The sequence below is a fragment of the Macrosteles quadrilineatus genome, unplaced genomic scaffold (assembly GCF_028750875.1).
Source record: "Macrosteles quadrilineatus isolate MER2022 unplaced genomic scaffold, UCM_ALF_1.0 Scaffold_9__3_contigs__length_116548681, whole genome shotgun sequence".
NCBI lineage: Eukaryota > Metazoa > Arthropoda > Insecta > Hemiptera > Cicadellidae > Macrosteles > Macrosteles quadrilineatus.
Window position 1 is genome coordinate 98299403 of NW_026542602.1, and position 72089 is coordinate 98371491.

Here is a 72089-nt window from a genome sequence, read left to right on the forward strand (position 1 = left end):
AAATAACTTATAACCGAACCTTTACAATACTTTTTTCACTAAAATATGTTTCATAACATCCACATTTTTTTCATTTAGGATTTGTATACATTAATCAGTTGTAGATATTCGTTTTTAAAAACGGTCCAACTCGATAGGATGAATTTCCATCAACAGGATATTGGATGGTGGATTCTATATTTTTTGACATTCGGATTATAAAAGGGTTCTCTTGATATGTAGAACCAATGACAGATTCATTTTAACATGTAAAGGGTTGTTTATAAATCGGATTCAAATTGGTCTTTTCCATTTCAACGTTGAATCCAGTTACGTTGTTTATATCATGCTAAATTTCGTTTTTATGATGATAGTGGTATTGGCAATTAATTCATTCATACACGTTATTCCATAGCATATTATTATTGTGTGACAGTATGCATTACAGTAATATTACGTTATTCTTTTGGATCTGAAAATAACACAAAATCGACGTTTGTTAAATAATTAAAATTATATTGTATAAGTAAGCAACGTTTACAATTATGAAATGGTAAACATGTCAAGGGTGGATAAGATAAGGTAAGGATGGTATGTCTACTCCTCTAACGTGTATTTAGAGTTGATGTTTTTATCAAGTTCCGACACACCCTGTATAAGCTAATCCTGTTTACATAAGAATGGTTGAGGCGGAGATTTGCAAACAGTCTGTTATTGACATCTGGCGATGTTTTATGTATGATTTGTCTATACAAACCGGAGAGAATGGACATGGTTTTGCAGACGTTATTGACTGGCACTGCTCCTGTAGTTAATTATTTAAGCACAAAAGCAAATTAATACAAATTTTACTTTTCATGTAAAGATACAATTTGGGAACAACTAAGATAAGTGAATTGCAAAATATAAACTACGTCAATCGATCATTTATAAGTTTTGTGAAATCAGAAAGAGTGGGAAGAAAGTTCTTTTTAGAAAAATATTTTTTTTATAGTTTCTTATTGGTATTAATAAGTATTTTTATTTTGTAATACCCGATGAGAATTGTGTAATTGGTTCCCTTAAGTATCAGGTAGCAGGATATCTCTTAAGTGTAAAGTCATACAGTTATTATTAGTTACTCTTCCCATTTTAACACAGATGATTAAGAAGAATGTTTTTTAGTGATTTCTTGAAATGTGATCAAAATTTAATTAGTTTTGTATTACACTTAACACATACGCTCATGAAGGAGAGTTTTTAAGATTCATTTAAATGTGATGAAAATATAATTTGTTTTATTTTCTCACTTACAGATAGATTTATAAGTTGTATTTCGTGGGCAATGCAAAAATCTGAAGTTTTGTATTTTTCCCACAGAAGCTTTATACTAACTGAATTTCATTAATGCGCTCTTTGACGTTCTCGCCAATTGCCAGTTAAATATATAAATTAGTTTAAAGAATTACATTTTGTAAACAAGTAAGGTGCACAATCATTTTCATTCAATATAAAAGTCCAACTAAAATCCCCTTTAGTAAATAAACTGTTACCGATGCCAGTTAATGGGTTTCAGTTATTGCCTGGGACTGCAAGTAGATCGGTTACAACCAAATCCTGCAGGTAATCCAACGTGTAAATAATGCTGGACAATGTTTTGTCGAGGTCCCTACATTGTCAGTGTAACCCGTTCATTTACTTCATATACTTTAAATTGAAAAAGGTTTTACCGATTTAGAGCATGAATAGTAAACAAGTGTAATACCATTTCAATACTTCTTTGAACTCTTTAAATTATTCCTCTAATATACAGGGTAAGTATAACAATTTTGGAACATGTTTTATGGGTCAAAATAAAATAAAAAAACTATAATATACCTGTTATTCCAAAAACTTTTCCTTAGCGGAATAGCCGCGATTTTTTGTTTTGAATTATTTATGCATTTACCTTTTAAAATACCTTCACTTGAATATTATGTACATTTTAATCCGTCAAAGCTTTCATGGTGTGCCTTATTTTAGCTAAACCATATTGTTCAAATTGGTGTTTTAAAGTCAAATTTTAAATTCTATATGAAAGTGTTACTGGAATTTTTCATAGACCTAATATCAGCAATTTTTCAGTAATTTAATGTGTAAATCGAGGAACTCCGGAGTATATTATACTGTAATTATGCCCACTATTCAATTACTCAGTGCAGTATTCAGATTCTTAGTCTTATAACCTCATCATCCCCTACTTTGGCAGCTGGTTGTAGAAGACGGTACACTTGCACGAGTGTCACCTGTCGTACATAGTAAGGTTGTGTAACATGGTTCTTAATTAATTGTACTCATAGAAGACACTAGCCAAAGCAAATATAGGCGTAATGAACTTCTCCTAACACAACCATGTGTCCAAAGAGACAAAGAATGTTTACTCAGTGGCGGTGGACTGAATAAACCTAGCGACCAAAACATATTTGATCTCTGTGCTCAAATGCACACAAAGTCAACACATTTAAACTTCTACCAACTCCTAGATGCATTGAACAAGAGCTTAGAACTTTCTACTTGGTCGTTTTCGAGATGCAATGGCTTTATTGTCGTATTTTACAGCTATATTCAAAACTGATTAAATTATACTTTTTTGACACACTAGGTTTAAGTATTACTAGTTGCTGTTCCGTGCTTCGCAAGGGGAAGAAAAATCAGTTATATAATTATTGAAATATATTTAGAATAAAAATCTCTTAAAATGTTTTGGATTAAATAATTCTACCAGATATATGTGTAAAATATATTTAATTTCTATGGATCGGCTGTCTGAAATTGTAAAATGAGCATTTGGTAGTTCTGGTTGTTTACGTTTAAATGTTAACGCAAAGGTAAAGATTGTGAATTTTCTAATGCTTCCATGGGGACCAATTAATATTTACTTTTGAAAACCTCACCTCAAAACTTTGGACATCCAAGGGGCGTAGCCCAAGGGGAACTCACGGGGGCGTAATAGGCTTATGACATTCCTAGATGTGGACCATCTTTGTGCGTAATTTTGGCTGTATACGTTTAGTATTTTAGTCGTGACATCTGCCCAGACAAATACCACCTCAATTTTATAAATATACAGATATAAAATGTAGATGGATAAATTATCTCCCTGAATACTTTACTAAGGAGTATGTTAATAGTACGAGTAACACGAAAATTAGTTGCATGAAACATTATGTCAATAAATTAAACAACGGCCGTTCTGTTTGTTTTAAAACGTTTAATGTAATGTTTATTCATGTTTATACTATTTATCATATTATAAAGTTGCCTTTGTTGCTGCCCAGGTATTGCAACAGCTACAGACGACGATTATTACCATTGTTACGTTAGTGCTAAGCGATGCCAATGTTTATTTTGTGAATAAAGGTAGTATGGTATTTAAATAATTTTTCTTAGTATAGCTAGTTAAATGTATTGATATCGAAATATTTCAGTTAAGTATATACCGAGTGACGTTTAATCCCGTAGAGGGAGAACGTGACAGTAGAACATCTGGCAGTCATTCCCATAGGCGTTTAACATTGCATTAGCTAATATTATGATCATAGGAAACTTCAATTGAATACAGTATCTTAATTCTTCTGATAAGAATTTACTTCATTCTTATACAAAGTACTATTACAGTAAATTGTTTTATTGTAAAAAAAAAACAGTATTGTACGTTAAATTAAACTAGAAAACTAAAATAATTAGAAAATACCTCCATCTTAGTTAAAAAGTCAAACATCTCAACCTTTATTGAGCAATCACAATCGGTGTATAGAACTTTATGTTTCCAATTTTTTGTATTGACGAGAAGAACTGAACGCGACTGTTTCAAACAGTTATATAAAGGGTGTGGAAGAGAACGCATTAGCAGGACTGCAGGAATGCCAAACCCCAATTCTGCTCGGTAATACCCCTTATGATGAACGACCCTGGGATGCTCGCTTATTGTTTTCACTAAGAAGCCATTTCTTTTCGTCCTTTTTAATATAACATTCCCGAAAAATCTTGTCATCCTGCCAACTATATTGAAAAGCATTGGTTAAGCTGGAGATTTACTTTATCTACTTGGACAATGGAAACAAATTGCATGGATTTCTAAAGACACAAGCACCATAAATCGGTTTTCATTGTCTTTTACTATTAGATATAATGTTTCTTAATCAAGTTGTAAAATTAGTTTAATTGTTTGTTGATTAGATTATCATTCAATAAATTTTAAATAATGCATGAGTAAATGATAAATATTTATTTAGTCTATAGATTTTAAAATCACTTTACTCGTAAAATTTTAAAAATCACAAGGTCATTAACGGATTTATTATAAATACTTTGAATCTTGATGAAAGGAGACAAGGGAGAATTTTTAAACATAAAATAATGGTTATCAAACAAATAAATCTATTTTGCTAAGTAACATGATTTAATTCACTAAAATCTCAAGTAATAAATATAGTCTCTGTTAGTTTCATTTGATCTGATGTTCAAAACAGCATCTATCTCTTAACTGCACGATGCTGGTTTGTCTGGATTATTCCAGAGAGGAAATACATGACTTATTTATGGCAAAGTGCATTGAGTTCAAACATCAAACTAATTATATTTCAGAAAAAATATATTGGATAGTATATACATATAAATTCCCCTTTCATTATTATTTAGGATAGATACCTATGAATGATGTTATCGAGTTCCCTTAAATTATGGTGAAAATATTATAAAAGACTCATAAATTCTCGATGAACGCAGTTTAGTATTATAATGGATGATCAGTGACATATTATCATCCTGACTGACGTATCTGCCTTTTTGGTAATAACCTTTACAATAGCGTCTTCATGATTGATTACTTATATCGGTGGCAGAGTAGCATTTATGTATTTATTGTATAAATAACGAAACTTTGTACCTTACTTCAGAATATTCATTCAACTAAATGTTTCTCTTGATTTAAATTATATATTTGATGTACGTAAATTGATCCTTCTTATTTAGTAACAAAAAATAAGAAAATTACCTAACAAAAACTTTAGTAGAGCGGGATTAGAAAAATTTTAAATCCCTTGATTACATAAAACTTCACATTTACTAAGGTTACTAAGGTTGATTGGAGATGAAAGAACATTAAACGATTAAAGAATATTGAAAATGTTTTATTACTCCGGGATCGTGTTGTTGGGCAATCCCTACGATTTATTGGTTGTACATTGCAACATTGTACCTTGTAATTGTCATGTATGTATAGGTTATGGCCACCTGCTGTGTATTGTGTTCTTGTTAACATGAAACATGGATTATACCGAAATACATGTTCTACAATAATGTTTGTAATTAATTACTAAAGCCCGAAGCTAATCTGTAGTGATGAACATACTTTTGAGCAAGATTTAGTAACTATTAAAAACCACTAACAGTGGGTCGGTAGGCTAATCGATTTATAAATAAACCCCTTAGAAATATATTTCTATGGATACAAGTTTACCTCTAAAAATGACAAACCTATGGCCACAGTAGACGTTCCGCATATTAAAAACCTTTCAGAGAAAATAAAGTTCGTCAATGCTTAAGCATAATATTAGTTTAGTCTTTGACTAAAAAGCACGATAATAAGACACGTATCTAAGGTGAAACCTCATAACTTTGGCAATGGTTATAAAAACGTGGTGTAGGTGGCACAATTTGTTTTTCAGGATTAATTTTGCCAACGTGTAATTTAGAGGCTTCTGATTGACTATAACGAAGGTTTAGTACTTGAAAAATTATTTTTATTCATAGAATAAAATTATAAATGCCTCAAATTCAATTTTATATTTTTTTATTATGAAATTAAACCGTCATAACCTAACCAAACCAACCAAACGTGCTGACAATGAAAAAATCTAATGAAGGTTTATTAATCGAAAAAATAGTTCTGTTCATAAAATAAAATTATAAATGCCTCAAATCCTATTTTATAATTTTGTATTATAAAATTAAACTATCATAACCTAACCAAACTAACCAGACTTGCTAATAATGAAAATAATCAAATGAAGGTTAACCGAAAAAATATTTCTGTTCATAAAATAAAACTATAAATGGGTCAAATTCAATTTCATAATGTTTTAATTATAAAATTAAAACGTCATAACCTAACTAAACCAACCAAACTTGTTGATAGTTAAAAAAATCCAATACAAAATAATTGTGCTTCGGATGGGATTCGATCCCGGGACCTTCGGTTCATCAGCCCAGCACTCTACCCGCTACACCACCGAGGCCGTTGCCATATACCGTATCGTCGCGGTAATGATGTTCCCTCAGCCAATCAGAAGCCTCAAAATAATACTGTAGGCAACACTACTAATCCTGAAATAAAAATTCAGCGTGTAGCTGCCTTGCTCGTGTAACAACAATGCAACAATCAGCTGATTTCCGTTTGGATCATTGCGCAATTCACTGCATGAATATCTTGTGTGTTAAAGTAATCTAATTATTAGTAATCTATTTATTTCTTATGATTAACTTTTTAATTACTACCAAATTTACAGTTTTCTAGCAGTTATTAGGGTTTTAATTTTACAATTAAATAAAAATATTATTTAGACAATAGACTGGCTAGTTTTAACTGGTCAAAGTTACAATATACTCACACGGTTGTACTGTACAACCTTATTTCATTCTATAAATTCAATATATCAAATCCAGATAAATCTTGTATAAAATTCTATATTGCGAAACTTGCAGGAATTTAAAAAATTGATAACAAGCAATGGCTATAAAAATACAGACAGTACTAATCACAAAAGCGTACGGTAGTTAAAATATTTACCTTCCTCCAAGCATTGCCCTATTCTTGACCTTTCCTAATGTCACTTTTATTTCACTATGACACACGCATGCACTAATCACAAACACTACACGATATATACACTAAAACCCAAACGAACACTATACGTAATAGATAATAAATCCCACACGAACACCTCACGGAGTAGACAATGAAACCCTAACAAACACTCACGATTACTAGAAGCAAACACTGCATGCAGTAACACGAAAGTACATCAAACGACACGAACAGGACAACAATGAACCGTTCAACACATCATGAGAGTAAATTACTTACTCATCAGCTGTTATCCACTCTGCATAAATTGGCGTTTGGTTAAGAACGTAAGCCAGCATTTACATGTACGGTATACAATGATAATAGTACATCATGTTTTGAATTTATTATTTGTATGCAAGAAATAATTATAATGATACATTTACTCCCATTACAATGCTATTCGAGTAGTATTAATAATAAATATTAGTCTCACTTTCCTCACATGTAATGTTGTGTTTATCGGGAAAGCGAGCTGGTCTGAGCGCGGGACTATGGTTTCTGGGGTCCCGGGTTCAAATCCCACCAAATCACCAATCGACTTTATCCAAGTAATAATGTCGTAACCCATAGGTCTAGCCTGAAGTAATGTGAAAAAAAATCTTGAAAAAATGTTGTATTTAACAATTTTTCAGGTGTCGCTGTTGTTATAATAGATGCATTACCATATATCATGTTGTTAATTATTATGGCTTTAAAATGTGGTTTTTCATAGAAAATTGTATGATGTCTTGTGTCGTAATGCCAAAATATATCTTCCGTCATGTTTTATACGAGTTTATCTCAAAGTTATAAACACTGTCGTTTCTCAGAATGTATTTAACTGACTTCAACGTGTATCAATAGAGACTATACCGAACAGCCTACCCATCGAATTTGAAACTGGCTCATAACCGGAATGAAATAATGCGATATTCGATATCGGTAGCTTTACACTTTATTACAATGACAGGCTGAACTAATCTGATTTGCTACATACATTATAGTCACTGGGGAAGCCGATTTCCAGTAACACGTTAATATTGTAAAGCAAACAAACAACCTCTGATTCGCAAATATGTATTTAACTAGTTTTTTATGGACAATTTGAGATAATTTTTCTATGGCATGGTAAAAACAAATAAAAAACTAAAACGGGATTCACGTTTTATGTACTTAAACATTAATATTTTTGGTAGGTATGACGTCAATTTTGGAGAAACAATTTTGAAACTACAGTAGGAGCGTTTCAAAGTGCTTATTTGAGAGAAATAAATTTATATTTGACTTTAATTTATTTGTATGCATGATTGTAATTATAAGCAAGAATGCTATGTTAAGAACTTAGCAATAACAACTGTTTTTTTTATTTTACCTGTTAACTGATTTTGATAATATCCTGATCTATTTTTGTATCCTGATATATTTTAAAATACTCGATTGTGTTGCGTGAGTTCAATTTGTCAAATCCATCACTGAACTAGACAGACATCATCACTATTCCACAGAATCATCACAGCTGTCACTCAAGTAATCAATATCAATCACTCTGATAATGAGATGGTTCCATGAATCCAACCCTCTCAATTGTCAGACCGGGTCGGAAGCCCTTAACTACGTGGTATTGTCAGCAATTATTAGTCATATTTGAAATACTATTCCAAACTTCTAACAGGAGACAATGTTATTTTTCGTTAAACTGCTGCAAAAACTGACGTTTTAATACATGAATATTGGGGACAAGAAATAACTTTACCTCTTTGTGCAAAAAAGAATCAGTTACCCTTTGCCAAAATTTAAAAAAAAAATGAGTTTATTTTTGTCTAAGTGACAAAATTCAAATATTGCGTAACGTTAAATCATAAAGGTGCAAAAGATTCACAATATTACAAGTTAAGTCTTTGTAGATTGTTCAATACCCAAGACAATATTGATGTCAAGGCTTGCAACTTTGTTACAATGAAAACTTTACGTCTTGGGACAAACTTTTGATTTACATATCCTCTAATGAATAAAGTTAAACGAAATTAGCGCTACGAGAGAGAAGAATGGTTGTCTTAAGGACTTCTTCCGAGCAATAAAGTAAGTACATCCTAAACCATGTTGACTTTCATTACTGCAAGCGGGTTTTATAACTTTAAAATAATAGAACATCCTACTTTTTGTATTAGTGAACAGTGTTATAATTTTCCATTTTGTTTGATATACGATTGTTATTTTTAATAAAGTCAAATGTTTTCAGGCAAACAAAATGTTGTTGTGGTACTTATTTTAGTATGTAACTGAGTTGGCCGTTTTCTAAAATAATTGACTAGGATGGGTTGAAAAATATCAAAAGAAATTCATCCATTTCACTTAATTATAAAAAGGAAATACAATCGTTGTACTGATGATCATATTATGCTAAATTCCTCCGTAAATGAAAATCTTGGTTTCTTCAAAGTAAGGAATGTTTTTTGCCAATTAATCTTGTAATGAGTAATTGGTGACCCTTTGATGTTATGACTTAAATGTTACGAATCGCATTATATTGTAGGTACGTTCTTGTTATATGTGAAATTCCTCAACAATGGATTTACTGGCTAACATTTTTAGAATTTCGAATGGGAAATATGAATTGTTTGTCAACATTTTTGAAGTGCACAATTGAAAATAAGAAAAAACCTATTATTAACATTGAGCTTCCACCATAGGCACTGTTGGTGTTTTTTTAGGTATACAAATTTAGTAAACAAACAATTAATTGACGCTTTTCAAGATGCGGACTACTAGCGCTACAATCAGCGGTTGTAGGAACTATGTCCTATAATACCGACAATGTTAAGCGCATTTCGCTGAATTTATCATCAACTCTTTGAAAATTGATATAACAGAACTTAGAACCACGTAGGGCCTACATAATAATTGAATCACGTAAAAATATTGGAAGGGTGTTTTTTATTAAACAATTGAAACCCAAGTGGTTTATCACAAAATATGTTGTTTAAAAAATAATCTTCATTGAATTTAAAATTAAGCGGTCCTTTATATGATACTGCTAGATCGTATCCAGATGTTTTTTTCATTTTTTTTTTTGGATTTTTGTTTTTGAGATTTTCAAAAAACATAAAAAACAAAAAAAACTGATTTTCTAAAATCAGTTTGAACGATTTGTTATGAATATTCATAACTCATTTAATTGTAAACAAAATGGCTTAACACCCATTTCTGTAAACATTTTGTTTCAAAAGTTATTGAAGATTTTTTTAATATTCCCTCTATAAACGTAAAATCCGATTAAGAAAACGTCTTGATCGGTTTGGATTCAGATTTAGTACTGTATTTTGTAGTCTTTTAAACTCTAAATTGAAACATACAGTCCCATTCCCTGTAAGAATAACGGTTCAAAAGTTATTGCAACATCTGTAATTTCCTCCAAAAAATCATAGTCACTCCCCCTGCATACCCATGATAATGGTTGTTGACAAGCTAAGGGTAGAAAGTATGTGTCAGATTGCTGATATCATTTATTTTTTGGAAAATAATCTTCAGTTTATTTTCTAAAGAACCTTAAGAGATTGTAGTAGAAAACGATAATCCTAATAGCTGGAAATGAACAAATCAAATTGAAATTTAGTAAATGAAAATGAAGTTATAACAAAGCTCAATTGTAGTTGTATTCATCAAAACTCACCCTAAACTAAGTTTAGAACAGTTAACTGTAATTTAATGTGCGCAGCAGTCGGGTCAGTTAGTTCAAGTGTATTAACTCTGTGTGTATTTAATTGTTATGGCTTATACCTTTGTTTCAAAGCCCTTCCAGTCTGTTCATACAATAAATTTCAAACCAACTAGTTATTCCGAAAACTACTGTGCCCTATATGCATGATATTTCTATATACGGGGAGCAAGGTTTTTATTAATTTAATTTCAAAAGTGCAATCGTTATAAATATTAAAATGACCCTTCCAACTGATTCTATGTGTTCCAAAAAGGGTTAAAAAAAGGTTTCAACCTACGATTCATTGTCCAACTAGAATAATACATAAGCAATCGAAAATAATTCAACAGTTTGTAGAGTTTAAATTAAGTTAAAAAAACTGTCTGTTATGTTTTGCTTAAATATATATGCATGTTTATGCTTTGTTAAATTGTAAAGAATTTATTTTATGCATAGTTATATGTAAAACAATAAAATACTGAGAGTTGCTTGTCCTCGTCACTGAAACAGTAAAACGCACAGAGTAAATTTGCTTTATAAAGGAGAGACATTTAGTAATGAACAGCCTACTAAAACATAACAAGTGATACATCACATATAAAAAAGGTATACTTCTGATTCCCGATGTAAAGTTATATCACGGTGCTACCAGTTTTATGTCCAAAACGTTTTCAAATGTCTATTTTTTTCAATTATCTGTGATAATAAAGCTTAATTGTGTACTACTTAAAGTAAGTACAAACTATTTTCAAACTGCTCGTTTTACTTTCACTGTCTAAAATTTTGTTAAGGAAATTTTCATTGATAATTTTGTTAACTTCTTAGTACTTACTTACAGTATACCTAACAATAAACATAATTTCACAATACGAAGTGTTTCAAGCTTTCTAAATGTGTGCCTTATAGGCACAAGAAAATTATGAGGTTATTAAATACTTAAATAGCTACAGGCAAACCGTATAACTTTCCGCAATGAAGTTATAAACTCCGCTTAAATGCATCCAGCAGTTGGCGCGAATAGTTTAAATTAGTTGACTTTGGGTGTATTTGAGCGGGGGTTTAAATTTGACCCGGCCACCAAGTTTATAGTCGACTCCAGCGGTGCAGCAAACTAAACCCCCTTTGTGCCTTTGGTCATTTTGTATTCTGGCGAGTAAACCCTATTCAAATTAATCTTGGCTGACTGTTCTAAGTTACCTTTTTATTAATTCTTTATTCGAGACAACATCCTCTATAGTAAATTTCATTAAAAAGATAAGGGAAATTTTTTTATTTGTTTGTTAGAAAGTACGAATAATAATGATTATTGTAAATCTAAAATCGTGTATATCGTAAATATTTTTACGTCTGTAAGGCTTCTGTCAGTTTTAATAATAAAAAAACAAATAGCACAACAAATTTAGAGTAGAAACATCAAAAACATTCTAACTCCAGCTATTATGGTCTGATTTATTAAATTTAGTAAGAATTTAAGAAACTGGATTACCTGTGTCGACCTCACAAAACAGTAGGGTAAAGTTAGCCCATAGTAATGGGTGCTTTTCTCATTTTTCTAAAATAGATCTTTCTAATCATAACCCTACGAATGCCCAATGTTATTACAATCATCGTGCACACATCATAGTACTAAATAGAGCATACTAACTATTTTATGATAACTTTGAAATTGTTTGGATCATACTGTTTAATCGCCCACAGAGAACATCATACGAAACACCTTGAAGAAACCAGCGAAATCTGTTTATAAGTTCATAACACCAATTGTAAATATGGATATGCGTTTTTCTTTATTTATGGCAAATTTGTTCATAAGACGAGGGAAAACTTAACATTTGTAGACATAAATAAACCACCAAATAATCATAATCCATGGAGTTCAAAGAGTGCTATAATTCATTGAACATTAACATTTTGAGTCAAAGACAATTAAGAAGCTCAGCTTTGGCATAAAGGCCAAACTGCTCCGTAAACTTTGGCACAACTCGCGTCTAGAGTTTCCGCTCAACCGCATCCGTAGAGCATTGACATTCAAAGTTTATAATCGTTTTGGTGTGTTTACAAATTTGAGCTTTACCTCAAGCTTCGGTCATTCTAGTGAAATGTTTTGTATTACAATACTTAACGTGTTTTTTTATACATTTAACAAGGTAAAGTGTGAATAATTACTTGTAAATAACTTTTTTACTATAATTTTACGTCTTGGCGTTATACTGAAATAACACACGTTTTTTAGTATTGTATCAACACTTTGGCGTGATTTGTCAAATGTAATCGCCATTCTAACATATTATACAAACATTTATTTTCTTGATTGTGTAGTTACATAAAGAAAAGTTGGAAGACATACTCATAAACTAACCAATACAAGAAGACTTGTAGACTTATCATCCCACTGTAAATTTTGAAGCTCGTTTTTGATGTCTAGTTCATGTCCGGTGACACTGGTTGCTAGTGACAACGAAGTTTTGTATCTATTATTTTAGAGTTAATTTCATGATTTGAGCGTTACTGTTTGGTTATATAACTAGAGGATGATTTATTGTTTATGATTAGATAGTTTTATTTCGTTAATTGGGGTTTTAAAAGACTGAAATAACAAGAAACACATTGTAAACTAAACACAACCTCTACAGTGCACCGAACAGAACTAACGATAAAATTGGCTTCTTCTGTTCCATATCTACTAAGGGAGTATGTTTTATCTATGACATATTTTATTATGTTTTTATAAATACAAGTTGGTTATTAAGTCTCTTCCCCTTATGTTTTTCTATAATTTTATATAAAGTTATTTACAATAGTAGGATTTATTGTATGTTCAATGTACATACTCTAATTTTTGTAGTCATTTGTAAATTCGGGAGTTACCTGAGGTCTAAGATTTAGGAATTGGCTTCCAAATTCCTGAGTCGACCGCCATTTTGTGAGGAGCTTAATAATAATGACTAACCCTCCTAAACAATTGTGCAGTAAAATCTTAAAATATTAGTACTGTTTAAAAAAAGGTATAAGTTGGTTTTAGGATTGAAATGAGAGGCTAGGCAGGTGACATGTCAAAACCTACTTTCCACCATCAATACAGGGGATATTATTTTTTATGTTTCCACTGTATGCATTCTTATTGTAGGCCTATATATCACACTCAAACTCCGACTTCAGACAATGTCCGAAATGTTTGCTACCATTGCAATATGGATCGTGTCAAATACTCATGTCGTGGAGTAGGCATTATATTCGGACATTGACCGAAGCAAAATGCCCAAAACTGATCTACCCAGACTCGAAAACCCGCCCTTATATATTTTAACACAAATTCACGAAGGTAAAAACTATTAAAATAAGATGATGGGGTAGTTTCGGTAAGTTAATAAGTGTAACAACTTTCTGTAACAGTAAACAGCTTATCATTCAGCCAAACCATTTTGCCATAATTTCAGCTTAAATATAAATAGTAAATAATATGTAATGGACATAAATTATGTAATGGACTCAATGATATTTCACTAATATTTCAACAATACAATACCACTAACTACAATGAAAAGTAATAGTAAATTAATGTAATCTGTTAAGAGTTTAAATGTAGCCATTTAACAATCAGATGATCTAATGGCTCTGCATTACAACTCTGTCCGCATTTAATTGGCAGAATCAATCGGTTAATGGTAAATCCCTGGTGAACAACAGTTGGTGAATGATTCGGAAAATGAGGTCAATATTCAAACCAGTTTATCTGTTTCTTTTAAATTGTATCCAATCCATTTATTCCATATACCCTCCATTGGACACAGGTAAGTTAAAAATGTTCATTATTTAGTCACATATATTAAATTTCTTTATGTATTGTGTACATATGTATTGGTACAAGGCACATAGCTTGTATTTAATTTATATATATAGGTCTACTCTCAAATAAGTTAAGACCTTTTAGTTTTCTTTTTAATTTAGTTTTATTTTCATGATGGTGTGTTTGTAAAAAGAGTTGTGTAACTAGAGGATAAAAATATGTTAGAAATCCATTCGGAAAACTAATTCTTTAAACTTACTTTATATGGTTCTTTGTTGTACTGTATTTTTAAGATTATAAAATAACATGAACATAGTGATTTCAAATGTAACATACAAAAATGTAAAGCACTATTATACACAAATAGCTGCATTGAGGATATTGAGCATAAATACCTCTGCCATAGCAAACCTGCAGACTAAGCGAATTTCCATTTGCCTGATTGGATTTTCACTAAACTATCTCCTTGATAGTGTCATATTTATTTTCCATCTAAATAACATTACTAAATAACATGAACAAGCAAACTGCAACAATTTGCTTATTCTCCCTAAGGAAAACATTACAGGGAATTTTAAATTACAGTATTCCCTACATGGGAAATTCGCTTAAAGTATATAATCAATGTTAGCAACCAAGGTTTACCGTTAACCTACTGTAGTCTATCAATGCAGGTAATTACAATATTTTACTTATTCAACCTGTTACATAACTGTAAAAATCAACACACTTGAACCTATTTCTTGTGGTCATATTTCTGACATCTCAAGGGGGCATGGGCCCAACCCTACCCTCTGACCACAACACTTAATATAAATTTGTATAATCATTGTAGTCAAAGAAACTTTTTCATGTTTAGTCGTTGAATATGTTTTATGATTAAGATTGTGTATTTTTTCAGCCATTTCCCCTACATCCGGCAAACTTGATGGTTTTGAAGCCTGTTATTCTTTACACGATGTTTTAGCCACTTTTGACATGCCTCAGGTAATGGTGTTTTAGAAATGATATTTTATTTATGAAAACTTATCAACAGTGATTCAATATAATCATTGACTTTAAGTATAGGCCTACTTGTAGTTCTATTGTGAAATCTGGAGATTGTTTCAGTATATCCTATGTTCTTCATGACCGGTATAGCATAAGCAGGATTTTGTTTTGGTTACTGTGTGAGTCCAATAAAAACTGAGATCTTGATAATATTAATTATTATGTTTATATGATGAGAAAGAATTTGATCAAAGGAAGCATACTATAATGAAGTCACTGTAATGTATAGCAATCAAGGGGTTAGTCTAACGATTTCACTCAATGGCGGTTCCAAGGATGGGGTGCTATAGGGGCTCAAAGTCTCCATATTATTTGACTTTGGAAATATAAGTTTAAATATACATTTCTTCATAAAAACGTGACGGCAATTTTTGGGCACAGTTCTAGACGTTAGTAGTGGTGAACTAGCAAAGATACCCCACTTTAGGCACGTTTTCCCCATAAGAATAACATGGGGATCATTTTTTGGCCACCAATTCCAAAAATCCTGATCTTTGCCTAAATATCCCTATATAATTGTTAAACCTTATTTCTTACTTATTCCCTATATATATTTGATATTAAGCAAAAAAAAAATTATTGACCCATGCATGTGTATATGTATAGTAGTATAGGTTGTCGCCGCCGTTTTTTGGGGGTCGAGGTTTTTGAGCCAACTCCCCGCCCATGCCTAATTGCTAGTACATCTAACATTCCCCTTTCTAGTTGATATGTTGATATGTTGTAGTCTATATTTCTGTCTTATCTATATATATATTAGTTGTATGAGTTGTTTAATATTTTCATTTCTTTGTCTTTTGGGATATACCTCTTAAACTTACTCTTGGGCCTATACAAGCCTATATAAATGTACAACTCCATATCTATATTGTATAATTTCAAATCCATCTCCAACACCCATTCACATGTATATTCTCAAAATCATCAACTTGACAGTGCGAGGTTTGTACGTGAACTCGGTCGTGCTCCCGGCTCATGGCGCGCCCCCTTGGACATCCTTAGTGGAAATCCATGAGTTTTGGCTACTTGGGAATCCAAGCCATTTGACATACAATAAATCACCCTTCCTTCTAATTACCTTTTCTATCAAATACATGTCTTTATACTTGGTCTTTAACAACTCCTCTGTATAGAAGCCTCCTCTGATTATATTGCCATTTTCATCTTTCAAGATATAAGTCACAGGCTTTGTATTCTTAACTTCTGCTATTGTAAATAGTTCCCCTGTCCAATTCGGATTATAACCTTTACTAAAAACATGTTTATACTTGGAAATCCTCACACTATCACCTACCTTATATCTTGGCTTTTTAACTTGCACTACTTTAGAAGTCTTTTCATGCAACCTCTTATGCACATATTTACTATTCTTAATATTCACTTGGTTAGGCTTCATTCCTATAGATCTATGCACTTTATTATTATATTTTCGAATTAACTTTGGAAGTAAATCCAACCATTTATAACTTCCCTGAGCACTAAATTCCCTATATAACCAATTCTTTAAAGTTCTCTGAAACCTCTCCACAATTGCAGCCTTTGTTGTAGAAAAAGTGTGATAGTGATTAATATTTAAGTTTTTCATTAGTTTGCTAAAATATTGATTAAAAAATTCTTTTCCATTGTCAGATTGAATGTTTTTAACCCCCTTTGGTAGAATTGTTTTAATGGCTTCTGTAACCACTAACCCTGTCTTATTCTTTAGTGGAGCAGCATAAGCTTTTTTAGAAAATGTATCTATTAAAGTTAAAATATATTTATTGCCAGAATTCTCTCTAGCATAGTTTTGCATATCAATTAAATCTATTTGTATGGTTTCGTTTATACCCAATACTTTAAAAGACCTTCTAATGAAATTCTTTCTTGCAGGCTTATGAAGTTCGTATGCAATTTCATTCATTTTTTATAACATCATCCTTTCCTGTAACTCTAAATACATCACCATTAGCCCCAATCAATAGATTATCTTCCATTCTTTTAAATACATAGTTTTCTGGTATATATGGTCTATTATCTATATACTTAAATCCACTCAAAGATGTGGGGTCAGCAACTAATAAATCAGGATTATATTCCATCAAATTAAAATGTTTTTCTCCATATACAAATTTTGATCCATCGTAATGCATAGATTGTGACATTAGACAAATATCATCCAAATGTTCCCCCTCTGGTAGATTTCTTATAAATTGTTTTTTGGCATCCCAACATTTGTCTTTTTTATCAAAAGTTATAGTCTGTTCTTTTATAACACAGTCAGTTTCATCAATGGCAGGTTTAACACGTACTAACCTTTTACTATTAAAACTCCAATAGCCTGCTTCCATTTTTGGAACTTGTGAAACATTCACAGCATCTTTACTATCTGTACCTTCCATCAAATTACTAATTTTCTGTTTCTTTGCATTCCAAACACCATTCTCTGATTTAAAAAATTCATAATTATTATCGTCTTGTACAAATTTACCATCTTCTTTTCGTATTAAAGTCTGTTGTAAAGTGGGCACATCATCTAAACTTTCACCCTTTTCTACATTAGTAATTTTCCGTTTCTTAGCATTCCAAATACCATTCTCTGATTCTAAAAATTCATAATTATTATTGTCTTGTACAAATGTACCACCATCTGTTCGTATTAAAGTCTGTTGTAAAGTGGGCACATCATCTAAACTTTCACCCTTTTCCACATTAGTAATTTTCTGTTTTTTAGCATTCCAATTTTTATTCTTAGATTCTAAAAACTCATATTTAGTTTTACCTTGTAAGAAGACATCACCTTTTCTAGTTAATGTCTGTCCCAAAGTTGATACATCATCTACAAACTCCCCATCTTTAACATTACCAATTTTACGGTTTAAACCATTCCAACACATAATCTTGTCCAAAATTATGTCACATAATCCAAGACATAATCATAGTCTTGTAAATTTAAAGTAGGTTCACTACTAGCCCTGGGTTCTGCAGGCTTATTATATGGATTATATAAACGATAAAATTTATCTATAAACATATTTTTATTTAATAAATAATTCCACTTTCTCTCAATTCCTCAATAATGGAATCTATTTCATTATCCACTCCTGAGTTACCGGCTTGGCGACTTAGCCAAAGAAGTCTTAACCTATCTACAAGCTCATTAGGATCATCCCAATAAATATAGTCACTTGTCTCAAACCTTCACCAACAGATTTAAAAAGAGGTTTAATTATATTAAGATATTTAGTATGTCTATTACTTGAAATTGGTGCACCATCTTTGTAACTCTTTAAATGTCCATTTGTAGCTTCCAAAATTTCTTTATAATTTTGCAAATCAGCCGGAGTATAATCCTCAGGTTCTTTTAAAGTTAACAATTGCCACAAACCTTTTGTCCCCTTGTAGGTTTTATTTGCAATTGTAACATCATCATTGGCAATATCAACTTCCTTATTTCCAATAAAAAATTTATTTGCTTCTCGTCTAATACCATGTGTAGTGTCTGTCATACTACTTTTACTGAGGTAATTTCCTAAATAGTCTGAGGCTAAAAGACCAAAATCTAATTTCTGTGGAGTAGATTGTTGTAATGGTTGCAATCTTGGTATTATTGGTATTCTAGATGGAGTCATTGGGAGAATCTCCATTCGAGGCCTCTCTGTTTTGGCGATTTTTTTTTATTCTTGTAATGGTTCTATTAAAGGTTGGAATGTTTGAAACCTCACTTCAGCCTCTAGAAACTTGCCACGTTTTAAAGCTCTATATTTCTCTCGTATTTGATTTGCAGAGTCAACCAATTCTTGTTGAATGTTTTTCATCTTTTATTTACATTTTATTTATCTCATTTGACAAAGGATTGTACTCAAACACTTTATCATGTATTATCAAACAATATGCAGATGTATTTGCTGGCACATTTTCTGCAGTTTCAATCTCTAATTTAATATCAACAATTCCTTCCTTCACTGTTTCGTTCTGTCTAGAACAGTCTATTACAATTAGTGGATATTTCTTCATAAACTCAGCCCTACTAATCATAGGATCTGGGATAGTATTATAGTAAGTCTCTCTAAACCTCATAAATATCTCATAAGCTTTAGAGACATCTCCATTTTCAAAGTCGAGATTTAAATCACTATAAGGATAATATTCAGAGTTTAGAAATACTTTGAGATTTTTTAACTTACAGTGATCAAATTCATCAGTTCTTTTTTGTGCACTATTATCCCTAGCTGTTTGGAAACCAAATATAATATACCTAGGCTTCTCCAAACTTGAAGATGTGTTTACTGACCATGTATGTCTTGTAGTATTGGGATATGATGGAAGTTCATGCAACTCTAAGCTTCTAAATGCAATTTGCAAATTTTTATTTTGCAGTAACATCTTTTGTAATTGTAACTTCTCCCCATCTGATGGTATTACATGTGGCATCATCCATTGAATTGAGTTGAGTGTAATTTTAGGAATCATATCAGCAGTACCACTGGCTGGAGCACTAGTGGTTGTTAATATACAATTCAAATCATTTTTGGATCTTTTCAACACCAATTCTTGTTTGACATTTACTAATACCTTATTAAAATCCTCAAATACACCCAACAGTTTGACAAACATTTGACAATTTAGTTGTTTTATTGTAAGAGCTCAATATTTTCATAAGACTAGAAATTCCTGGGTTTCTTACAATGTCTATTTCTTTACCTGCGACTTCATATCTAATTTCATCAAATAAGAATGCAAATGCATTATTTATAAAATGACCTTTATCATGATTTTCAATTTCTCCCTTAATATACAGATAACTCCTACACGGGAGAGTTAGCAAATCTTGATTATTAATACATATTCGAATTTCATCGGAATTATTTATTGCCAAAGTGTTGTAAGGAACATAGGAGTGATTTGTAATTTTAACCACACTATCGTCGAATTGGGATTTCCCTGTAACGTCTAGAAAATCTTCCATTTTTATTAATAGAAAATTTTAACTTTAGTCCTATTGATCGTAGGAACCTAGCATTTTGTACACTTATAGATAAATATAAATTCTTATAAATTCTCATATCTTTTTTATATGACAAGTAATTGTAGTTTCTTCTCCATTAAAGTCAATTGCCTTGTCATGCTGATCGGCAAATGTAATACTGACAACATCTAAACTTCTCTTATTTACAGGAAAATATATAATATTTCTTGGAACTTCAATAATTTTGTAGCCAGGAGGAGCTTCTGGATAAAAGCTATGTATGGTGTGTGATTTGTTTCCATTTAAATAGGACCCGTTTGCAATATTACATTTTACTCTAATCACATTTACATTATTAATGTTAATTTTATTTGTAGATTCAAACTGAACACCAGGAGTAGAAACACCTTTAAATCCCAATAAAACAGACCCTAAACGTGGTTTTGTAAAATCAAACACGTGGCTAGAAAGTAATGTCGCTTTCATAGTTTTATTATTAGCTGTAAGGAAAAAGTCTGGGATTTGCTTTTGAATTTCCTTTGCAAGCTCAACCACCTTATATGTTCCTTCAGAAATTTCTATTGTAACTGGAGCTTTGTGGTCATAATAGAAAACATCATCACTTTCTCCAATGGTTAATTTGTTGCCTTTAAGTTGATTTAATTTTGGAATAAGCCCTTTGAATAAAAGTTTGACTTTAGTATTAATTAATGCTTCTCCATTCTTATGTATTATAACTTTAAGTTTACCATCTAATAACTGGTTTAAATCATCAACTAAGATCTCTCCCTTTGGTAATGTTTTTTTCTCTACTTTGTAATATGTTAAAGTATTAAGTGGTTTTTTTACATTAAATATAGAATTATAACTTGGAAAATCTACTAATCCAATTACATAATCATCATTTAATTCTATGGGAGGAAAGAACACTGACTTTAGCTCTGGCTCTGTACCCGAAAATGTTATAGTAAATGAATCCATTTTTATAAACAAAAATTTTTTATGAATGATAAACATAAAATTCCACAAATAGAACTACTTAAATCTTGTATTTGATCGGTTGTATAGAATATTTTATGTCCCTCAAAATATTTAATTACTTCTTTTGGAGGTTGGATTCCAAATGGGTCAAAATAAATTACAATATCTTTATTTTTACGATATGCTGTCCAATGTGTGCCAGATGAACTGTCTAAATTAACTATTCCGCACTCTTTTACTTTTGGTGTTAGATTTTTTAGCTCGTTTTTTAGGTACACCCCCCGGAAGTGAGGCACGTCTTTTGCGGCCTCTAACAGCTGGTAGTTGTCCATCTTTTTTATTAAATTTTAATCCCATTCCCATTTTTGCTTTTGTCTTCATCAAATTTGTCACCGTATAAGCTGCAGCTCTTTCAGCAAGATTTGCGTCATTCGCCACTACTCTAGTCCAAGCTAAGTCTGCTAATCTCATGTCTGCTTTGTTCCGAGCAGCGGTATCGGGATTATTCATGTAGAATATGTCATGCTCTTTACAATAAGAGTCTAACTTATTTTTTGGAGGTACATTTTTAGCTAAATTCTCACGAATATTCGTTCCAGGTCCACAGTATTGATATGTTGGTATTTTCAAATTAAATGGAAGGTTATTTATAAGAGTATTCAATAACCCTCGACCCCTGTAAGGCTTTAAGAATAAACCTTTGCCTTTTTTACACGTTTTCTTATTATCATTTTTTACCATTTTTATTATATAAAAATGTCTTTTATTCAACAAAAACATAAATTTAAAATAGTACATACTAAGGAAAATACACCAAAGAAGTTGGGTCTATTCCCTACCAATATTCGATGTGTTATTTGTGGTCCAAGTGGAAGTGGGAAGACGGTTGTAATTTACAATTTAATTGTGAAAAAGGAAGGATTAAAATTTACAAACTTATATTTAATATCAAAATCTTTAGAACAAGAAAAATATAAAAAAATAATTGAAATATTTAGTTTGTGTGACGAAGTGAAATTACACACGTTTACTGACTGTGAAATCACACCAAATGATGTCGAATCACAGTCAGTGTTTGTATTTGATGACATAAATAGTCCAAATATTACACAATTTTTCTCAATGGGTCGACATAAAAATATTAACTGTTTTTACCTGTGTCAATCTTACAGCAAAGTACACAAACATTTACGTGATAATGTAAATTTCCTAATATTATTTAAACAAGATGATTTGAATTTAAAACATGTATATAACAATCATGTTGGTAATGATTTTTCATTTAACCAATTTAGAAATCTCTGTCATCAATGTTGGGATAAAACTAAATATGGCTTTTTTGTAATAGACAAAGAAAGGTCAAAAAATAATGGCAAATATAGATTTATGTTTGATCAATTTTATAATGACCAAGTGCAAGCGTATTGATGCCATCTTCCAGAATAAACCTCTTGTCATCGTCAAACGATAGTACTTTCTTATTCATAGTTAAGGTTTGAAGGTGATGATTTGTAGATTTAATTCTTGTCACATTCTCATAGTAATTTTGTCCAGTTATAAGACAGTTAAAATAATGTTGATGTCTGAGGAGATGTTTAACTGTAGCACCATCAGCTCCTTTAGCTTTTTTGACCTCTAAAGCTTGCTTGTCTTCTTCATATAACCATTTTAGAGGAATATAAGAATATAACTTTGGTCTTAAACCACAATAGATAATATGACCATCTAATTCGTCTTTAAACTTGCCAGTGACTTTTTTATTTTTATCAGAGTATAAGAAATGGTCTTTACTATATCCAGAGGTATCAAAATAGTGCAAGTCACATTCTATTTCCTTGTAAAAGTCCTCTGTAACTATAGAATACATTAAAGAATCTGTATCTGTCATAAGAAATCTTTTGTTCTTAAATTTTGACATATAATTATAGTGAAAATCATACATTATTACTTTACTAATATCTAAAATGGTCATTCCCAAATATATTGGTTTATTAAACTTTACAATTAATTTATTTAAATGTATAGCATGTAAATTGTTATCAAACTTTTTGCTACAATCAAACCTTGGATTAGTGACATATTTACACTAACCTTATAACTAACGTTATGACTGGGACGGGTGGCGTCGTCCTGTAATCCAGCTACTGGGAGGTCACGAATTGTGGATATTTATAGGGATGCACTGTGGATGCGATGCTCCCTGGTGTGGATTAACGTCCGCACTAGTGAGTACTACGACTATCCGCAGTATTATCCTGATAATTAGACCAATTCGTAAATTACAAGGAAAAATGTGGTTCGGATTCCACTATAAACTGTAGGTCCCTTAGTTGCCATTAGCTGTATGGGCTATTAATTAACAGCTGTGTCTAAGGAACATGTCGGCCTTAGTCACTAACAAGACTACAAGATCGCGCCACTCATCCTACACTCATCCTTCACTCATATTTGGGTTAAAATACGCACATAGTGGCGTCCCCATCTTAAATAATTGAATTGAATTGAATTTTGTTAATAGTGACTCATCTTTGAGATATATATCACGAAACTTGCGTTGATTCATAATTGTTCGACCAAAGAGACCATTATTTAACAATTTGTAAAAGTCTTTTTCGAAATCATTTTTAGCACATTTGCGTTTTTCAATATTAAAATTAATATAGGGTGCAAGCCATTTGGACTGTCTAAATTTTAAAATTCTATGGTATTTTGTAGCAACCAAACCCAATTCCTCATATTTTTGTAATGCTTTATAATGTAAAATATATTTAGTTTTGTCATTTAAATTAGGTATTAATTTGCCATTCATTTTCTCAGGTGCTAATGGATAGTCATTATGTAAATCATGTAAGCTTTTATCATATTTTAAATCAACTTCTAAAATGTATCCAAACTCATCATATTGATTGTATTTGTAGTCTATCTCATTCGTCCAACAAAATCCATCCACGGGTAGTGTCTCACACATAGCTGTGGAGTATAGCGAGTTACAATCTAAATATATTAAATACACACTTTCTTGATTGGGATCATAATGTTCGCCCATATATCTATTATTGGCTTTAGCGTAACGTGTAGAAATCATACTGACTCCTCCTCTGATTGCACTTTCTATGAACAAATGCATGTCAATATCTTGAAATAATTGTAATTGTATACCAGTCATTCTAAGACAGGCTTCCCATGTTAGTCCTGGAAGTGAATACATATGTACGGGGTCAAGTTTATAATCTTTTAAACACAGGTCTCTAAATGTCTCAAAGACATCAGCCAGTAGCAATACATCTGTTTTAAGATATAAATCATGATGTTCTTGTAAATTGTCTATATTAAAATGGGTCCAGACAGTTTTAGCATGTTCATATTCGATGGGAGAGATATGTTCTTTAGTTAAAGTACTGTAAAATTTTTCAATTGGAGGTAGAGACTCTGCAAACTTATCTGGTCCTGTCATATATTCATAGGGAAATACACCTTTGCGTTGTAGTAGTGGATTGTCTATAAATCTAAATGTATTTAAATTGGAAGCTAATTTGTATAATGGAAGGGATAGAAAGTTATAGGAATCTAAAAATACTAAATCATCAACAGAGAATGAAATGTACTTTTCCATATCTTTGGCTATGCAATTTAATTTACGATTATATTTTCCCAAGTGTTGCATTATTAAATGTCCATCATAGTTTTTCAAGTTATGGAAGAATACTGGTATTTTCTTTGTTACTTTATAGTTTAAATTACAATCATTGTGGGCAGCTCCACGGTATTGGCCATTTAAATGACAATGTTCTCGTACCCTATCAAAATATAGGGGCTTTTCACAAATATGACAATGTGTTGAGTTTTGGAAAGACACCTCTTGCTCTGGAGTCATTACTAGGGGAATATATATTGCCATTTGACTTTTAATATAATCATAAGTCTGAAATAATCTTTCAAAAAACACATCCATAACATTTGCACCACTGTACAACTCTTCAGAAATAATTTTTGAATCTTTTACTACAACAAATGCAAATCCAGATGGAGTATGTATATTAGAATTTACGAAACATTCAAAATCTGCATAAATTACATATGGGGCTTTTAGTTGATATTTATGATTTTTAAATTGTAATGTATCTTGTTTCGACATTTCCACTCGTTGGGCATCAAAGTTCTTACAATATGTTATATGACGTTCTAATTTATCGCTGGTATAAAAATGTTGCAAACACAACTTGCAAAAATGCTTCTTATTGTTATTTTTTGTAGAGTGGAGCATTAACCTATCGAAATCACGAATTAAACAATAATGTGATTTACGACCTTCTTGTAATAATAATAAATCTATATGAGTATTACTACTATTTAGTTTGGTTGTTCTTAATGGATATACACATTTCTGGTCTTCAACTCCAAAAACATTAACACTTATATTATTCTGTCTTTCGAATTTATCTATATCAGATATTTTTACGGGATATTTTATATTTGTCATATTTAACTGTGTTTCATAGGGTGTATAGTTAGAGACCCTATTAGCACTTTCATTGATACAATTCCTTGGATATAAAGCTGCTAAAATTGACCAAATGAAACATTTATTGTCAAAATTTCTTATATTTAGAACTGCTTTTGTCAATTTAATACTTTTTGGTGTGGGGATATATGACTTTGGAGTTAGGGGCTTATACTTATAAACATGCAGCTGCCAATATTTAGTATGCTCATATATCCATCCACTGCCTTGAGCTTGATATTTGTGTATGGAAGCATCAATCTTTAAAAGTGCATTTTCAATTTGAGGCTTTAAATCTCCCTTCTCAATAGTTAAGGTAGTAAGGCTTCTAAAATCTGCAATACATTCTTTTTCATTAACTAATTTTCCATTTTGATCCATTGAATATTTTATAAATTTAATTCTCCTAACTAACGTCCATTTGATTGGCAGAGAACAAGACTTAAGAGTGTTTTCAAGGTCAGCTCTAATTGATTCACCAACAAATTTTATCATTGTGTATGGACAATTATTGCAAGAATTGATATGTCTTCTAAAATGTCCAACAACATTTTTCTTACAAAATTACAAGTCTTGTGACTTTGTAATGTGTGTGACTTTAGAGCCATGTAGCTATCACAGATTAAATCACAAACCTTGCACAGTTTCACATTCATTTGATGCATTACCTTATAATGACGAATCAGGTTGCTTTTGGTGGAGAGCGACACGGAGCAGTGTTGACATGACGGCTTCATGTTTAGGAATGAGGTCTCGGGCTGATGCCACCTCTATATATAGACTTTTCGAAATTTTCAAAATTTTTGAAATTTTTAAAAATTATTACAAAAAAATTATAATTTGGAAAATTGTAATTTATAAAATTTAACTTTAAACATTTTTTTTAAATTAAGAAATTACTTCAACTAAAGGTTTCCCACCCAGGACTCAATCAAGAGCTACCACTAGAGACAAGGAGCAAGAAGCAGGAGCTTGCCTGTGGCCACGGCAGTGCCTATAGGCCGGGAGCACGCCGTGAGCCGGGAGCGCGCCTGTGTTCGCGTACAAACCTCGCACTGTCAAGTTGATGATTTTGAGAATATACATGTGAATGGGTGTTGGAGATGGATTTGAAATTATACAATATAGATATGGAGTTGTACATTTATATAGGCTTGTATAGGCCCCAAGAGCAAGTTTAAGAGGTATATCACAAAAGACAAAGAAATGAAAATATTAAACAACTCATACAACTAATATATATAGATAAGACAGAAATATAGACAACAATATATCAACATATCAACTAGAAAGGGGAATGGTAGATGTACTAGCAATTAGGCATGGGCGGGGAGTTGGCCCAAAAACCTCGCGCCCCAAAAAACGGCGGCGACAAACTATACTACTATACATATACACATGCATGGGTCAATAATTTTTTTTTGCTTAATATCAAATATATATAGGGAATAAGTAAGAAATAAGGTTTAACAATTATATAGGGATATTTAGGCAAAGATCAGGATTTTTGGAATTGGTGGCCAAAAAATGATCCCCATGTTATTCTTATGGGGAAAACGTGCCTAAAGTGGGGTATCTTTGCTAGTTCACCACTACTGACGTTAAATTGGCTTTAAAAGTCACCAAACTTCTTTAATCATAGCATAGACAAATGGATATCCAATTCTATGATTATGACTATTTCTATGACTATGATTATAGCCAATTTTCCGGGGAAGGACCCCCGCCCCCTCCTTAGTGGTGTAGAACAACCCTGTTAGCCCTCCCCCCCCCTTAGGCAAGGTCCTAGAACCGCCACTGCCACCATTGCTCAAACATAAACTTCTTTCATTCTACAATCAAAAAGGTCCTAGTTATGATGAATTTTTTTATTTGTTGTTCTAGTACAGACGTCTTCCACAAGTCAAAGAAATCCTGGAGGAGTATCAGTACAATTGTAAACTGCGAGACATGAACAGCTTGCCCAAGAAGTATCCTTTGATAGTCATTGAAGCCCCACGGAGAAGAAGTGAGTTTATTATTTACCAAAACCGTATTTAAAACTTTAACATTTTACTATACTTGCAAATTTTTTATCTACACCTATACTTACCTATATACTACAGTATTTTATTTATACTTGTGAATATGGTAAAACCCGAGAATAACAAGTCTATGTACTTAGATCTTCTAGAATCACTATTGATTAGAGAATGTTCATGTATTTCGTAATCAAAAACGTCACCAAGAATAAACATACGAGTTCAATTTTACAAATAAATAACATAGTTTCATTCAGCTTTTTAGCAGTGTAAAGGGAAATTTAAAATTTAAACAAAGTATAAATCTAATTGTTGTCATGAATACTTATTTGCCATCATAAGCCCATTCCCAGAACTTTAAGAATTTATCGCCAGAGCTGTAAGTGATTTTAGTATCTGGAATAAGAGACTGAAAAATCTTCCCAGGCATAATATAGATCATATAACTTTCACAATCAGTCAGATATGTTTGGTCGTGCAGAAAAGACATGCAGACAAACATATATTTTATTTTATATTGAGATCCAAAATTGAGAGTAAACTTTTGATCTAATGGTTATGTTTATTTGGATTTAAGTTTGATTATGTTTCTAGTTTCCATCAAGTGTCTTTACAATGAAAAAGCTATAATCTGTTGCATCTGACAAAATAATAAAAGTTAAGGGGTTCCTAATTTTTTCAAACAGTGGATAAATTATTGCACAGGTTTACTTAATTTCAACCCTTTGTATGTAAACGTAACTAAACTAGTATCTCAGTGTTGGTGCAATAGTGTACAAACTTAATTAGGACCTAAGATTCAACTTAGGTCTACATACAGGTGCTCTAAATATATTTCCAGCAACCTTAACGATATTAATTCTTCAACCAACTCACTATAACAATAACAAGGTGATACAAGTTTCGTTTGTTACCAGAGCGGTTCCTCGTAGCCAAGCGGCTTGCCAAGGAGCTAGATGCAGCCATCATGTTTAGTCCTCCACTAGGATGGTCCAAGTTTAGGGAGGCGTTCAACAGGTCCATAGAGATGAGAAGGGCGTTCCATTCCCTCAGTATTTATGGGTCTGCAAACAACGCAATGCAATATCTGGGCCGTAAACCTGTTGTTATGTCAGGGTAAGTGGTAGCACTGAGTTTAGATATACTGTAGTAGATGCATAATTTAAAATTAACAAAAACATACACAGTTATACTTTCAATGAGAACTTAATTAAAGAAGTACCATTCGCATGTTAAAGCTGAAGCTAGTTTAAAAATGAAAATGACAGTGGTTGGATTGAACCACCTGCTGACCGAGAGAATATGCTAATGTCTATGATGTGTCTATTGTCACACACGCAAACTTGTTAAGCAAGCCAAATAGACAGGACAGCTTGTTGTAAATTAGGTATTTTTTGTAAAAGGGCCATAATAGGTAGGATTTTGTTTAAATAGGTAGAACAGGTCTGTACGTACAGTATGTATGTGAATCTATTTGTGTTAGGAAACCCGTTTAAATACCGGTAGTCTTAGAATACTTTTTCAATCAAAGAAAATCTATTTTTAGTTGACAACCTTCCTTTCTTTGTGATTGACAAAGTGAGACCATGAAATATTCCAATACTGTGTGTGTAGGCTATATAATGCGTTTCCTATTGAAAGGATTCAATTACTTACTGTACATAGGTAAGCCTGCTCTTCCTGTTGAAACTATGTCAAACCTTTTTGTACACTGTGGCATGTGTCACATAACCTATCATAGTATCAAATACTGAGGGATGACATAAAATTTGACAGTAGCAATATCCTATGAGAGGCTGAACTATTACGTTTTATCAACTACATGGTGAGGAAATATGAGTGGCCCAATTTATAATAATTGGTAAAAACCTAATACTAATTACCCTATACATATAAAGCTTCAGCTCAAGAAAATCTCTGGGGTGACTTTGAAAAACCTTGAACATTGAGTTGTTTATAAGGAGAACTTTTGTTTCAGATTTTGGATGGACCAAGCAACATTTGCTATCGCCAAGAAGTATTTCCCCAACTTTCCTCCCCAAAACTCCTCCGTTTTCCAGTGGCCCAAGGATCTAATTAAGCCAGACTACACTTTCTTTATCAACGAGCCTCTACCAAGATCATTCACCGAAAACAAGGAGGAGTCGATTAGATATCAGTGAGTAGTTTGTAAAAAAAAATAATTCCTAACCTAAGGAGCAACTGCTTAGAAATCGTGTTCTATCAGTAAGAAACAAAAATTAAAATTATTGAAGGTTCAAAAATAAGTTAATTAGTCGTGTTAAGTACTGTTGATTATTTTTTAAATATTTTTAATAAAATAACCGTTCTCTTTCAAAACGTAAAAAATCTATTTACAAATAAAACAAACACAAAAAAACTATTCAAGAACCAAAAAGATTCTACAAAAAGGGTCCACAAAAGAAGTATTTATAAATGTAAAAGAAATATACCAAAAAGATAGTTTAGAGGAGTTACATTTAAAATGTTGCCAAATAAATTCTTAGAACATATTTTTCAATATTTCCAGAAAATTGCAATAATCCAAAAGATTTTGGGTTTGAGCTTCCAAGATGAGACAAAAACCCGCAATGAAGTCAAAACCAAACCTCATGGGGTTTAAACTTGTATGTTGAAAATGCGATATGTAGATTAGAATAGTAATAACTGGATGAATTTTTATTAAGAAAATTTGAGATAAAGAAAACCCTCTAACAAGGGTTAAACTAATTTTGTGGTAAATATGAAAAATCCTTGAACGGAAATGTTTGTGGTCAAAACTACAGGATACTTTAACATAAAATTGCAATATATAAGATTGCGATATATTAGGCATTAAGCTTGCAGTAAACCTTTATCACAAAATGTTTTTATTATGCCAGGAAAAGACCAAATGCTATTAAGAGTTAAAAAAAATACTGCAACTCATTTCAAAACAGAAATTTCACGTTTCAGTATATGGAATCTGATCCCATCTGTCTTCAGAAGGGAAGAACCCTAAAATCCTTTGATCATCTTATACTCAATATCGCTAAAGAACTTGCTAAACTCATAGTAAGCAGATAAAAATCAACAGAAAATTTGTTTTTCTCTATAACAATAAATTGTGTACTTTCAGGATTTTACAAGTGTACAGGCATTGGGCAGACCCTCCTGTCATAGAACTATACATGGATGATGAAGTAAAGGTTGCGACTACAGTGGAAGATATTCTGAGATATATAAACAGTCCGCACTCAACAACAGTTCCATCTGAGTCATAAAAATTAAGAATGATATTAAATTTAATCATTTTGTTTCAATGTTTACCTTCATCCATTTCTAACTTTGATAGAGCATTTTTTATTTGAAGAAGTTGTTAATCTTCCATTTATTTTGAAGGAAAAGTTTGAAGTGATTTGCAGTACTATATAACACAATATTGAGATTATTTGGCACTGCAATAATTCTCCATTTTTATTGGATTCTGAATTTTTATTTTAGCATTTTCCTATTTCAATAAATTGCATTTCTTTTGCTTTTTGTAGGGTTCGCTCCAAACTCTTGTCTTAACTTCTTATCCTAAACCTTTTGTTAGGAAATGGTTTCCTCATATTATGAGGAAATGTTAAACTATACTAAATGTTGAACACTAACATTCACGTGTTATAGTATGATTTACTAATCCTCAAAATACACAGCAAAACACAATAAAACAATTGAACAATGCATTACTTTTCAAGAGGCCAACCATTAAAGAACGATTATCAACAATTTAATCATTGTTTGGTACAAGGAAATAAGTACTTATCTATATTTCAATTCTACTTGTGTCCTCTTATGGCACATAATGTCATCCTCTTTAATTTGCATTCGTTACTCATCACAATTGCTTTAACATGGTGAATTCAATTTGTTTGAGTTTAGAAGGTGCATACTAACTTTTTGCTTCATTTAAATCTTATGAGCTATGCATATTTTGGTTGGAAATCTTTGACTATTGATACTCTACACAACCATGGAAAAGACATTACATTTCAATGTTATAGCCAGTTTTGAAATTCAATTACTTACTGACCAATTGACAGATCGGGGTGATACATCCTAATTGTAATTGTACACCAACATTAACAACGACAAACTAAATGGGGAATTTATAGTAAACTTTACAATAACAGCTCATTACTAAGAATAGTCCTCTTTCCATTAACATTTATAACAATCTTATTTTAGGTATGTTGTATGTTACATGTTTTATTTTAATTCTACGAGGTTATGAAATTTATGAGTTTTCTGGACAATTCACCAAATGAACAATTTTTTTTCTAAACCAACACAACCAAAAGTTACTGACACACCCTCACTATCTTTTAATCTAATTATTATGATGATCGACCAGATATCAAAACACATTAAGTATACCGGTACTAGCAAGTTTATTTGGAAACAATCGTACGGTACTATACAAATGAAGATGTCTATGAAAATATATGTTTACGTAACCATTATTAAATTTATATGCTCAAGTATTGGTGTAATGTGTAATGTAAATGTTTCTGAAGACTTCTCTGCAACACGTAAGTTTTGAAAGTGATATTCAACAAATTTGGGTATTTTTCTACTACCTACAAATGAAATTTAGCCTCAAAACCTAAAGTTAAAATTTTTACTTATAATCGTATTTACATTTAACTTGTGCTCTGGTGTCAGCATTGTATTTGTATATCCGTCTATCCATTTACACTCATGTTTGAGAAAAAATCTATACATTTTATTAATTTATTGCATCTAAAAATTGACTCACTCTAAAAATTTTGAAAATTAAGACTAAGGATTTTGAGTACGGTAGCTGGTTTTATGGGATTTTCTTGGTAAACTAAAGGTTGCTGGTTTGGACTAAAAAAAGACAATAGATGTTTTGATGACTCAAAACTGTACCTGATAATTACCTTAATCTTGCTGAAGACTAATTCATTTTCAGACAGTAACAGGGAGAGCTATCATATCATTCCTTTATCATCTTTTTAAATTTTTGTTTATACTTTGAGTGCTTGCTTAGGTTTTATATCAAACATTCATTCTGGTGGATTTATGTAAAATGCCAAGTACTATGATTAGCTCAAAATAAGATTAGTAAAATATGGGCTTTCATGTGTTCTGTTATTAAGTGAAGTTACATTAAAGTGAAGTAAACACGGCTGAAAAAGGATTGTTAGCTAAAAGAAACATTAATAAGAAATACTTTAGTGCGAGTTTACATACAACTTTTTCCATCTGGCATGATTTCAAAGTTGTGTTATAATTCTTTGTCCTATCTGTAAAGACCGAACTATTATTTACTACAGCAATACGTGTTTCTGTTTTAGTGGACCATCCCATGAACAGGAATACAAAGCGGATGGGTATATTTCACAGTGAACAAGAAATATTAGACATGTTAGGTGAAGAATTAGTAAGGTAAAGTTTAAATGTAATACATTACAGAAAACACTTAATAAAATACAACATAAAAAATGCCCAATATAACCACGATCACATTGTGTTTACCCTCATTTTGGGAAAATATAATAATCAACCATAAATGTGAAAGACCACAAGAGTTTTCTTAAATTCTTCAGCGATTTATAGTTTGTTAATTGTTACAATAGAAGATTATGTGGTTTTAGTTGAACAAAACTTTAATTTTAGTAAAGAAATTTTTAAACTAGGTAGTGTTAAGCTGGAGTCTTAGAGAGAAAATGGGTAATTATTTCATTTTGTTTAATGGTTTTTTCATGTTGTTTTATTTCATTATAATACTATCTATGAAGGCAAGGAAATCTGAGAGATGATGATGATGAGGAAAAGGAAAATAGTTCCAGTTAGACCTCAATTCTATACCTATTTTTTTATCAAGGAATGGCTTGAAGCAATCACCTTGGTCTAGTTACACAAGAATACTACATATTATTACTCTTTAACACATATCATTTCAAGATACACTACTGTATTTTACAAAAATGAGGTTCATTTACGATTTGATCTGTTCAGAGCAGAGGTACCCACAATGTGAGTGATCTCCTGAAGACCTACAAAGAAGAATGTGTAAGTCTTTCAGCCAACATTCAGAACACTGGTACTGATAGAATGAGAAGACCCTTCATAGTCATTGAGTCCAACTACAGGCCACGTAAGTATACTTTCCATCTATGTTAAAAAAAAAACAACTATAGGAACTTAAGGTGAAGCAAGAAGATCAATGTTTGCCCCTGCGAGTGTTGAGTGAGTTGGTGGAGATTGTTGAGGTCAATGAGGTTTCAAAGCACACTTGTGGAAACTTTAGTACGGTACCAATGGTTTAGTGGTGAGCTGGCAAAGCATTGGCTGTTTTGTGAAAGAGTTTCTCAAAAACATTGATTCCTCTATTGTTGTTCAGCGACGGTTTTGTAGGTATATTAATTTCGATTGAGCAGCGAAAGAGTCTAGACTAATTTTTAATATACCCCACCACACGGCAACCTTAAGAATATGCCAAGGAATAATGCCCTTCCCTTCAGCAATTTTAGTTTACCAATACTAGGAGTCCAGTTTGTTTGTATAAATCTCCTCGATAAAATCCACTTTGCCACTCTAAATCAAATTCAATAGATGATTTAATTTAAATGATTAAAGCAAAGCATGTTATCAAAAAGATGTGCAAAGCAGTAGTTTGGTGATGCCCAATGGTAAGCTTAAAGCTTAATAAACTGTACCTTTGCTTTGACTAGCTTCCAAAGCTTCTCTCTCACAATCGATATTCTCTTGGATACAGACAGATGTCGGATGGCCTGTTATGACTACATTTGGAAGTTGATTTGTGAGTTCTTATACTTTCGACTCATTTGCGTTATGAGAAGGAACTCTTCCTTGAATTTAAATTCCTATGGCTATATTATTGTACATAAACTTTAGGTATTGCCACTTTTGAAAATGTTTCATCGTGCATATAGCCTACTCTTCTGGCCCTTTGCTTCATGGCTACTAAAATCCTTCACTTCTGATAAGGCTCACAATCTTCATCAATTATTTTACCTCACCGCACCCTGTTATATGTTAAGCTCCCAAATTATTCACTAAGAAATCAATTCTAAATTAACAATATTTACTTTTAAGAAAAGGGGGAAATTGACGAAGAAATTGTATTTACCAAGCATGACATAGGAATCCTTTTGTGAAAGGGGTGAGGCTCAAAAGTTTTAGGACTATGAGGTATCACCCAGCAGCTATATGTCTTAATAATGATTTTTTTACGCACTTTGATGGTAAAATAACAAAAAGTAATGGCAATTGAGGGAAAAATAATTCCACACAAGGTAAATCAGATTCTATCTGAATTTAAAATTTTATAAACATCTTACAACATGTATTATAAGTCATACTTCAATATTTTGGATGTACGACAATATTTTGGATACAACCGATTTGAGTACACTTTAAATTTTTCAGCAAGGAAGCTCTTAGCCAAACAACTAGCTGACATCTTGAACGGTTACTACATCTCAGTGCCTCCAAGGTGCCTCAGAGAGTATCTCTACACATTCGAGTTCAACCCCCGAATGAGAAGAGCGTACTTCGGACTGGCAGTCTACGCTGCTGCCCATGAAGCACGATCTTCATATTATGACAAACCAGTTATATGTTCAGGGTGAGTGTTTTACTAATCTTCTAATCAGTTGAAAGCTGAATCGTTCTTTATGATAAAATGTTATATACAAACTTAAGAGGTTACAATGCTTGCTTGGTAATCAGTATTGACAGTTCGATCTATAGAAAAGTCAGTAGTTTTTTGATGGTTCAAAACTGGGGCCATCTTGAACATTGGGCTTTTAAAGAATGGTCCTGTCCAAGAAAACAGCAGATCTTATTCAGTGCTATTCAGTGTAGTAAGACTATTCCAATCTATCCTTCATTTCTGTATTCACACTCAGCCTAAAATACACACGAAATGTGTATCAATCAATGTTTAGAGAAATTGATTACTGTTTGATTTTTTGAGGACCTAATATTACAAGACCTCATCAACAAGATCTAGAGAATAGTTAAATTATAATAGTATATATTGTGAATGTAAAAATTTTTGACTATTGATAGATAGATATAGACACTGAATCCTCATGTTAAAGTTGTCACTTTTTCATCGAAATTGGTAAAGTTTAAGTAAGCCACCGACAGATTGGGTTGATGTAAATTACTGATTTCTGTCAAATATGCTGACTTTTTTAACAAATTAAAACTAGGACAACTCATTGTAAAACCAAAGCAGAGAAATGTAGTGGGTTTTGGTCCTGGCGCTATCACTTTAATTAATTACTGTATATTCTGCACTGTACCAGCTCACTCGATCCTAGCATGGCTTCATCATCCTACTCACAGATATGAGGTCCGTGCAGACAGGCTAATTCAAGATTGAAGCCACCAACCTCTTTGAAAATTACTAGTTGGATCATTGACAAACATGGTGTAACAGGTACTGGGCCGACCAGACCACGTTCGCTATTGCCAAGGAGTACGAACTAGATGATCTTCCCGAGAAGGGAGATTCTGTGTATACTTGGCCATCAGACTTGCTCAAACCTGATGTAAGCTTCCTTCTCAACGTTCCCTCCAGCGAACTAGAGCCTCAAGAGACAATACCCTTCCCTGACGACTTCCAGAGAAAGTAAGTTGAGAGGTTGAGTAAAATCTGCTTTCAATTTCTAGAATAAGTTTATTGGTCCAGTGAACGCTGTTTCCCTTCCCAATTTCCAATGGAAGTCGAAAGGATGATTAAATGTTATTTCCAAATCATATTAAGAGGAAGTAAGTAACTGAACTATATTTTTAAGACAACCGTTTCTAAAAAAAAAGTAAACTGAGTTTACAAAACCAAGACAGCCTTCAGAGGAAGTAAGATGAGTGGGTTAAACCACAGATTACATTTTCCAATTCCTAAATTTTAATTCCTTTCCCAATACCTTACTTTATTTCCAGAAAGTAAATAAAAATATGTCAAATAACACTTCAAATACCTATACATTTACACTTATGCTGTTGATTGATAAGACGGAAAATATATATTATAAAAGATGGTAAGTGGTGACCGATTTTGATTGGACACTCCAATCATCGCCAGACCCAATAATTTTGTGAATGACTACTGTACTTCATGGTATTTCAAGTGTTATTAGACTTACTAGAGGGTGGTGTTCACACAAATACTTAGTGATTGATATTGGTGTTCAATAAAAAAACTAATTATTTTGTAACTACAGCTCTAGTAAACTTGGTTGTAGACTGAAAGTAACCATGTTCAAGCTGTGGCGAATCATAGCTCGATTCTTTTCAAGCAAAATGTAAACTCTTTCCTCAAAATCCCAAGTTACTTGAAAAATTGCTGCAAATTTTTTATCGCCTATATCTTCTTCTACCAATCCTTCTACCAGAACTACAAAATTTAACTACGGTTATAGAACAAACTGTTAACATCTTTATGTTAAATTTTCAGTTACTTGGCTACTATAGTAATTTTAGGTTTTATTCAGTAAGTGAGTATCTTAGTTAATTATACACTTCCCACATGATCTGTGACTTCATTCACTACCATTACCTTAAATATATTACTGCATTTAAATTTTCGTGTAGTTTTTTGGGCAGTTTTCAGTACTTTAACCAAATCTGTTCTATTCAGGAGACTAAGGGCCTTCAAGCGCTTGAGGAAGCCTCGACTGAGAGAGATCAAGGAGATTTACTACTACGACACAATCCTAGCAGTAATGCAAAGCCAGATGCTGGACATATTTATGCACCCAAGGTGGAAAGCCAAGAATGTCAGATACTAAAATATACTTATCAAATTATACAACTCATTACTTCCTTCACACTTCTCATGGATATTAGATAGATATGGTTAATAAGCAAATCAGTGACACAACAAACCCTTTATACATGTTAAAAGACAACGAATACTCGTTGTGCCAATTAGAGTGGAGCAGGATGTGCATGTGCAGAATAACTCTTCCCCAACCACTGCCACTATTGTTATTTTGTACAGTCATTTCAACAATTAATTGCCATTGGTTTAACTTAATACCACTAGCGAATTGTAGTTTGACACTCTGTGTTGCTGGGGATTCTGTCCTTCATACCTTGCACACAACGTCCTAATTGACAAAATTTTTATTAAAAATACTGTCAACAATAAGCCCAAGCGTAGCAGCTCTAAGCTTGACTCGGATTGCACATACTATGTCAGGTTAAGCTTTCAGGAATTTTTATTGAGTCAACTTGGATATAAATGTTTGTATAGGTTCCATTTTGTCACTCTTCATGGTTCATGGATCTCTTCATGGTTCATGGATATTTTGGGCTCAAATGATGGTCAATTTGTAAGGATACTTGTGTATACTTTGGCAAATTTGATGTGGATGTAGTGAATGACTATGTCTGTATAATTATTTAGACTGAGACTGGTTGATTCTTTGCAAGGACCATTTTGGTGACATTATAGTATTAATGAAAAGCCTAGCTTATTATATGGGGAATTCGCTAAAAAGGAAGGGTACTATTACCCACACAGCACATGGCGTTCCCAGGACATACTATTTGAGTGCCACATAAAGGGTATCGTGGATATCGAAAGGACATCCATTGTATATCCCACTCTTTAAGAGGTGTTTACCTTCATATAGCCATGTTACAGTAATTTAAGTTATTTTATATATTGTTCATAGCAAATGTTAATTTAACAAAAACATTTACTTACAGTTACTAATCAGGCTGGATGATTAACAGAGTTGATATTGCAGCAACCACTTAAAAAAAGGTTAGCTGCTTGTTTTAGTTAATTGTTGGCTAGGATACAATAATGGGCACAGGCTCTAGAGGATGGTGTAGAAGATTCAATATGGTTGGATTTTTTATCTATTAGAATTAAATATACTTCAGTTGCATCCTTATCTTCTTCAAATACTAATAAAAGTGACATATAGACTGATGTTGCTAAATGCATAAAACAGAGGGGCAAAATGAACACTCACTTACCCAGCTATGAATTTTATTTCAAACAATCATAACATTGAAAATGTGCTTACAACTTACAGGCAGTTAATCCCAAAACCAAAAAAGTGTTCTGGTTGTAGTTTGTAGTACAGTATACAATATTTATATCTGTGAAAACACACCAAGATTAGATTAGATTACAGCCACATTACTACAGTCATTATTGAACTTGCAGGCCATGTAAAACGATTATGATAATGGCCATGAGGCCATCTACTTTGTTGTTTTTGTTAACAGTTGCTATTGTTGTTGCTTCCATTTCCTCAAAAAGAATACTTAGGAAAGGGAAGGTAAACCCTGGAAAAAACAAAGAGAGTGCCAAAAACAAAGATAATCTCAAAAACAAAGCAGATAAGAAGAAAGTAGTTGAAGAGGAATCAGAAGAGTCTTCAGAATATGTTTATTCTGATGAAGAAAAGAAAAAAGAGTCACATATTGAGGAAGATGAGGAAGAAGAAGAAGACACAACACCTGAGGAAGAGGAAAGTGAAGAAGACACAGATAAATTAAGCGGAGAAGAAAAATATGGAGAGGAAAGGTTGGGTGTCTTGCAAGACGAATCTGAGGAAGAAGATGAAAGTTTGTCAGCAAGTGAAGAATTTAAAGGTAATTTAAAGGTTTTTTTTTTTTAAATATAAATAATTTTAAATGGTTAAAAATCAAAGACCATGGTATGTTTATAGTTTTGAATTAGTGTTTAAAGGAAGAAGGCAAATAACTGTTACACTCTAGAGAATTACGCTAACGGCTAACCAAATCTAATTTAAGATTAATTAAAGATAGTTAAGGAACATTCCAAAGTGAATGTTAAAAAAATTAATTTTATACTACTCATTGTTTATGAAGGCTTTATTTATATTTGTTATCTTTAACTGATATAACATTTTAGGAAAAAGCAGAGAAGATCTCGAGGAAAAGGGAATTTTTTACAGCCTTAAGAGTATTAAAGCTTTCTTGACACAGCCAATGGTAAGTTCAAGTACCTTAAAATTAATTTATTCTTCTAAACAAAAGATAATATCTTCTTATTTTTGATTGTTAGTGGTGGAGGTTTGTTTGTGCCTTTCTCGATTTCTGTTGACTAAAAAAATTACTTTTTGGAAATTGCAAAAACAGATATACAATTAATGATTGGTCATATTTTATCAGAAGACTGCTTATTTCAAATACCTGTATCATGCTTCTATGTTTGCTTACTACACTCAAAATTATTGATATGGGTTTACTTGTTGAATACATGAGACCAAATTATATTTCTATCCTTCTTTACCTTTTCAATTTATTTGTTGATCCATTTAAAGATCTCAAATCTTTGGATAAGTAAATTGTGTAGTTCAATTCATTCTAATTACAAATTCACAATTAATTTTGTAACTAGCTGTTCGTCAAAATATTAATCCTATCAATAATAATATCTATAATTAATCCTAAAATAATAAATCACTAAATCAATTTAAGGGGAAGGGGATATAGCAAACTAAATATAGGTAAGAAAAAATACAAAATATTCTTCTTTTGTAAAGGTATAACCTATGAAAAAATGTTATGAACCTAATCCCAAATCCTATGAACATTTGTTATGCTTATCTTATTGTACTTGTATTGTTCTATTAGTATCAAGAGGACGCAGAAATAATTGAAGTTCTCAAGAGATTCAACCATTCTGAGGTCCAAGCCCATGAAAAACATGAAGCTTATAAGAACAAACCTCTAGAAGCATTTTACGTAGTGGACGGAGTAAACCCAGATAGTAAGCAAAATATCTTTTTTACGGCAAAGTCTACATCAACGTCCTAGTACCGGATCACTATAGATAGGATATTTATCCTAAAATACAAAAATAAACTATATAATACTTATAAAATAAATGTCATTTAAGATTCAACATTATAATTGAATATCTTTTTTAGCAAGAAGAAAAGTGGCCCAAACTCTGGCTCACAGGTTGAAGGGTTTATATTTAGTAAATCAACCAAGGATTTTACTTGGTCCTATTCCTAAGGAATCTGGGGCTAAGAAGGCTTACTTCGCACTCAGCAAATATGCCATTGCAAATAAAATCTTGATATCACTCTACCATAAACCTGTGATCGTAGAGAAGTAAGTATTTTTTTCAATAACAGGTTTAATGATTTTACAATCAAGTTGTCGTACTGTTAAAATAATCACAATTTTAGGTCTTAGACTGAATTTTCTTTGGGGAGAGTTCTGTTCAAATCAGCTAAAACAAATATTGATGGGTATTTGCAAGTTTTAACTGTTGTTACGAAGGTATCTATATTTTCCAAACTGCGTACAGTTTTTTTTTTCCTAGGACGCTAGCCCGGAATTGTTTTTCACATTACTTCAGGCTAGACCTAGGGGTTGCTGCATTATCACATAGATAAAATCCATTGGTGATTTGTCGGGATTTTAGCTCTGGGTCTCTGGAACCAAAGTCCCGCTCTAACCACTAGACCAGCTCGCTCCACAAACTGCGTACAGTGGAATTAGTTTTATTTTTTGATTATTTATTTTGTATTTATCAAATAATAAATTTACCACATTAGGAATACTGTATTCTATTACCTTATGTCTCATGGTAAGACCTGGGCCCAGAACTGATTTACTTTTTTCGTTTCAAAGTCCCCAGAGGGCAAAAACACCGTTCAATTAATATCTCCCTATATTATACAACTACTCGTATTATAAAATCTAACTATATATTTTGAGTTTTGATTAATTCTGCTTACAAAAGTAGATTTAGATATGGACTCAAATATCAGGATTCAAAGGCCACTTAAGTCCTGAGGTGAGAGATGGTAGACAGCTTATATTGCAGTACGTAGAACACAGTACATCGGTCTTAAGGTCTCAGATTCAAATCCCGTCGTGCTTGGATTGCTCTGGCAGGACAGGGATCGTGCTTGGATTGCTCTAGCAGGACTGGGTCATGCTCAGAATGTGCATCGTTGCAAAGGGACTGTGGTAAAACTTACTGGTTTTGAGGCTAGGTGGCGTCGTCGCCTCTTCTCCTCAACCCAGCCTGTCTGGACCTGTCCTTGTAGGGGACGCTGGGCTCTGTGGCGGGTGGTTTGGAGAGTTTTTTAGGGCGTTGGGTTTGTGGATGGGTGTTAAGTTCGGGAAAGTTTCAGGTTGGTACAGGAGGGTGTCGTAAAGGTTCGGAGGAGTTTTTTGCACGATTCCACCCTGGGATCAGTGACTCCGTGGTAGTTAAGTGACTTTATGGGTTAGGGGTGATGGGTTCTGGCATCGGGAAGGTTGAATGATGAAGGGGTGCGACGCAGCGGCTTGAACCGCGACGTCGGGGCTGGAAGTGGTATTGGTAAGTACGGTAAGACTTGTAAAGGACAGGGAACGTGTTTTTGGATATCGGGACCTTTTCTTGGCGACACAGACATGTTAGAGACGACGTCGGGGGTGGAAAGGTATCTAAGAGGTACTAGGTATTGGATCCCGGAAGAGGTTTAGTTGGGGAAATTTTCGGGTGGGATATCGGACAACGGGTTTGGAGGCGACGCCGGTGGTAGAAAGGTATCAGGAAAAGGTTAGGTAAAGGATCCCGGAAGGGAACTTTTGGATTCGTTCGGGGAAAATTTCAGGAGGGATACCAGACGACACTGAGAGTTTGGCGGTGACGCCAGTGGCAGAATGGGGTTGGGGAGGCAAGTGGAATTCATAGGTAGGTAGGGGAAGGTGTAACGGGTACAGGGAGTGAATGGGGCACGTTAGAAAGGCTTACTGGTATGCCTATATATATTTGGTATGTATATATATGTGGTATGTTTATATATACAGTAACACCTTGATAACAAGACTCTCATAAAGATTATAAAATAAGTAGGGATGGACGGGTCCCGAAATTTCGGGAATTTTTCGGGAAAAAAATATTCCCGATTATCGGGACGGGATTACATTTGACACGGGAAATTTTCGGGACGGGATTTGGTCCGATCGTCGGCGATTTTACCGCTTCGCGAGTGCCGATAACGCCGTTATTGCGAGCGATAGGTCCGCGAACGCAGGAGACGAAGTCATTTCGATGATTACGCCGTGACCGCGGAGTCTTAATGACGATCGCGCCGTGACCGCGAAGTTTTACCGATGATCGCGCTGTGACCACGAGTCATACCGACGATCACGCCGTGACCGCGAGTCATACCGACGATCGCGTCGTGACCGCGGAGTCCTACCGACGATCGCGCCGTGACCGCGAGTCATACCGACGATCGCGCAGTGACCGCAGAGTCCTACCGACGATCGCGTCGTGACCGCGAAGTCCTACCGACGATCGCGCCGTGACCGCGGAGTCCTACCGACGATCGCGCCGTGACCGCGGAGTCATACTGACGATCATGCCGACGATCGAGCCGTGATCGCGAGTCATACCGACGATCATGCCGTGACTACGAGTCATACCGACGATAACCCCGTGACCGCGGAGTCATGACGACGATCGCGCCGTGACCGCGAGTCATACCGACGATTGCGCCGTGACCGCGAGTCATGACGACGATCGCGCCGTGACCGCGAGTCATGACGACGATCGCGCCGTGACCGCGAGTCATGACGACGATCGCGCCGTGACCGCGAGTCATGCTGACGATCGCGCCGTGACCGCGAGTCATACCGACGATCGCGCCGTGACCGCGAGTCATGACGACGATCGCGCCGTGACCGTGGAGTCATACCGACGATAACCCCGTGACCGCGGAGTCATAACGACGATCGCGCCGTGACCGCGAGTCATGACGACGATCGCGCCGTGACCGTGAGTCATACAGACGATCACCCCGTGACCCGCGAGTCACAAGTTTCTATAGGTACCTGTAAATTGTTACCCTTTTTTTGGCTTTTATAGATCAGTGCCACAAATGGTAAAAATTCATTTCGTATGTCTTTTTTGGTAACTGCAATACAGTACTTTCTTTTTATGCACAGAAAAAAATCCCGTCCCGTCCCGTCCCGAAAATCGGGAAGGAAATAAAAATCCCGTCCCGTCCCGTCCCGAACTAAAAATTCAATCCCGTCCATCCCTAAAAATAAGACTTGTTATCAAGGTTGACTTCTTATTGAGGTTTGCAATAACATGTGATTAGGGGTAAAATAGGTTTAAGGGGATTTGAAAATGACCCTTGTTATCAAGAGTGACTTGTTATCGAGGGTCTTGTTATCAAGGTTCTACTGTATTTAAAAAACAACTATCTCAATATTTATTAGGTAACCATTTTTGCTTAAATTTGCCATATGTATGACACTAAAATATCTTTTTTGTTTTCAGCTACTGGATAGAACATGCAAGCTACATCATGGCCAAACTATGGGACAAAGCAGTGAAGTTACCCAGTCCCAACACAGATGTATATGAGTTCCCAGATGATTTACTGAGGCCAAACGTAACATTCGCAATATTCAACTCTCCTCCGCCAAGAATTGGCAGAAGTCCAACAAAAACTTATTTGAGGGAACAGAGGTAAGCTCTTAAGCCTGGGCCTGCGTCACACTAGGCTACTTACTAGCTGCTATTTAGTTGCGGCTAGTGAAGTAGCCGCTAGTAAGCTGTCACAACGAATGTCAGTAGCAGCTACCTAGTAGCAGCGATTCAGCTAGTCGATGTCATTCCTGCCTTTGAACAGGAAGGAAAATTGTAGTTTATGTGAAATGTCTTCTGTTGGTAAGCCGGGTTGAATTACGGCATTTAATTTTCATGTGTAACTTATCTTGATTTCATAGAAAATATCTGTAACAAGAAGAAACGCTCTTGGGGTGAGGGAGTGTATTAAGAGAAGAGACAGGCTGGGTGCCTCAGGAACACTTATTAGAGAACTAGCTGTTGAGGACTCCAAATCATACCACAATATTATGAGAATGTAGGTAAATAAGTTTGATTAGCTGCCAACCTTGGTAACTCCTTTTATTCAAAAAGAAGACACAAAAATGAGGATGGTAATAACATGCCGAACAAAATTGGAAATAACCTTGAGATTTCTTGTTACTTGTTTAAAACACCTCCAGTGTCCAGTTTCAGGGTGTCCCATAATACAATTTCAACCTTTCTACCGGAAGTGCTTAAAGCTTTTTATGAAGTAATGGATCAATTTATACAATCAAGTTGTCATACTGTTAAAATAATTACAATTTTAGGTCTAAAGCTGGGTTTTCCTAGGAGCGGAATCGGCGAGCGGAGAGAGGAACGCGGAGAGCGGAATTGAAATTAACATGGCATTCCGCTCCGCTTCTAGGAAAACAGTAACATTAAATTGCCTAAGACAAGTGGAGTCCGCTCTCCGCGTTCCTCTCTCCGCTCGCCGACTACGCGCCTAGGAAAACCCGGCTTTAGACTGAATTTTCTTTGTCTGGGAAGGGTTGAATAAGTCCTGGCTAATGAAACAGCTGATCTTTTTAGTCAGTATCTATATAATTAATATGCTACATGAAACTTTGTCGGTTGAACTCCTCCACCATTTCTTAACCGATTTTATCCATTGACGTCTCATTGGAAAGAGCGTGTCGCGTAGATTTGCAAACTGGCCCTACATTTTTTTTAAAGTCCCTTGGGCTTTGCCCCAGTGTCTTTGAAAGTTCCCATGTTATCCTTATGAAGAACATAATTGTTTACATTTTGATCAGCTGTATAATTTAATTGCTGTTATTTATTTTTCAATTCAATGAAATGCATACATTTATTTACTATTTGAGTTTGTGTAAACATAACCCTAAACTTAAGCTGCCTTCAGTTCGGCAGTAAAGGCTGCTTTGTATTTCGACTTACCCAGTTCAAAGAGAACGTCCCAGTCCCGGGTTCGTCTAATCGACCGTACAACCGTATCAGTCTGCTCTGGCTTAGTCTTGGCCTTAATTGCACCCAAGACCTCGGCGAGTTTGCAGGTTAAAGTTTGTAGGTAAACATAAAATATTATATAAGTATTGTTTTATTTTTATCAGGCAAAGAAAATAACTTGATTTTAGGCTCCCTAATCAACTTTCGTGCGATTTCAGTCAAGGCAAAAGGTGCTGACTGCAGCACCAAGTGAACCATAACTATGGCTTATACTACAGATCCAACCCTTGGATCCTTATTAACTTGTCCAAATCTTTACAAGTTCAACTATTTAATTTAGTAAAAAAATACTGAACAGGTAAGTCTTATAATAATATATGTACGTAACAATTAAATTATTTCAACAGGCAGCTGCTGGTGTATAAGAGAGTAACAGGGGCCAAGGTTTATGTAGTCAGATTTCCAGAGTCAGCAAAACATCTGTCAGACAAAGTGGACATGTTCCTACTGAACCAGGGGCCCAGAAAAACACCAGTTTCATTTGAGATCACACTTGCTGAATAAACTACACTCTAGTTTGTTATGCTTGTTCTTACTTTCACCCCTAACTTTTTTGCTATATAATATATGTATTATGCTCTAGAGACAATATTCTTGATTACTCAGTGCCAGAAACCAAAACTCAAAAGCCTTACCTACATAGTAAGTTTATAGAAATGTTGTTTATAATAAAAAATAACTATCTATAATTTATCCAGTCTAGGACCTGTCATGTTTAGATTTTTAAAGTTCTAGAACCATAATGATCAACCAATTACTGTCATAAAATTACATGACATACGGAAAACACACACTGGTACAGTAAATAAACCATACCAGTAACAGAATATAATAAAATATCTATATTTTATATTTACTAATGTTGGTACCAGTAGCTAAGCCTTGAGGTATATGTGAGAAGGAGAGTGTTGACAAAGTTAAGACTTATCTATTTATAGGTACACTCCTCATCCCTGGAAATAAATATAATTTTCAATTTTGAATTATATATTTTTTAAACAACTGGATTTTGCATTTGGTAAACCATCTAGAATTCTCATGTCTTTATGACTGTGTGGCCAATCCCCAATAGTTACTACATATAGCTTTAAATCTGTGCTACCATGAATGTAGTAATGTTTTTTTTTTTTAAGAAGAATGCTGAGTATGCTTGTATACCCTAGTTCTTTAGCTGACATATATTTTTGGCACAACTATGGACTAAATTTACCCAAATGAGCTGATTAAATTAAGGTAAAATGGAGACACAAATATACATAGAAAATGCGTGAGGGGATTCAAATAAAACTTAATGTTCGTAATAGTTCATACAAAGTGAATCATGGTCCAAAAATATATTAACTGCTTGGCAGGTATGTTGAGCTTTTTTATCTTTAATTGAGTTTTGGAATTAAATGGTCATCTCCTTATTGGTATGGTACTGCCTTTTGAACAGCATATTTCAACTCAACATACTGTACAGGTTTCCTGACACAAAACTCATAGTAGTAAAAACATTCAACCACTGTTGTAAGATTTGAAGGTAGGTAAATCACAATTAGTTTTATTGATAAGATGCTATCACTACAATTCACAGATGAAAATGTGTGATAAGCGCAGTTATTGTTTCGGTGTCTTTTTAACTGCCAGTGATCAAGCAGGGATGTTTAAAATTCCCTGTATTTCAGTTTTCTGTTATTTAAAATGAATTTGTAGTGTACATTATGGCAATTACTCAAAAATTTTGTCTAATTTTAAAAATTAAATTAACATAATGATTATAAAAACTAGTTTTACTGGAATATGGATCACATCAAGTTTAGTATTGTGGCTCAACGGAGAAGAGATGGCCGAGATGGGGGAAGAAACGGAGGGCCGTAAGTAGTAAGGTGTTTACAATATTTCCTTTGGGGGATTTAACTTTTATTTCAGTAACTATTATAGTCACACCTCGTTAGTTAACTAAACATTTGCTGTTTGTTTTGTTAAAAAATCTTGTTTTATACAATTATATTTGTACCAAATCTTTTATATATTTCATGTTTGATATCATCTTAATGTTCAGTTATTCTCAAATGCTCCCTAATTGAGGGAACACTTAGTTTATTTAATTATTTATTTATTCAAATGGCAAGGTCACCATTTTTCAATGAGAAAATCAGTTTAGTTTAGGTTTGACACTCAGCATGGAAGCTTTTTGTCCCTGCTGCCCATCCCCATGTTTATTTAATATGTGACAGTGACTTTTCATCAGCTATAGATTTATAGTACCTAACTTATTTATTATGTGTTGGTATAGGATGTGTTACAGTTCGTTCTGGTTCTTACACGGTGTTGATTGTGATATGGCAAGTTTCATTTTTCTATATTGACCAAAAGCCTTTATTGACTGACTCTGAAAATGCAAAGTGTTTTATGGAAATTTTTGGAAAATGTATTATTTGTGATTATGAATAGAATCCCATACATTTCAAAATTTAGAAACGTAGTACCGGTATCGGTAATTAAGATGAGGTAACACGCAAATATGCAAGTAAGGGAAAAATTATTTTACTAACCTAACCCTTTGACATTGAATTTGGATAGTTATAAATATATGATTTTAGTATAGTAATCTAAATCCAGATTTAGGTTCTATATTTTATATCAATCACATAACCAAGGATTGTCTTTATTTTTCAAACTCCCTTTTTGAAAATAAATGTCTTTATCAACTAATTGCCTTGTTTGTTTCACTAACTATTCTTATTATTTCCTTTTTTGTAGCACCAGAGAACTCTACTCTCAGTAGTATGGGAGGCTATGGTGTTTGGCACAGTGCACAAGATATACTTAGCATTTTCAATGGGGAAGAGGTAATTTAAGTGTATTAATTTTAGGAAAGTAGTTTATAAACACATTTAAAAAAATATATTAATTGTTGGTTTGTTTTAACAGAATAGCCATGATTTAAAAAAGAGTTTACAATGATTAATCGATGGTTTTACTATACATACATAATCAATGCACAACTTTCAGTTTTTAAAACTACTAACAAGTCAACACTGCTAGGTATGCAGACAGCTGTTTCTATTCTTGTTCTTGTACTTGTGCATTGTTTGTTTATGTTTATGTTTATGTAGTGGAGTGGATGATATTGATGTTAGGTTATGGTCGTGTTCTGTTTCTGTTTAGTGTTTACCTAGCTTATTTATTAAACAAACTAGCTCAAAGTTCATTCTTACGTTAATTATTTTAATACCGCATACAAATGCCAGTTTCAAAGGAATTCCTTTTTAAATCTTTGTACTTACAAAGTAAACCCCTAGTAATCGTGTTACTTATAGAATGTCCAAAGAGGTTTTGGGGTTAGTCTTTTAAATGTTAGCTATTAATGACCATGACATTTTGCCATAGGATACACATTTATTACTGAAATATATTTACAGTTAAAGGTATAATCCAAAATAGTTGTCGTTTAGCCTAGTTAGCTATTACAATTTTTTGTTAGCCCAGTGCTTAAAATAGCGTTTCAGACTATGGTTAAGGGATGAGCATCCATAGGTCAACCATCGATGTTCACCATCAATGGTAACACTGATGTACCGAAAATATTTATGTTTTTTCAGTTTTTCGTCTGCTTTTTGTACTCTCCAGTAATGGAAAACATCAATATCCCAATACTTGGCCAAAAACATTGGTAACCTACCATCGATGTTAAAAACATCGAACATCAATAGAAAAATATTGATGTTTTGAAAACATTGACTATCGATGCTCATCCCTACTAACTTATGGTGTGAGAAGAAGGGGTTTGATTCCCAGCTTATACCTTAACTGCTTGCCCTAAAAAATAATTTGTGTTAACAGTAACTTATGTTACCGTACCTTTTTTAAAAAATTCCACAGGCATGGTAACTGTTATTGATCAAAGATAACTTATATAATTTTTAATCTAATTTGGAGTTAAGCCGAATAATTGTCAAGTGAATACAGTTTTGCTTTTAAACCAAATTTTGGGTTGTAGTATCAGAAGTTGCCGGGTATAAGAGCTGTTGTATCAACCTATCAAGAACTCTTGAGTCAACCTTCTTATGACCCTCATGATGACCCACCAATTGACCTTAGACATCCCTTCATTGCTGTTGAGGGGACCCACAGGGATAGTAAGTAACTTACCCTACAATTGTTGTTTGAACTAAAAATTGCATTACTCTGACTAATTTGTTAAATGTGGTAACAAATCAGTGCGAGTTACAGGTTCTTTTCTCACTATATCAAGCAATTGTCACTGTTTGGATTACCGGTAAGTAGTATCAACCTAGGCCTATTGTCACAAAAAGCCTAGAAGAAATAAATAATTGTTATTGGAGACTGTCTCCGGCGTCTCTTATTGAGAATGATGATGACTTGGTGAAATTGATTTCCATTGCAACATAGGTACAGTAATTTTAAATACTGAGAGGGATGGGACGTAACCTAAATGTGTATTTTAACTCAAATATGAATGAAGGATGATTATAAAATGGAGTAAGACACCTTTTGTAGCATTATTACAGTACTGACTTAGAACTGTTGTTACATTGCTGTTTCCAGGGCCATTTTTTAAAAGCCCAATGGTAACTGAGAGCTAGCCTTTTGGTCTAGTTTTCCTATCATTGGACTTTTAATAAATCCAACTCTTTTCTTAAACTCGGGCTGTCACTAGCAATAGAAGAACTAGTTAGGAGTAGCAAGCCTAGTTCTAATCAAAGAAATTTTGTTTTTAGGCCGAATCATATTGGGCAAGGAGTTGGCCAATTATCTTCGAGCAACTTATCTGGGTAACCCCCCACGTTCCATGTTGCCTTTGCGTCGGTTGTTCGACCGCGAAAAGGGAATGCTACGCAAAGCATACTTCTCTCTATGCATGTATGTGGGAGCACATCACGTGAGAGAAACATGGGTGCGGGAGCCTGTCGTCACTACAGGGTTAGTTGAAAACTTTATGCTCAAAGTTTTAAGATAGGTAGATTATAATTTATTTTGATACTGTACTTCAGTAGAGTCCCGAAAATTCAAACTAGCAGGCATCCAACCCTATTTTAATTAACGATAATCCGATAAAACAGATTTCTGTAATGATTGATTATTGTTATCGCAGGAGATGTTTACGATTTTGTCAATATTGGAAAAGAGGTTTTTAATTTCGCTATGACCACAGAAGGTGATCACAATTCCGTTGTAACCTCAGAAGATTTTTACAATTTTGCCGTGGTCTTTCTTTTTGTGAGTGCAGAAAGCCTCTGAAGATGCGCAATTGGTAATTTTGCCACGATTGCAGGTGATATGTTCATGGTTTTGTCAGGATTGTCAGAGACGATAATATAACGATGTCTTCACAACCACTATTTTGCCGTGACAAAAGAATAGGCCTACTTTATTGTTTCCGCCGTGGCTGCAGATGTTTTCAATTTCATGTTAGCATCATACTAAAGCAGTGCTTCCCACAGGACGAGAATTTTCGCTCTTCATCACGCTTACTTGAGCCTCGCCCTGTGGTCAAGATGGGAATACCACATGTCGTAAGGCGTGGACTGTTCACACGAGACACGCTTCATAAGTTAGTCTCTCTTTTGTATTTAGTCCACCTCAGACAACGGCAGAGTGTTTGAGAACTGTGCAGTTCTGTTGTTAGTATAATTTTATTGCAATTTTAGGCAATTACTCTACAAGTTGAGTCATGATCTTTGTATTCTTTGTAGCTTGCACCATACAGTGACCGCTCTGCAGCATAGGCCTACAATTCAAGGAACTTCAAAGTTTCATTGTCGTGAAACACCACTACTCGTACTACATGGTTTCAACATAGCACATCCCTGAAGTTATACAACACTACCATAACACTTTAAGAAAAACCGCCTAAAACAGCTAAGAAAGCAAAAATTGGGCTGCATATGCCCAAATATTCTACCTGTTTAATCCGAAGTGTGGCCATTTGTTGATAATAAAACCACACCACACCGAGTTACCTCACCGGAAATGCAATCCACGTCGATCCCACAGAGCGAATTTTCACAATTTGATCCTTACTACTATGCCTCACGCCCCTTAGGAATGCTGCTTAACATCTTAGAAAAATATTTCCAAACTTTAGTTTATAATATTCAAAATAGCGGAACTCGACTGTACTTTGATGTCTCCCACTAGAAGCACTGTTGTGTCGTGGTTTTCATTTTGTTGCTAGCCTATTCATTGAAAAATTCTCACTCATAATAGCTTTTTTATTAGGTAATTTCTTCATTTTCGGCCTGCAACTTTTGATAGGATTTTGGGGCAACAACAAAAAAAGAATTCTGCTAGTAATTTTTAATGAACAATTAGAAAAACCCTTATTCTTAGATTTTCTGATCCAGTTAAAGAGTTTTATGGCGTACAGGATCGTAATCTACCCCTTCTCTAGGTTGAAAGGAACCCGAAACTTGAAGATGGGTACGTCTACAAAATATGGGTGCGTAGTATAAATAATATAAACCCACCACCAACAACAACAAGTTAAACATTAAATCGTACCATGCTATTTGAACGTTGCTGTAACATTATCACAATATGTAGGCCTAGTGAATTAAATCATTAGGTTTTACACTTGTAGTGCTGTTGTTGAACTAACTCTTATGCTACAGGTATTGGCTGGACCAAGCAGCATTCTCGATAGCCCAGAGATTCTCGTTGATGAATTTGCCGCCAGAAGGTCATCCCGTATACGAGTATCCTGAGGATCTCGTCAAGCCTGATGTGGCTTTTTTTCTCAACATCCCTTCACTCCGAGGATCTAATAAACCTCCAAACCCTTTCAAGCCTAAGTAAGTATCTTTGGGAGTTACCACCACATCCAAGTCAAGTATATATGAAGTTTAATGGTAGTTGACTTACACTTGATCTAGTTCTACTTTCATTTTTGAAAAATTGTTGTCTAACACCATTGACTTTCAGTATTGTATACTTACCAATCTCCCTTAAGTACGATTTCGGCAATATAGTAAACCCCCTAGGTGTTCTTAGTGGCATGATTATTTTATTCGCCAACACTATTATTCCGCCTTAACTACAAGGGCCATACAAAAGTAACAGACATTTGGTCTCGGTGCACCTTGGTACTAGGCTATTCCCGCCATAATAGCATCAGAGCGTTCTTACACTCATTAGGCATCCAGCTATGGTAGCGTTCCCATTATTTCCCTCGTACTTTTGTTCTGCAGTGGAGTGTTAAAATGACTGCTGTCATTTGCATAATACAGTAGAGTCCTGCAAACTCAGCGTAATGTGGACTCGAAGGGTGCCGAGTTTGTGAAATGCCAGGTTATCGGGAACTAGGGTTAAAAATAAGAACAATACAATTTTTATTCCTTTTAGCTGACTTATTTATTTACATTTATTTCACAAGTAGGTATTAAGTCATCAGATATAGTACAACAAATCCTTGGTAAGAGTTGTAAATGCTTTGACTTGAGCCCATGTTTAACTCGGACTCAAAAAATCACTAATTTTCTGAGCCAGGTGATGGCCGAGTTATCCAGACTGCCGGGTTATCGAGTGCCGAGTTTGCGGGACTCTACTGTATCAAGTTTTGAGGTGTGCTTTGTTATCAGATTTTTGTAGGATAGCAACAGGTTTGCTTGGATTCTTGATTCTTTTTTTCTTGTGCGAGCTTGGGTGTATTTCCATTCCACTGACTGCCATTGAAAGTTAACATAGGTACTTTACCCAAGTCTTGTTACCTGTTAGGATGCGATCTGCCATTCTCAGTGCGAAACAGATGACAAATCAAGTGGAGCTTACAGGGAGAGGTTCCAGGTTATATATGGAGGGGTGGGGGTTAGACGTCCCACTAATGTGTAGGAGGGCAGACATGTTTACACTGTGTGTGTTTTCCCCGCCATTCAATGACCGCTGTGAACCTCGTGTCTTGATGCTTCCAGAACTTTCTTAAACACACTTGACTTTGATTTTGTTTAAAGTTGGCATCCAAGTGTTACTTAGATCAAATCCTTGGTCTTTGTTGAAATTGTCTGTGTGTTTTCTAATTTCTATGCCTTCCAGAATCTTTCTTTTGTTATAAATATAACTGGAGGCTAAAATGTTGATATTTTAAAATCAATTGCACGTCTTGTAATAAACCAATGTTCCGCTGTTGCTGAATTTTATACTTTACAATTTTTGGTAGACCTGTTATTCTAGTCCTGATTAATTTTCCAGTTTTTGCGACGTAACATTATCCACAGCTAAATTGCACGTAATATATGCCTGACGTGTGCATTTGTAATTTATCTCTTACTGGATGGAGCAACTGCTTAATTTTGTGTGGGGTTTATAAATAGTTTTAATTTTGTACTTTCTCAAGAATCTGCCAATTTTGTCTGTTGTTCCTTTAGGCCTATACAGTGAAAAGGCTCTGTTTTCATGTTCCAAATTGTTTCTCCGATTTTTGTTTTTTCCGTGTATTGGAGATATACTTCCACTAAAAACCATCCAATAATTTATGATGTTTTATAAACTAACCTTTTCAATGGAAGAGATTCACTTTACCACATTGTTTACCTACTTTATAGCACTAGTGTGGTAAAGTAATGGACCAATAAGGTCAAGGATTGAGAGAAGAAGTAAAATTGTAATGCTTTGTATGCCAACCTAAGCTGTTAGCGACAAATTCAATTGTTGATCTGACGACTTCTAACAAAAACTCACACACTCTTTTCTTAAAACCGTGAGGTGAACTTAACGATTTTCTAAGACCCCTTTTATTCACCGGGGCTGCCCCCCAGCGGTCGCCCGCAGCGGTTTTGTTAATTACCATTGCAATGGGTGCTTTTATTCAAATAGGAGCGGTCTCAGAAGTTGCAGCTAGCTGCGGAGGTTTGTAAATTCACCCGCTTGCACTTAGAAACCGCAGGCGGCGAGCGGTTCGTATATGGATTGTGTTATATGGGTTTGTTGAACCCAACGCGGGAGCCCGACATTGCTCTCGCATTGCTGCCAACCCATGTCACCAGTGTCACTCACTACACAAGGTCTAGTCATTGGCTGTGCGCATTGTACTTAACTGTAGTTGTTTTGTCCTGTAACTAGCTAAAGCTCTCACCGTTTAAAATGACTTCATGTTATGTTACGGACATTAATACAGAACGATTTATCGACAAAGTTAAGTCAAGAAGTTCTTTGTGGGATTCGTTTTTCTTTTCAAAAATATAAGAATTACGAATTGTTTTACATTTATTTACCTACATAAATATATAAAACATTTTAATCTGCCATAAAACTTTCTGAACTATGAACAGGTAACAAATTGGTGCAGCAGTCGCCTGCAGCCGCGGTGAACAAAATGGGCCTAACCAACAGTTGCAGAAGGCTTATTGAAAGATTTGGAAAATGTCAGCTAGTTCTAGAAAAACGATCCTAGGTAAAGTAGGTAAACAACTCGGGTAATTAGCCTTTACAACACTCATAGAAGTTTCAAGGCATTTGCCAAAGCCAGTACCGTACCTTGAATTTCTACCTGTTATCTTTACATGATTGTCGTAAACTACTATTACTATATGGTGTTTCAACAACTTTTCTCCTATTTTCCAGGTTGGTTGAAGTATACAGAAGACTACGAGGTGTAAAAATAGTTGAAATCAACTCCACCGGCACTTACAGGAAGATCTTTGAAATCATCAAAACGCATCTCAAATTTATGTTCAACAACAAAGATCCAGTGACAGAAAAAAATCAACTGGAATTTTGGGACGGAGATCAGTATGGCCATGACAACGGTTTTGACATGTAAATAGGTGAAAATAAAAAAATATTATTACTGTTTGAAAGACGTTTTACTTGCTCTTTAGAACTGTGTAGAACTGCATTGGTATTTGGTAGTTAAATGTTGCTAAACAAATCAATAGTTTTCTATGTGAAGAGAAAAATTTGTTAGATTCTAGTAATAGGCCTGATTTAAAGGATAACTAGCTTTCGGTTTATAATCTATATATTTAATACGCTAGGCATATTTTTGTCATAATTGTTTTGGAGTGGTGGTGCTACCGATCACCATGTCCAAGGTGCCGTTAGAAAGGTAAAACACATATAAAAAAAGGTAAAGGGTAAAGTAATATATTAAGAAAGGTAAAGGCATATAGTTTTGCCATCAAACAAAAAAAACTTTGGAATTCCATAAGGGCTCTGCCCCAGTGGCCTTCAAAGTTTCCATGTTATTCTTAGGGAGAAAATGTTTGTTTACATTTGAACAGATGAATACTTTCAAATTGACACTAATATTTGAAACAGCTGGTTATACTAAAATTTTGCACAAAATCAAAACATAACCAAAAAACTTTCGACATAATGGAGACTATAAGACGTTGACCAGGACGGCCAATAGGAGGAGGTCGACAGACAAATTTTAACTGGTAGACGAGAACGAAATACAAATAATACTATTGTTGTTGATAGTCGAATACAGCAAGCACCCTTCCGTGCTGGGTTTAAGCATTGACTATATAACACTATAGATTGAAAGCCCCATGCATTTGGTTGTGAACAAGCAATCAGCACACTCTGATTAAATCATTTTTTCCAAGATGGCGCCGACTGGCAAACAGGCTAAATGTGGGTCTTGTAATAAAATTGTTTCTAAAAATTCTAAATCGATCGGCTGCAGTGGAATTTGTCATTCGTGGTTTCACGTTAATTGTGTGGATATTAATGATGAAGAGTTTCAACACTTCTGTGATCTCAATGGTAAAGCTGTGTGGTTATGTGACGGCTGTCGACCTCTTCTCAACACAATGAACACTCGTGAATCTACTGCTGATATTAATTCTTCTCTATCTGAACATGTCAAGAAATTAAGTGATCAAATTCTCGAACTTTCAAGAAATCATGAACAAATGAATCAAGAAATTAAGTCTCTCAATGAAGATAATTTTAACCTCAAAACTGCTCTGAGCAATCAGGCTGAGGCAATTAGTGATTTATTGGTTGGTGACGCTAAGCAAACCTATGCAAGTAAGTTAAAAAATCCTATGATTCCAAAATACATTTCCAACTTGAACACTAATGGACAATTAAATCCTCAAATTCCCCAAGTCACTTCTAGGCCTAGCCCTGTAAATAACTATATAGGCCTAGCTGATGAAAACCTACCGCTCGCTTCACTTCAAGTAAATTGCACCCAGTCTAACGAAGATGATTTCAAGTTAGTGAGCAAACGTAGAAATAAAAACATTGATAGGCCTAACAGTGGAAAATTTGATAAGATCAATCCTAAGACTAGGCCTATGGTGTCAATTCCTGATCGATCTGGGCGAAAATCTGTTAAAGCTCAAACAAACAAGTTCATCACAGGTCAGTCGTCCGAGACTGGTACATTATCTTCAGTAGAAAGGAAAGTTTATTTATTTGTATCAAGGCTGAATTCCGCTACTAAGGTTGAAGATATGGAAAGTTACATTCGTAATAAAATACAAAGTGAACCTGATGTTGTAAGTTGAACTCTAAATATCCAGAGGAATATTCTTCATTCAAAGTGGGCATCCCATCTAATGTGTTGGATGATGTCTTTAACTCCAACTTCTGGCCTAAAAACATATTTGTATCTATGTTCAATAACAAGCGTAAGCCTAAGCCTAATGTGGATTTAAACTCCCAAAGCTCTGCGGAAAACCTCGTAACCTAACAGTGCCTATGACTGTCTCTGCTTCTAGTATATTCAAGGCTATTAAACTGCTTTTTTTAAACGTTCAAGGTTTGGAAGGTAAATTGAATATGCTCAACATACATTGCAACATAAATAATTACGATGTTCTTTGTCTTAACGAAACCTGGCTAAAGGATATTCAAGTAAATTTTATGATTATGCAAGGTTATATTTTAGCCTCATCTTACTGTAGAAAAAGTAGTTTGAGAGGTGGAGTTTGCATATTTGTCACTAAAGACATTGTGTATATGAATATTGATATTCAATGGCTGTGCTCCGATATACATTTTGAGTGCTGTGTGATCAAGCTAAGTCGCCCAAATATCATAGTAGGCAGTCTTTATCGCTCTCCTACTGGTGATATAAATATATTTTTGGAAAGACTTGAAAATTTATTAATTTATTTATCTAGTCACAAGTGTTCAATTATTCTTGGTGGCGATGTAAACGCCAAATTTGATGTAAATGCAAACCTTCCATCCGTCAAAGAACTAAAGAACCTGCTTAAGCAATTTAATTGTTGTTACACAAACAATCAGCCTACACGGGGTAAGGCATGTCTTGATAATGCGTTCACTAACTGCATGGACTTTGACTGTTGCGTTGTTCACCCGCACATAGCTGACCATGAAGGACTCGAAGTGTTGGTTAGAGTGGAAGACTTTGTCGATTCAAACCTGAGGAAGCCTACTGAGTCAGTTACCTTCAGAGATACATCGGCAGCAAGTTTGAACAGTTTAAATTCACATTTATGTGATATTGATTGGTGTCCAGTGCTCTCAAAAGGTAATGGGTCTGCTGAACGGACATTTAAATTGTTTTTTGATAGTTTTATGGAAATTTATAATGTAAGTTGCCCTTTAAAGACACTTCACAAAAAATCCTTTAACTCAAAAAATCAGAGAAAAGTAGTTCTTAAGTGGTATACTCCTGAATTAAAGATAATGAGAGAAAGAGTTATGGCCTATCTTACAGTACATAGAACAACTAAATCTGAACTATCTTTTAAAGCCTACAAAGCTCTACGAAACCTTTATAAAAATGCAGTGAATGAAGCAAAGATGTCTGCTAACATGAACTTTATTGAATCATCCAGTAATAAGTGTCAGGCTGCCTGGTCTCTGATTCGTAAGTCTACAACCTCGACTGCGGAAAGGGTGCACTCTATGATCTCGGCAGAGCAGCATAACAACTTCTTCTTGGAGTCAGTGCAGTCAGCGAAGGCATCCATCATCCCACCTCCTGTCTCTTCTAGCGACCTACTTCATAACACGGAGTACCATCAGCAAGCCTCGTTGAACCAGTGGTTGCCTGTCTCTCAGGATGAAGTGTTAAGTGTGGTGTCAAAGCTGAAAATGTCAAAAAGCAAAGATGCTTATGGTGTGTCAAACGCGGTGTTAAAGTCTGTGATAAGTGCAATCGTAGTACCACTCACTCACTGTGTAAATGTTTGCCTAAACGATGGAGTTTTTCCTGAATCCCAAAAGATTTCACGGGTAGTTCCAGTGTTCAAGAAAGGCAAGAAATCTGAGGTTAGTAATTATAGGCCTGTATCATTAGTTCCTTTGTTTGGTAAAATTATGGAGCGTATTATCTATAACCAAATGTGTTTCTTCCTAGCAAGTAATAATATTCTTAGCGAGACTCAATTTGGTTTTCGTAAAAAGTTATCCACAATAGATGCAATTGAGTCGATGTTGTTCAAAATTATTAAAGCTTTTGAAGACGGTAGCTTTGCTCAGATTACTGCTTGTGATCTGAGCAAGGCATTTGATCTTGTAGATCACTCTGTGTTATTAGATAAATTAAGTTTTTACGGCATTAGGGGTTCATGTTTGAAGTTTTTTGAATCATACTTGCATGGAAGATCTCAGTTTGTAGAGTTGAAGGGTGATCGTTCAAGATGTCTGGATGTAATAATGGGAGTACCACAGGGTTCTATCTTGGGGCCTTTATTATTCCTTTTATCAATTAATGACCTACCTGCCAATGTGTCCCTTTCTTCAACTACAATGTTTGCAGACGACACAACCTTTCTTAGTATAAGCAATGATACAAATGTCTTGTCTAATATTGCCAAAAATACTATTTTAGAAGCCAAGCAATGGTTTAGTGCTAATGGTTTGATTATTAATGAGAATAAAACTCAACACTTACTCTGTCAGACTAGAAATAGAGTCGAGGATTACAATGAACCAAATGACATAAAAATTTTAGGTTTAGTGATTGACAACTGTTTGACCTGGTCTCAACACATTGATTTCATTAGTGGTAAGTTGTCTAGGTGTATTTATCTTCTTAAATGTCTTAGCTCTAGTCTGCCTCAGAATTATTTAAAGTCTGTGTATTATGCTTTTTTTCACTCAATTTTAAGTTATGGTATTTTGTTATGGGGAAACAGTACCCATGTAAATAATGTATTGTTAATTCAAAAGAAGGCTGTGAGAATCATAACTAGATCTCGCCGAAGAGCACATTGTAAACCGTTATTTGTGGGCACTGGCATTTTAACTGTCATTAATGTTTTTATCCTGCATTGTCTGATTAATGTTAAGAAAAAGGAAAACGAGTATGATTTGCGCCAAGACATTCATGGTTATAACACAAGGAATAGGGGTCTAGTTGATGTACCTCACTGTAGGCTACAGAAAACTGCAAACAGTCATTTTGTTTTAGGTATTAAATTATTTAATAAGCTTCATCCCCAAGTCAAGTCCTTGCCGTTAAGTGTCTTTAAAAGAAAATTAACTATGTGGCTTTCATCTCACCCATTTTACAAAATTGAGGAATTTTTTGAATGTGATCTCATTTTTTGCTAATGTTAAATGCTTTTAAGTTAGGCTAGGATTTTTATTACTGTAATTAATTTTCATATTTTTCATGTTCACTATTTTGATATGTTTTTTACCATATTCCATCTGTGATAATGTTAGAAATTTTGTTTAAGTTAGGCTAGGATTTTATTACTGTAATTGATTTTCATATATTTCATGTTCACTATTTTGATATGTTTTTTTTACCATATTCCATCTGTGATAATGTTAGTAATTTTGTCCCTCTATGTTCATTGTACACCTGTGATAACCATTAGCCTTTTTAAGAAAGACCCACTATTATTCATAATTTAAGTTTGTTAAGTTTGCCTATTTTTTAAAAATTATTTTAAACCTGTTAAATGTTCAATAAGGGCAGCCTATATTTTGGAATTTTCATGTCAAATTTTAATAATTATAAGTATCGTATCTTATATCTTTTACAATAATAATGACGATGTCAATTACAATAATGTATTGTTTAAAGACTGAATAAATGACTATTCAAATGACTATTCAAATGACTATTCTGGCGGGAAGGGGCGATCATAGCGCTGACGTCACCGACCAGTAGGTGCTGCCACGATGTGGCGGGCAATGAAAACATAGTGCTGTCTGCTGTTACGACGCAATGTGAATGTACAGACAGCCGACAGCTGAGCCATGCTACCCGCGCCCACGTGACTTGCCGGAACTGCACATCCGCTCCCCGCTCGCCTCGAATTCGTGTTGTTAGAAGTGAAGCGCGACTGATCATTAATTTAACTGCTTCGCTAAGAATCTGAGATATTAGACAGGGACTCGTATCCTAATATTTATCGTGATATTTTAGTGGTTAGTAAATTTGATTGATAAAAAAGATGTCCTGTAGATATGTGTAGATATGTGTAGATCCTGTAGATCTGATATGTACAGTAGGGAACTGTACAAAGTCTCTGTGTTTTGGACGATTTTGATATTGTGATATCAAATTTACACTGCTTAACGTATAATTGAAATAGCCTTCAAAATACACAGCCTTTTATAATACTAGATGTTAAAAATGTTCACAAATCAATGGGAAAAAATAACCAAAATGGTTATTTGAAATTTTTAACAGCGGGAATATATTACAAACTATTAAAAATCCGAAACGACCTTCACCCCCAACATGGTGATCACAAGTGTGTTTCATACATAATTGAAGTTCATTACCTAAACAATATCCTTTGTTTGGTGATTTCAGAGATAGAATTGACATTTCGTATGTATACTTCTCCACTGTGTACATACAGCAGAACAACGTTTACAATTCTTTATTTTTTAAACCATTGTTCGTATAACAATAAAATATAAAACACTTGCATCATTCTTGCATGCTAATCTTTTACGCTTTGAAAAAGAAACCTCGCTCACCCAAGATTGGGATTACAAATTTCCAAGGAGTGGCGAGGGAGGCGTTCACAGAAGAGAAACTTTTATTACCCTGCTAAAAGCCCTAGCTGAATGACAAGTGGTCCTAGCTGAATGAATATTGTAAATTACCGAATTAAATGTAAAACCTGAATATTGTAAAAAATAGAAAATAAAACATATTACCATTGACTATATAACACTACATATATAAAATGTAGTGTTTTAAAGTCAATGATATTACCAAAATAAGTTTGACAATTAACAGTACCCATACGGTACTTTCCTGTTAAAGGGAACATTCATTATTATCGATGATTTTTTTCTCGATATATCGATATTAACAAATTGAAACATATCAGCTGACAACTACGAAAAATATTGTGCAGTCAGTATCAACAAACATTAATGAAATGAAACTGTTCTAAAAAAAATAACCTAACACAACTAACCAAACTTGCTGTAACATTTAAACATTCCGTGTTTATAACTTGCCTTTTATATTCAAACCCAAACGAATTTTTTTTAATGGTACAGCAAGTTTGGTTGGTTATGTTAGGTTAGCTTAGAACAGTTTCTTTTCTTAATCCATATAATAGACTATTTTAGCCTAAACAAGATCAGTTAGTTGTTGTCAATTTGTAATGGATCGGAAAACAAAAACATCGATATATCGAAACAAAAACATCCAAAAAAAAAAAAAAAAATCATCGATAATAATGAGTGTTCCCTTTAACAGGAAAGTACCCATCATACTGAACAATGACCAATACGACTCAATAATAGTTCATCTATGTCATGTTTTGATACCTCTAGACAGACACGATTATCACTACATAACGTCTTCATTTTACTCTTAAATCCAATACAGCAATATATCATATTATATTTTAGTAATAAGATAATTATTAGCATTTTTTAGACTAAAATACAAACATTTATTTTTTTTTATTTATTGAAAAGTATTTACGTACTATACAATTAAATAACCCTAATTTGATTCCTCAACACCAGTAGAACACAGATGTATTGTTTATGATTACAACACTTTCCGTTGTTGTATATACTTGAGTTACTGGAGACACCTTTGAAACACAACTGTTATTGCCGTACAAGAAAAATAGCATCTGTTAAATGTTAACTTTTCAGTTAATGCTTAAATATATTTACATATGTTTGATACATATGTTACATATGTTTGACTTTTTCATTACTATTTACACTAATTATATTCATGGTTATACGTAATAAATATTATTTTTACACATTTTTTTTATTTCATTTAACACTATTTCAGTTTAAGTATCACATCACTTTGTAAAAAGTGTAATGCAAAATGCCTGAATTATTTTGCAATGCAGATTTGTCACATTATTTTTCAAACCAGATAACGAGAACCCCAGCGTATGTAGGAGTAGGCCTATATTTTCTTTTAACACATTTAACAAGCATTTATTTGTATACAGCAGAACCAAATCTTTGACCAGGGTGTTTTATATTTTTATACATTGGGTTGTCTGTAGCTGCCGATGTGGGGTCTTCATTTGCTAAATCATAGGGCCATAAACGAGGGATCGTAAACTTTCACCGTACCCCAGCTTACAAAAGCCGAGATATCCTCGCGGTCACGTACCTGTGGGCATTGACTATGCAGCGGGGGTGTTTTTTACAGTCTGGGAGATCCAAACAACAGTTTGGACTCAACAAGTTTTCTTTGTACTGTACATAAGCAAATAAGAAATCATTTTTCTGTTAATTTAATGTATCTTTCGATTATTTGTTTGGAGTAAAGAAATTACTAACCTTCACTAAGCGTTGTTAATTTTAAAGATTTTTACGATGACAATTTTTATAATGAATACATTTTGCACTATTTGCTTTAGAATTATAAGGACCATCACAGAAGAATTTCAATCAATCAGAATTATTTTTTTTTTTTTAATCCTTTTCTCGGTTTTGTCATAGTTTTATGGGAAAATAACATAAGTTTCAAGAACTTTTGAACCGTAGTTTTTACCGGAATATGGGGCTGCACTAGATGTTGTTAAGAATAAAAAGGATTATTACATACGAGTACTTAATTCAATCAAAACATGGTTTTTTTAGAAATTAAGATTTGTTTCTTGTATTAAGGGATATTTTGTTGAAATACCATAATTTATAATGGAATTTTAACCGTAATTTTTACAGAAATTGGAGTTATACTATTTTGTTCTGAATTTAAAGGGTTACAACATACTACAGTACTATTTTTCAAAATCGTTCGGTGATTTCAGACATCAATTCAGTGGATAAATCCACTCAAAACTCATACTCGAAAATGTTGGGGTAAACAATACTTTATCCATGTACTAACTAATATGGGGAGAAATTAAAAATAAGTTGTCAAAGATTTGCTATACCCTCCTGAATAAACTCGTACCGTACCAAGCATACAAACGGTACGTGCAAATGACTATGAGTAAACAAAACGCGGTATCGCGCGCGCAGCAGTAGCCTACAACATCAGGAGCAATGACCTACATCGCATTCACACAGCTGCGCCGCCGCCCGCTGCCGAGTACATCGCGAGCGCGGGCAATCGTTCACTCCGCATCGCCGAGTCTAGTCCAACAGTTTAGTCTAGTCTAGTCCGCCGCTAAGCTCAGTCCAGTCCAGTTGGCAGCAACTGCAGCGCGCCAGGCGACGGTTCCATGAACTTCGTGGTGACGGTGCTGCGATCTAAGTAGAGGGGTCAGTACTACGTGCATCCACCGTGCACAACACAGTACATTGTAGAAATTTCCTGTTCACGCGTCCTCCCGCATAGTCTTCAATCTAGTAGTGTTATATAGTCAATGGTTTAAGTGTGCTAAATGTGTGTTAAGTGTGTTTAAATGACTGGGACGGGTGGCGTCGTCCTGTAATCCAGCTACTAGGAGGTCACGAATTGTGGATATTTATAGGCATGCACTGTGGATACGATACTCCCTTGTGTGGATTAACGTCCGCACGGGTGAGTACTACGACTATCCACAGTACTATCCTGATAATTAGACCAATTCGTAATTCCCAATGCAAAAATGTGGTTCGGATTCCACTATAAACTGTAGGTCCCTTAGTTGCCATTAGCTGTATGGGCTATTAATTAACAGCTGTGTCTAAGGAATGTCGGCCTTAGTCACTAACAAGACTACAAGATCGCGCCACTCATCCTACACTCATCTCCATTCATACTTGGCTTAAAATACCTACTTTGTATGGTCGCCATTTCATAGAACAGTATTAACGTTATTAACAGTATTAACAGTGCTCTCCAACAGCCGTCTGAAGATTTCACATACAATTTAGGACTGTTGGATAATCGCTGCATAAGCTGTTGAAGTTGGAAGACAAAGAGGCGGGTAATACTACATCGGAAACAGAAGAGAGGAGATATTAGATGAGTGGCAAATGCGTTGGGAGCAGAGGGTTTTATGTTAACGCTTTAAAGGTAAACTTTCGTATGTATACCCAACATCAGAAAGAGACTGCAACGAGATTGGGAGATGGGCCATTATAAAACGCAGTTTGTCACAGGACATGGAAAATTTCAAGGCGATTTTGTGAAGATTACACATTGTGAAAGAGGAAGTATGTAGATATGGAGAAATAAAAACCCCGAGTCACGTATTTATAAATTGTTCACTTCAGGAGACAAATAGGAGAGAACAGGAATAAGTCTTGGATAAGATAGGTTGAGAGATGAGAAAATAAAACATGATTAGTGACAAGGAAACAATTGAGACGTTTAGAAAAGTACCTAGCTAGGGAAATAGGAAAAACCAGGGATACATACAGGTGTTAAAATTTAAAAAAAGAAACAAACAAAAACTAAGAAAGAAAAGGAATGAAAACTTGCTCATGATATGCTTGGTATGGGGAAGGGAGTCGTGCTGTTAGGCTTTTGGACACATAATGTGTCTGGAAACCTAATGCGGCTATGAGCAAGGCTATTTGTAGAAAACACTATTTACATTAAATGTTGATTATATTGATCTGTTATGTAGGCTACATCTTGAGTATTTTCATAATCTTTGAGTCGAATATTTTAAAGTCATCAGAAATTATGACTGTTATTCGTTTTAAAATAACGCCTGTAATTCTTAGCAATTGCTCGAATTCTAGCAACAGGTACACTAGTTTCTTTGATTCTATTAGGTACTGTAGATTGTTTTCTTCTATTAGCCTTGAGAATCACAAATCCATTCATTATATCGGGTGGCTTTACCATGCATATTCTAGAACAGGGCTCTCCAACCTACAGCTCGTGGGCCACATCTGGCCCGTGAGCCAATGTTTTCCGGCCTGCAGAAAAGCCACAAAAACTAAACTAAGGCTAACAAAAAAATATATATCTTTTTGATAGCAAACACCGATGATATTCTCCCGCGGTTGTACACCCAGTTAGTTAACGAACAACTTTATGGCTTTAAGGGGAGAGGGGGCCGGAGGGGACTTATAGCACTGAAATATAACTAGCCAGCCTTCTCTCATAAAGTTTTCAATGTGGCCCTCGAGGAAAAAAGATTGGATGAATCTGTTCTAGACAAATGGTTCTTGGCGAGTCCATAGGTATGATTATACTAGGAAAGTGAGAGTGTACTCACCTCATCACAGTGTGATATTTTTTCAACTGACATTTCAAGAAGTTGGCTTATGAATTTCTTATTCTGTAACTTATGTTATACTTACCTACTCTACTCCTGTGGCCATATAAACCCAAGATAGTTTTTAGCCTCGCCATGATCCGCCTCATTCTTCTCTATCTTTTGTCATTTCCTCTCCCAAGTAAACTCTCAATCTTCTTCAGCACTTGGTCTCTCCACCGCATTCTTGGTCGACTACCTAAAGTTATGAAAGTTTTAAAGTTAATGTGCTGTAGAAAAGGAAAAAAAATGGAGTTGTAAGTTGTTTGAACAAGAAGTCATTTAGAACATTGGTACTTTGAAAGTTTGACTGGCCTCTGTCATTGATCTTATTTGGTTGGAAATGAAATAGTAGAATAGTTTTGAACTGACAACAATAAAGCTAAAGACAATTAAATAAGTACAATTTTCAGTAAACTTACTTTTAAAGTTGATTTTAAAATACCTTATTTTTATACCAAATCCTCTGATGGTAGCGTGCAATTAGCAAAAAAAAAACGGGTTAGCCTCAACATTTAAAGTTAAAATTAACTTTGTACTCCAATATTGTTTATGCCAACCTCTGCTAGAATGTGTCACAGACCTGAGCTAGTTGTGTGTCAAACTTATTGTAAATCTGTGGAACGCTTAGAAATGTAGTAAACATGGTGAGTTTTGACTACTTTCTTTTGGAAAACAAGGTTCTTTAATTTTTAAGTCACTGATGGATACTGTGCTGTGATGGATTCTAATTCTAGGGGTGTGGAATGCATCGAAATTCCGATTCGATTCGATTCAGTGGTGGTCAAAAAGTCTTTGATTAATTGGAGAATCAGTAACTTATCTAGCCTATATACGGAAAATGCCTGCAGAAAATCAATGCAATGCCCGCAATACAGGAGCGCATTCTTGTTGCGTTTTCTTTGCGAAGGCGTTCTTATTTAACTATTTTTTGCATGTATATTGCTTTAATTGTTTTTATTTTTTTTTACATTGCAAATGATGATAAGTTTTGTTAAATCTAAGCAGTGTGAGAGACATGTTTTACTACTGTAAACATAGCTGAAACATTCACTCCAAAATCATTCTAAAAATAGCACAAGCCATTTTGCATTTACAATATAGTGTGTACTCTTCTTCATTACATTTATAGATTCAGTTATCATTCATGATTGTGATACCTTATTCATAGATAAAATATTCCTTTTGTATCAGCAGAAGAGGATATTTATTCTTCGTTTCGTCCGATAAAGCTTGTTTATGTCTTGATCACGAATATTAGATATAAAAATAACCTTTTTAAAACAAATTTTTTAGAACAAAATGTTTTTAAACGCTCTAAAAAGTAGAAAATAATTTATAAATATGTGGAGAGTATAATACTTTTAAGATTTAAAACAAAAACGTGGGGTGCATGCAATAGATAATTTAGAATTACCTTCACCTATTGAACTAACGTATTATTATCAATTGCATGCACCCCACGTTTTTTGTTTTAAATCTTATAAGTATTTATACCCTCCACATATTTATAAATTATTTTCTACTTTAGTGCGTTTAAAAACGTTTTGTTTTAAAAAAAGTTTTTTATTTTAGCCTATAAATTATTTTATACTTTTTAGTTTTTAGTGTGTGTGGGTGTTAAATCTATTTCAAGCATCTATATCAGATTAAGACAGAGGCATGTGGGAAATCTAATGTTTATTTGAGTTTCTTTTCATATAAATATGTATGTATTAGATTGAATGTATGGCCTACCTACTAACTATAAATATATCAATCTATTTCATTTATTGTTTTTTTTTTACTTTATAGATTACTACTAAATAAATAACAATTGACATTATTAACAAACACCTTTATATATGCATTCAGATTGTTTATCTTTATTTTGAAATGTTTGTATAAAGAATCTCTTGAAAGCATAACCTGTACCTCTTAACCTCTGCTATTCGAACTGTCAAATTTAAGTTTTTACAGCCACTGATCTATAATTTTACAGCTGACTTAAATTAGTTGATATATTTACATTCTTTCAAAATGTAAACATGGAAAATTTGGAAGCCCATGGGGCGTAACCCAAGGGAAATATGGAAATTAAATGATATAATATTGCATTGTCATCCATTTGTGAGCTATGTTTCAAATTTCAAGTCTCTAGCTCATCAGGAATTATTTAGTTTAAAATTGGTATCAAAATTTGTAGGAATGCGAGCTAATAAAAACAAGCCCATGGGGCGTAGCCCAAGGGAAATATGAAAATTAAATGATATAATATTGCATTGTCATCCATTTGTGACCCATGTTTTAAGTTTCAAGTCTCTAGCTCATCGGGAAGTATCAAAATTTGCAAGAAAGCGAGTTAATAAAAACAAGCCCATGGGCGTAGCCCAAGGGAAATGTGAAAATTAAATGATATAATATTGCATTGTCTTCCATTTGAGAGATATGATTGAAGTTTCAAGTCTCTAGCTCATCGGGAAGTTAGTATAAAATTGATTGCAAAATTTGTACCGGACAAGAAAGTGAGCTGATAAAAACGTTTTATAATAATAAAATAACACTTTAAGTTTTAAGTCTGAAAAATGTTTACTTGATCCTTAACTAGTAAGACAGTTTTAGACTGGTAAATTTGGCACATTTGTGGGTCTGAAGCTATGCCATCCTTGTAGTTTGTAGTTTTGTAGATTTAATACCTCTAATTTTATGAATGTAAACCAATTGAAAGTTTCAGTATAAATCTTACAGATATTTTTATTTGTTTACACCAAAACATATTTTTATTTGTAAAATCAATATTATAAAATAGGTAGCATGCAGGTTAACAATATGATTCTGCAATGAAATGGGCAAGTAAAGAAGCTCACTGACATTTCCAGCAATAGGCTATTTTAAAACGTTTATATTAACTCGCTTTCTTGTCCGGTACAAATTTTGAAATCAATTTTATACTAACTTCCCGATGAGCTAGAGACTAACTAGATGAGCTAGAGACTAACTAGATGAGCTTGAACCCGGTGTACGGTACGCGTACATTAAGTTGCTAGTCCATACTCTCCGCCGCGCAGTTAATTTGTGGCCACGCGTGTATTTGTAAAAATGTATTTATGTGTTGTTTCTCGTGACGTATTTATAGACTTTATGACGACCTCTTTGGAGTGATATTTATGTACCTTCATCGTCTGAAGATGGCCCCACAGCTGGGCTGAAACCGGTCGCCGCTCATCGGTGATATTTGATCACATTGACGGATTAAAGGTATTTTAACCTCTAGATTAAAAATGTTGTAGTTGATGAGCCACCGACAGATTGCGCTGATCTAATCTAAATGCACAAATTCTGTCGAGTACACACACTTTTTTACCAAGTCAAACTTAGGGAATGACTTATGATGGAGTTATAGCAACTGGTATGACCATCAACCTGGTCAGCAACAAAAAAATAAGGTATATAATAGAAATTTAGACACTAGCGCATTCTGTGACTGGCTCACACAACTACGTTCTTTTTTAGTAATACCGTTGACTGTGAATCCTTAACGGTAATACCATAGATAAAACAAAACCCACCTTCCCCCCAAACCTGACGCTCAAAATGGTGCAACTTTTTACAGATGTGTCTTTAGCCACTAGCCAGGATCTATGACCAATAGCAGTTGGGTACAGTTCTGAATCTTAAAAAAGCTACAGACTTTTTTAGGGTCAAACCGACAGCATTTTAATTGTTTAGCAGTAATTATTAGGTAGGTACTCAACTACTCAGCCATAACTACAGACAATACTAGGAGATTCAAGCATCCAACCAGTAACTGCATATAGTTATCTAACCATGACTATATGTGTTATAAATTAGTATAGTACTGTAGTAACATAATGGGTTGACTCATAACATAACTCAGATTTTGAACCTATTGATTTGTTGTTACCAATGTATCCCAGTGCTGTTCCTGTTATACCATTGATTCAAGCAAAATCTTGAAACTATTGGCACATGGTTTTGTTGTCTATGTAAACCAGTATTAATAACCAGTTATCTGAAACTTTTAATACAGGATATCACAACTCGTACAAGCCCTCCTGCAGAGATCATGAGCTGCTAAAAAGGTGCTGCCTATGTCCCCGAGCACTCTGAAACTACCGAGTGCAGTGTGCTCCACCTCAGCTATCTAAATCCTTAGTTGAAGTATACAAATTTTCGGGGGAGTGACCTGGCTAAGTAGTAGTAGTAGAGCGCTGGACTTCGGCCCCGGGTTCTAATCCTACCAATCACTAATGGATTTTAATTATTAAATTGGTTTCACATTACCTTTATAATTTCAAAATATTTATCTTCGTTTAAGTGTTACATGTTCGGTGAGCTGCCATTGCCAAACACTTCATTCCAGGAATATAAATGAATTCCGCTTAAACCGCTTTGTTTCTTACACACGACAACAAGAGACAGCTAAAAAACACCTCGTGTACCTAAGCATTTTAGAACTATTGGTCTGTTTGGACTCATTTGCTCGTGGTTGTCCCATGTTCATCTCGACTGAGCTGATCTATATTAACAAAGATACGTCATCCTACTGCAACACACAATCACACTCTATTCAAACTCAGCTTAAAATACGTACACAAAGTATGTGTCTGCCAGCTGCCTAGTAAAGTCAAGCACTGTAGGGTATACGGAGCACAATATCAATAACTCCAGAGATGGAGTACAGTAATCATAGCACGGCCCTGGAGCATCTAGAGAGTTCTGCAATCTGTTTACTCCAGATAGACGATCAAGGCTGCAGATGGCAGAAAGCTAGTTGATAGTTAGCCCTGTCATTAGGCAAATGCTGACAGTTTGCGGAGAAAGTTGGCCTGATGACGGTCATCAACTGGAAAGTGTCTCGAAACCTCGGGCAGGTTGAAGCGTTTAATTATGGGGAATCAGTGATTCTGCGATCAACTTGTCATGATATTTAGATAGTTCTGGGGAATTCTGAAAACCTATTTCTTCAAGGTTGATTAAATGTACTTTTATGTAGTTGCTTCGCAACATGGTGAGGATCCAGATTAAGATAAGAGGTTATTTATCCACTACTTTCAGTAAAATAGTTGAATGGTTAGGTAGTGGTTACGTACATGTATCTCTATCCATTTTAGAAACGAATGTATTTTATGGGCAAAGAGGGGTAGAGGGCATAGTCCTTAGAACTTGACATATTATGGCCCTAGAACAGCCTCGGCTCGGCCTCCCTGGACTGAAACATCACACACGAAACAACGATGTATTTTTCTACTTGTTGCTCTAGTAGGCTGGAGCAAAGGTTGACTCAATAGTATGAAGCCTAAAAATACTCAAAATAGTTACACACCCGTACACAATGTACCAAAGCTCATAGGATGAATATAATCATTTACCCCAAGAACGATAAGGCCATTTATATATTTCAAGTTCTTTGAACTAGAATGACACAAAAAATAGTTACACATTCATTATTATAGAGTTAAATTGATATTATGTATAAGAAGTCAATGTAGAACAATTCAATACGAACTGCATCAACATATAACCAACGTGTAACGTGAATTATTCATAGATAGTATGCAGAAATATGTATATGTGTGTAAACTATTCCTGAAACTGTTTACCAGTCACCAGACGAGTGTGGTCGTTCCCGCACGAGACGTAGTCACAAATGCACAAACTTGTGTATTCATTGAAGTAGTCGAGATCGAATTACATACTAGTACGTACGGTAAACACATTTTGTACGAGTGGAGTTCTTTGTATTTATTTTTTCTATGGTTCTATGTTGTTCTAGAGGTGGTCCAGGGGTTGAAAACTCGACCAAAAATATGTAATGTACAGACTTCTCTATTTTCACTCCACGCTGTAAACAAAACCTGTG

General features: G+C 34.1%; 4 protein-coding genes across 6 annotated transcripts; all 4 read left to right on the forward strand.

Annotated features, from left to right (window-relative positions):
* Positions 1 to 14144: 14144 nt before the first annotated feature.
* On the forward strand, positions 14145 to 31071 carry LOC129003654 (UMP-CMP kinase 2, mitochondrial-like). The gene is made up of 6 exons (XM_054431953.1): positions 14145 to 14314; positions 15212 to 15297; positions 27672 to 27795; positions 28726 to 28924; positions 29787 to 29966; positions 30927 to 31071. Exons 1-6 carry the CDS (start codon positions 14218 to 14220, stop codon positions 31069 to 31071), a joined length of 831 nt encoding a protein of 276 aa, XP_054287928.1. The 5' UTR covers positions 14145 to 14217.
* Positions 31072 to 33159: 2088 nt separating this feature from the next.
* LOC129004484 (UMP-CMP kinase 2, mitochondrial-like) lies at positions 33160 to 37646 on the forward strand. 2 transcript variants are annotated; one of them, XM_054433086.1, is made up of 5 exons: positions 33160 to 33244; positions 33818 to 33956; positions 35252 to 35450; positions 36273 to 36464; positions 37473 to 37646. In XM_054433086.1, exons 2-5 carry the CDS (start codon positions 33914 to 33916, stop codon positions 37621 to 37623), a joined length of 585 nt encoding a protein of 194 aa, XP_054289061.1. In that variant the 5' UTR covers positions 33160 to 33244; positions 33818 to 33913; the 3' UTR covers positions 37624 to 37646. The 2 variants fall into 2 exon arrangements, with proteins under 2 accessions (XP_054289061.1, XP_054289060.1); XM_054433085.1 differs by having other exon boundaries at positions 33823 to 33956.
* Positions 37647 to 38964: 1318 nt separating this feature from the next.
* On the forward strand, positions 38965 to 46187 carry LOC129004222 (uncharacterized). The gene is made up of 6 exons (XM_054432709.1): positions 38965 to 39448; positions 39732 to 39811; positions 40457 to 40592; positions 40753 to 40942; positions 44124 to 44315; positions 46031 to 46187. The coding sequence occupies exons 1-6, from the start codon at positions 39034 to 39036 to the stop codon at positions 46185 to 46187; spliced, it is 1170 nt and encodes a 389-aa protein (XP_054288684.1). The 5' UTR covers positions 38965 to 39033.
* Positions 46188 to 47313: 1126 nt separating this feature from the next.
* LOC129004007 (UMP-CMP kinase 2, mitochondrial-like) lies at positions 47314 to 55483 on the forward strand. Of its 2 annotated transcripts, none has more exons than XM_054432376.1 (6): positions 47314 to 47539; positions 48429 to 48517; positions 49669 to 49807; positions 50411 to 50612; positions 52304 to 52483; positions 55248 to 55483. In XM_054432376.1, exons 1-6 carry the CDS (start codon positions 47437 to 47439, stop codon positions 55444 to 55446), a joined length of 912 nt encoding a protein of 303 aa, XP_054288351.1. In that variant the 5' UTR covers positions 47314 to 47436; the 3' UTR covers positions 55447 to 55483. The 2 variants fall into 2 exon arrangements, with proteins under 2 accessions (XP_054288351.1, XP_054288352.1); XM_054432377.1 differs by having other exon boundaries at positions 47480 to 47551.
* Positions 55484 to 72089: the final 16606 nt, after the last annotated feature.

Coding starts and splice junctions, on each gene's coding strand:
- LOC129003654 (XM_054431953.1), top strand. CDS start 14,218: ATGATTCGGAAAATGAGGTCAATATTCAAACCAGTTTATCTGTTTCTT. Junction 15,298..27,671: donor CCACTTTTGACATGCCTCAG/GTAATGGTGTTT, acceptor TTGTTGTTCTAG/TACAGACGTCTTCCACAAGT. Junction 27,796..28,725: donor TGAAGCCCCACGGAGAAGAA/GTGAGTTTATTA, acceptor GTTTGTTACCAG/AGCGGTTCCTCGTAGCCAAG.
- LOC129004222 (XM_054432709.1), top strand. CDS start 39,034: ATGATAATGGCCATGAGGCCATCTACTTTGTTGTTTTTGTTAACAGTT. Junction 39,812..40,456: donor CTTTCTTGACACAGCCAATG/GTAAGTTCAAGT, acceptor TTGTTCTATTAG/TATCAAGAGGACGCAGAAAT. Junction 40,943..44,123: donor AAACCTGTGATCGTAGAGAA/GTAAGTATTTTT, acceptor TTTTGTTTTCAG/CTACTGGATAGAACATGCAA.
- LOC129004007 (XM_054432376.1), top strand. CDS start 47,437: ATGATTATAAAAACTAGTTTTACTGGAATATGGATCACATCAAGTTTA. Junction 47,540..48,428: donor GGGGGAAGAAACGGAGGGCC/GTAAGTAGTAAG, acceptor CCTTTTTTGTAG/CACCAGAGAACTCTACTCTC. Junction 49,808..50,410: donor TGAGGGGACCCACAGGGATA/GTAAGTAACTTA, acceptor TTTTGTTTTTAG/GCCGAATCATATTGGGCAAG.
- LOC129004484 (XM_054433085.1), top strand. CDS start 33,165: ATGAACAGGAATACAAAGCGGATGGGTATATTTCACAGTGAACAAGAA. Junction 33,245..33,822: donor TTAGGTGAAGAATTAGTAAG/GTAAAGTTTAAA, acceptor TGTTCAGAGCAG/AGGTACCCACAATGTGAGTG. Junction 35,451..36,272: donor AAACCAGTTATATGTTCAGG/GTGAGTGTTTTA, acceptor ATGGTGTAACAG/GTACTGGGCCGACCAGACCA.